Source organism: Vipera berus (assembly GCF_964194415.1).
Source record: "Vipera berus genome assembly, chromosome: 4".
Classification (NCBI taxonomy): Eukaryota; Metazoa; Chordata; class Lepidosauria; order Squamata; family Viperidae; genus Vipera; species Vipera berus.
Genome location: NC_138206.1, coordinates 80719300 through 80791388, shown reverse-complemented (window position 1 = coordinate 80791388; position 72089 = coordinate 80719300).

The following is a 72089-nucleotide window of genomic DNA, read 5'->3' as shown; positions in this document are numbered from 1 at the left end:
AGACCTGATGGAGATAATATTGTTATATGGAAAAGTTTCTGGATTTAAGATAAATAAGCAAAAAACTAAAATACTGTCTAAAAATATGACTACAGAAAAAAGGTAGTCCTAGAAAAATTAACAGGATTTGAAATAGTTAAAAAGACTAAATATTTGGGGGTATATCTTTCAGCTTCAAATGTGAAATTATATAAAAATTATTATGAATTGTTATGGTTAAAAATACAAAAAGAGTTAGATAGTTGGAAAAAATTACAACTGTCTTTATTGGGAAGAATTGCAGCAGTGAAAATGAATGTTTTACCAAAATTTTTATTTTTGTTTCAAATGATACCTATACTCAAAAAAGATTCACATTTGGAAGAATGACAGAAAGGTATTAATAAATTTGTTTGGGCAGGGAAAAGACCAATAGTAAAATTTAAGATAATGCAAGATGTATGTGAAAGAGGTGGTCTTAAAATGCCTAATTTTAAACTATATTATGAGGCTGCTGCTTTATCATCAATTAGTGATTAGTTTAATCTAACACAAGGGAGATTATTGAATATTGAGGGATGTGATTTATTATTTGGCTGGCATGCATATTTATTGTATGATAAGAAGGTGGATAATGTTTTTAAAACACATACAGGTGAAACTCGAAAAATTAGAATATTGTGCAAAAGTTCATTTATTTCAGTAATGCAACTTAAAAGGGGAAACTAATATATGAGATAGACTCATTACATGCAAAGCAAGATAGTTCAAGCCGTGATTTGTCATAATTGTGATGATTATAGCTTACAGCTCATGAAAACCCCAAATCCACAATCTCAGAAAATTAGAATATTACATGCAATCAATAAAACAAGGAGTGTACATAGAACAATATTGGACCTCTGAAAAGTATAAGCATGCATATGTACTCAGTAGTTGGTTTGGGTCCCTTTTGCAGCAATTACTGCCTCAATGTGGCGTGGCATGGAAACTATCAGCCTGTGGCATTGCTGAGGTGTTATGGAAGACCAATAGCGGCCTTCAGCTCTTCTGCATTGTTCGGTCTCATGTCTCTCATCTTTCTCTTGGCAATGCCCCATAGATTCTCTATGGGGTTCAGGTCAGGTGGGTTTGCTGGCCAATCAAGCACAGTAATCCCACAGTCATTAAACCAGGTTTTGATGCTTTTGGCAGTGTGGGCAGGTGCCAAGTCCTGCTGGAAAATGAAGTCAGCATCCCCATAAAGCTCGTCTGCGGAAGGAAGCATGAAGTGCTGCAAAATCTCCTGGTAGATGGCTGCATTGACCCTGGACTTAATGAAGCACAGTGGACCAACACCAGCACATGACATGGCTCCCCAAATCAACACAGACTGTGGAAACTTCACACTGGACTTCAAGCATCTTGCAGTGTGTGCCTCTTCATTCTTCCTCCAGACTCTGGGTCCTTGTTTTCCAAATGAGATGCAAAAGTTGCTCTCATCAGAAAAGAGGACTTTGGACCACTGAGCAACAGACCAGGTCTGTTTTTCTTTAGCCCAGGTAAGATGCTTCTGACATTGTTTGTTGTTCAGGAGCGGCTTGACAAGAGGAATATGACATTTGAAGCCCATGTCCAGGATCCGTCTGCGTGTGGTGGCTCTTGATGCACTGACTCCAGCCTCAGTCCACTCCTTGTGAAAGTCCCCAACACTTTTGAATGGCCTTTTCCTGACAATCCTCTCTAGGCTGCAGTCATCCCTGCTGCTTGTGCACCTTTTTCTTCCACACTTTTCCCTTCCACATAACTTTCTATTAATGTGCTTTGATACAGCACTTTAGGAACATCCAACTTCTTTTGCAATTACCCTTTGAGGCTTTCCCTCCTTATGGAGGGTGTCAATGATGGTTTTCTGCACAACTGTCAGGTCAGCAGTCTTCCCCATGATTGTAATTCCTACTGAACCAGACTGAGAGACCATTTAAAGGCTCAGGAACCCTTTGCAGGTGTTATGACTTAATTAGCTGATTAGAGTGGGACACTTTGAGCCTAGAATATTGCACCTTTTCACAATATTCTAATTTTCTGAGATTGTGGATTTGGGGTTTTCATGAGCTGTACGCCATAATCGTCACAATTATGACAAATCACAGCTTGAACTATCTTGCTTTGCATGTAATGAGTCTATCTCATATATTAGTTTCCCCTTTTAAGTTGCATTACTGAAGTAAATGAACTTTTGCACGATATTCTAATTTTTCGAGTTTCACCTGTATATTAAGGTATGCCCTGTTGCGAGTCTGGAAAAAATATCAATATAAGTTAAATTATAGAATACTAATTTGGGCAATACCTAAACATGCAATAGAAAATATAAGTGTGGGATTTATACATGATGTGACTACATATAAAGAAATTCTAAGAATGGAAAGGAATGTATGGCAATTAAAGCCATTTAATATTTTAAAAGAAGAAAAAATAGTGCAGACTTGGTTTCAGTATGGACAGTTACAAGCTACATGGAAGGAAGATCAGAAAGTTGGTATTTTGACAACTGATGAAAATTTGGTTAAACAAATAAGAGATCAAAGTCCAGCGCATATAAGGAGGATATATAATGCATTGATAGAAATAGATTCACAAACGGAACTTATTAAAGACTGCATGATAAAATGGGCCCAGAATTTTCAGGAGCCTATAACGATGGATATCTGGGAAAAGATATGTGTCAGAAATGTAAAATTTACACAGGCACAAAATTTAAGAGAGAATTTTTATAAAATGTTTTATAGATGGCATTTAGATCCTAAAAAATTAGCAAGTATGTATCCGAATTATCAGCCTAAATGTTGGAGGTGTGGTTGTGATGATGCAACTTATTATCATATGTGGTGCACTTGTAAAAAAGTTAAAGCTTTTTGGATTAAAATTTGGTGGAACATGCAGAAGATATTTAAGAAAAAAATATGGTTTTCTCCACAGTTATTTCTGTTGGGTATTATTACAGATTGTATAGTGGAATTACCAGAATGCAATGAGAACACTGTCATCTGGGGGATTACGGATTTGTTTTCTAAACAAGTATTTTATTTATTTATTTATTAATGGGATAAAGTGCACTTTATCCCCTGCTAAAAGTTTCCCACTGCAAAAAGCTTAGCGAAAATATTCGTGCAGCACATTTACAGACTTGCATGGGGCACCCTAATGCATCATATCTAATAGGGGAGTGCAATTTACATCAAAGTTTTGGAGGGAATTTTTATCCCTCTAAGGAACTACTCAGGGACTGACATCTAGTCATCATCCTAAGGGGAACAGTCAATCAGAACGCGGGAACTCAGTACTGGAGCAATACTTAAGATGCTTTATTAATTTCCAGCAAACAAATTGGATGGACCTTCTCCCTTTCGCAGAAGTTCCTTACAATAATGCAGTCCCATCACAGGCTACACTCCTTTTCAAATAGCCACCAGTCAAAGTTTCAACCCTATGCCAGAACTAATCCCAAACGAACCGGAAATCCCATCGCTGAAAGAATGGTTTGCACAATTGCAAAACACCTGGCCAATCATTAGGAAAGCTTTAGATGAAGGTAGGCAAGTATACAAAACAGAGGCAGACAAAATGAGAGTTTATTCTACACCATTCAGGGTAGGAGAGATGGCATATTTATCTACAAAATACCTAAAATCCCTACAGCCCTGTAAAAAACTATTTGTTTCATTTCAACTTCTGTTTTATTTGCATCTACCTCTTTTAACCAAGCTGCATCCTTGTTGTGTTTCTTTGGGTTATTCCATACCTGCTTCCTGAACTGCACTGTTTCTTCCTTGTCAGGTACTGACTGATTCTTTGCAGTTTCTCCATTGATGGATTGGTAGAAACATTTCTGATTGGATTGAAATTGAAATTGAAATTGAAATTGAAATAATAATAATAATAATAATAATAATAATAATAATAATAATAATACTCAAGCTTGCATGATAGGATGAGGGTATAGATGAACTAATATATTCTGACTATAATAACAGCAGAATTTTATCCCATTTTTTCTGCCATTAATGTAAATACAGTATGAATGAAGCTTAGTATATGGGTTACATAGTTGTCTTATCCTTCTGTACTAGAATACACAAAAGATTAATTTTAATATTAATAAAATCATTCTTGACAACTCTATGAAAATGATTTTAAATATTTTTCTTCATTTATGTTGATCAGCAAAAATATTTAGATGACCTAAAATATTCCATCTCAGGTCTATCAAAGACTAAGAAAAGCAACACCATGTAGAAAGATGATGAATAACCGTGGGCATGGGATTATCAAACTTTACTCATTTTATATTAATGAAGAAAAAAATCCTGTTTGAACACATATTTTAATGGGTAGTAACAAGTTTCTTTCAACAAAGTGAATCTTAAGTTTGCACATTTTTCTTTAATATGATTTATTCCAGACGCTGAATGTTCAGGATGAATAGGTATAGCTTTCAAGTTTGGCCCATTAAAGAAATAAATTAGTTTATTTACCATCACCGAACCATATATTTTTTTGTAGAAGAAATAAAGATGGGGGAGTTGTCTCCAACCGATTACCCTCCATATACAGTACATGTAATAATAGCTTTCAAAATTCATACCTAATATAGCCACAGGAGACACAATCCTTCTGGGACATGTCTATGTACTATTCTTTTCCATATCAGTGATCTAATTTTCTCTCTTTTATCCCCACATGTTTATTATTTTTGTACTGATTTTGTATTTTGTATGCTTATTAATATTTATTATTAATGATAACTGTGTTTCCTCTGTTTGTTTGCACAATGTGTTTTCATGGATTTATTCTCTGTCCAGAGAATTGTTGTTATTGAGTGATTTAAAAGTCTATCCAATCAATAAAAATTTACTAGCAGAAAGCAGCCAACCATTTGGTTTCTACATGCTTGCTGAAGTCCGAATATAAATCCCTGGCCATTAACTAGGCCCAGGGATTTAAAGGGGATTTATTGAAACTGCCAAGCCCAAAGTTAACCCGGTCCTTTTCAGAGAAAAGGAGGGCACTTTGCGCTTATACATGCATTACTGCACCTTGAATGCAATCACTGAAAACAACCTGTACCCCCTACCCCTCATGAAGGACATGCTATCCCACCTATTGAAAGAGAGAATTTTCACCAAACTAGACCTAAGGGAAGTGTACTACAATGTTAGGATTAAGGAAGGGGACGAATGGAAAACTGCATTCAATTCCCCGATGGGATGTTACCAATTCAACGTTTTGCTGTTTGGACTGCAAGGGGCCCCCCACAGTATTTATGCAATTAATCAATGAAGTGCTAAGGGAGCACCTATTCAAGGGGGTTCTGGTTTATTTAGATGACATCCTTATCTTCACTGAGACCAAAGAGAAGCATGTCAAACTGGTCAGAGAAGTTCTAAAGAAGCTGCAGGCTGCCTGCCTATATGCCAAACTATCAAAATGTGAATTCCACCAGGAAAAAATAGACTATCTGGGTTATTGCATATCCCCATAGGGCATCGAAATGGACCCCGAGAAGGTCAGGGCAGTATTAGAATGGGCACTACCCTGCACAAGAAAGCAATTGCAAAGCTTCCTGGGCTTCGCAAATTTTTACCACCAATTCATCCCTTCATTCGCCCAGATAGCCCTGCCCATCACGAACTTCTTAAAAATGAGGGGGGGAAACTCAGTGAAACCCAGCCAGCCACTGAAATGGACAATGGAATGCCAAGCAGCATTTGAAAGATTAAAAAGACTCTTTTCCACTGAACCTGTACTGAGATACCTGGACCCAGATAAATCTTTCATAATACAGGTGGACACAAGCAATGTGTACTATTACAAGAAAATGATGAAGGGGCAATGCAACCATGCACGTACACATGCAGAAAACTCTCTGAAATGGAGCAATGCTGGGCAGTGTGGGAAAAAGAAGCATATGCTGTGAGATGGTCATTGCTCATGTGGCATCACTTACTTGAAGGGAACAAAATCCCTTTTCAGGTCTGGACGGATCACAAAAATTTGGAAGCACTAAAAATGCCCAGGAAACTTAACCCTAAGCAAGCCCGCTGGTCCCAGCACTTTCACCAATTCTGCTTTATGTTCAAACACTTGCCAGGGGAGGGGTGGAAACTTCCTGGCAGATGCCCTGTCTTGCATGCTCCAATATAACAGCACGCGAGCCACCGGTTATAAACCACTCATACCCAAACCACAATTAACAGCACCAGTAACCACCAAGGCCCAAGCTAAGGTAAAGCTGCAACTGAGTAGCCAAACTGGAATCGAATTCCGGAAAACCTTAGAAACAGATGAATGGTTCCAGAAGAATAAACACATGTCCACAATTAAAGACAGACTGCCATGGATGGAGGAGAAGTTATATATACCAACCACCCAGAGAGTCATTTTCATGCAGCTGTGCCATGGTACAAAATCAGCAGGGCACTTTGGATTTGTAAAAACACTACATTTAATCAAAAGTCAATTTTGGTGACCATCCATGAAAAAGGACATGGAAAGCTACGTCGCCAGCTGCCCAACTTGGCCCCATGGAAACAAATATCCATGGATTTTATAGTGGAGTTACCAGAAAGCAATGGAAACACTGTCATCTGGGTGGTTATGGACCTGTTTTCAAAATAGGTGCACTTTATCCCTTCCCAAAAATATCCCCACCATAAAGCCTTAGCGAAACTATTTGTGCAGCACATCTACAGACTGCATGGGGCACCCCAACCTATCATATCAGATAGGGGAGTGCAATTCACATCAGAGTTTTGGAAAGAGTTTCTGTTCCTCTTAGGAACCACCCAATAACTGTCATCTAGTCATCATCCTCAGACTAAGGGATCAACTGAACATTTGAACTCAGTACTTGAGCAATATTTAAGGTGCTTCATTAATTTCAAGCAAACGAATGGGACGGACCTACTTCTGTTTGCAGAAATTGCTTACAACAACGCAGTCCACTCCAGCACAGGAGTAGCTGGAGTAGCCACATGCCAAAGTTTCAACCCTATGCCAGAACTAACCCCAAATGAACTGGAAATCCCATCACTGAAAGAATGGATAGAACAATTATAAAACACCTGTCCAGTCATTAGGAAAGACTTAGACAAAGCTAGACAAGCACACAAAACACAAGCAGATAAAACAAGAGTTGAACCTTAACCATTCACTGTAGGAGAAATAGTATATTTGTCTACAAAATACCTAAAATCTGTACACCCCTCTAAAAAACCTGGTCCAAAATATATAGGACCTTTTCCAATTAAAAGAATCATAAACCCAGTAACAGTAGAATTAGAATTACCAAAGAGCTTGAGACAAATACACCCAATCTTTCACTGCAGCCTGCTGAAATGAGAACAACAGTCACCCTTACATCCAAAAATCCCCACCACCACCACCTCCAATCATGGTTGAAGGAGAACAACACTTCAAAATAAAAGAAATCCTAGATTCTGGAAAATACCATGGGGCAACCCAATACCTAGAATGAATGGGTCCACAAACATCACATTAGAGCACCCAAACTGTTAAAAAAGTTTCCCAACAAACCCGACTAACCTCTATACCTGCTTTGTTTCTTTACAGGTGGATCTCTCCTATTTTTAAGGGGGGCAGGATGTTAGAACCCATTCCTATTTCATTTCTATCTATCCTGTCTGACCCAAAATCAAATCTCACCTTTCCCTGGGTTCTGTCATACTCCCAAGGGGGAGGGGGGATGTGCTCATGGATTTATTGCCTCTGTTTTCTTTATCCACTACAATGTTACAATTTGCTTTTGTTTATTGCCTCTGCTTCCTCTACCCACTACAATGTAACATTTTGCTTTCCTGCATTATATCTCTCTCTGAACTTTCTCTCCCTAAACTGTCAGCTAGAACCAGGGAGGGAATAAGGAATATAACCTCCGTGCCTGGTTTATTTCTATGCTCTCAGAGGAAGGTGTGCAGAGCCGCCCAACCATCGCTGTGTGAACTGGAGACAGGTCGATGTTATCTTCCCTTTTCCCATGATGGACCTAACACCTGGGGATTGGCCGTCCCACACTGGCCAGATGAACTATGGGGTGTGGTCTTGCTTGGGGATACCTTAACCTATCGCTCTGCGCAGGAAATCTCAGATCCTGTCTATTATGCTTGCTATCAACTGCTCTTAATAAATGTTCTTGTTGGAAGAAATTGTTTCCAAGAGTTCTGCTTTCTTAAGATGTGGGATTGAAGTGGGTCCTGACAGTCTCAGTATTTTTTAAGATGCTCTGTGGATTCCAAACTATTAATTGCAAGTGAAAACAGTAAGTTTGTATTTTATGTTTTTGTTCATCCTTTCTTCTCATTTCTTCCCATTCTACTACAGCAACTTGTTAGAAGCCATAATGGCTTCTAAGGTTGGTAAAATTAAGAGCCAGATTACTGGGGATGATATGGTGACATTTGTAAATCACTCAGAGAGCACTGTAAAGCACTATGGAACAATATATAAGTCTAAGTGCTATTGCTACAACCTATGATAAAAAGGGAAAGGAGTATGAACAAAAATACAAGGATGAACAAAATACAAGTTTACTGTTTTAGGCTATAATTAACATGTCAGTTGCTTGACCAAATGAGGGGGGAACAACACTATGAAATAAAAGAGTCAATATAGTAAGTCTGGTTCTTCCCAAAACAAACACCCTATATGCATGCTGAATAGTGATACAAAGAAGATTAACAGCTGTTATAAACTCATTATTTGTCTCCCTCCATGATACAGGATCTCTGGGTGGGACGGGCAACCATCATACATAGAAATTGAACCTGTGCTTAATACCAAGTACTTGACTTTGAAGCCTTAGTCTCTCCTGATCATTTTACTTCATAAATTAATGTGTTAATTGTACACACATCATCTACTAAGGAGGTGTGCTCCTGACAACCTCCAACAGTGCATTTGCAGGGCAGAAGGTATTACTCATTAGGATGAGCAGATTCATGGCATATTTAATATGCTCTTAGAACTAAAATTACAAAAGCTTTAACATTAGCAGCTGAGACATGTTTAGATAATAGTCTGCTTATCGGGGGAAACTTGATACAGGATCATATTGTCTGATGCATGATTGCTCTTTAAAGCCTATATCTTTACTGTGATATTTTAACCTAAGTATTATTCATTTTTTTCTAAAGAGAGAGAGAGAGAGAGAGAGAGAGAGAGAGAGAGAGAGAGAGAGAGAGAGAGAGAGAGAGAGAGAGAGAGAAAGAGAGAGAGAGAGAGAGAGAGAGAGAGAGAGAGAGAGAGAGAGAGAGAGAGACAGAGAGAGAGAGAGAGAGAGAGAGAAAGAGAGAATGTTTTTGAATCTGCTTATAATAAACTCCATCTAGTTTACAATATTTGCTAATAAATTCCATCTGTTCTTAATCCCATTGAATTTTAGGGAACATTTATTTACAGGTGTCATGGTTCCGACAGACAGAGATGAATAAAGCAGAACTCCAAGGCTTGCAAATTCCTCAAAGAACATGTTTATTGGTTACAAAGTTACAAAGTATCGGCAGGGCAAAAGTGAAACCAAATCTGGAGACACACATAACAATTCCCCAATACAAAATTTAAAAATCCCACCCCTAAAACTATGCAAGTAACTACCTTCCCCTATACATCTTGGCAGGCTTTTTATGCAACACCCAGCCTGCAGTCTTGGGAGCAGCCAAACACCTTGGTTCCCATGGGACAAAAGAGTATTGTGACTAGCAAAGCATCTGGGCAACCCCCCACCCTCCATTCTATGTGGCAACTGAAAATGAGTAAGAAAAATGGCTACAGCCATGCTCATTTGTAGAGTTGACAGTCTGCCCCTCTCAGAAAGAAAGGGTCTCCTGTAGGAGAAACAAAAAGCAGGTTATGTATTCCCTCAAGGCTTGTGAGGGTATTTATCATAAAACATTTTTATTAATCTATCTGCTTTAACATTAATAATTTTACCCATGTAGCTTCTGAAAGGGGATAGCATTTCCACTGAATGAGGTACTGTAACTTTCGCTTGTACAACCTAGAATCAAGAATTCATTTTATTTCATAATGTGTCTCCCCCTCTACCACTATTGGACCTGGTGGCTTTTCAGGTCTCAAAGAGGATTCTGACACAGGTTTCAATAGACTGCAATGAAACACAGAGTGAGCTTTCCCCAACAATCATGGAAGTTTCAATTCCACTGTAACAGGGTTTATGTTTTTAGTCAGGGCTTTTTTCCCATAGAATGCTCAGAACAGCATTCCAGCACCTTTTTTTGCACAAAAAAAAAAGCTGAAGGAAACTGTTGCGGAGAGCCAAATTCTCCTCAGGCAGCCAGATTGCAGAGCACCAGAATGCATCGCAGCGATGGACCTTCAGATGGCTCAAATCAAAGGAAATGTGATCTGTACATGCTAATTCAAAAGTGGGAGAGTAAGAAGGGCTGAGTGTGAACAGGTTGCCTAGCAACCTACTTAAACAGTTTCTGTAACTTTCAGCTCCCGGTGCCTTGCCTTTTTTAAGCTGGGAAGTTGAAAAAAATGCTAAAAAGAAGGCAATAGAGTGCTATCAAGGAAAATGTATAGATATAGGCAGCAGACGTTTAGGGAACCTTTATTTTTCATACACTGTTCGAATTTTGTTTTGATGCCATGGTGATACACAATCAAATGTAGTCAGTCTTGTTTTTTAATCCCAAAACATCTTTTCATTAAATACAGTATAACAAAGTTTTGGATGATGGAATTATTTTTTATCTAAGGATAACTAATGATAACAGCTCTTAAATCTGTTATTTTGTTTTATTTTTGCACAAAAAATGTATAATTTGCATTTGCATTCATTTACATTTAGAATATGTTGTTATAATGTATTGGTGTTGAAATAATTAGTGCACACATATACCTAAAACCAGTTTATTGCATTTGGCAATTGTACTAAAAATATCTCATTGTCAACAAATATAATTCATTTAATTTGAAATCAAGTAAAAAATTGATTTAAATTATTTTATTAAAACAAATTAATGGAAATTCTTTTATAAGAAGTTGCCTCAAACAAAATGAAATTTAAATACATTGTGCATTGTGAATGCTTTCTATTCCATTCCTTAAATACCATACTTATTCTATCTTATCCCAAGAGACCTTGAGTATTTTTATGGTTATCAAAGTAACAGGAAGATAAGGAAGAATGCTTTGGAAGCATAAAAACGTAATTGCATTTCTAAATGTCCTACAGTCATGCAAAGGAATAGTGCATTACAGAGGAATCTGATTTGTGATGTGTGCCATGTGTTCAAGTAATATAGCTTGAAAAATAATGGCAGTTGCATATATACATATGACATGGTAGTTTCTTCAGTCAACAAATTATGAAGCCCACCACACCTCACAGAAATACAATATGCTACTGAGGTGCTCATCTGGATATTATATAGTATGAATAATATTTACCTTAGAACATTAGCATACTTGAACAAAACAACTGGAGTCATTTGAGATTTTATAGGCTCTTTAACTCAAGCTATCAGACTTTACAACAGGACATGACTCAATTAATTTAGAATCCTTTTTGCACACAAAAATAAAACCATATATACAACAGATGAAAGGCCCTTTGCAATGCAAAAATGGATGTCTCTAGATCAGGCATGTCAAACTGTTGGCCCGTGGACCAGATGCGTCACAACGAAACTGCACCCACCCCATTGCCTGCAATGGGGAAAAAGTGCGATACATCATGCAATGTCACATGACATTGCGAGGTTGACATGCCTGCTCTAGATAGTTAAATATATAAATTCTAGACCAGGCCTGTACATGCAGCCTACCAAGCACCCTTGGACAGAGCACAGACTGTTTTTTTTTAAAGTAATAATATCACCACCACTGCCCTGAAAGTCATGTTGCCTAGGCCCTAGTGCCTCCATGGCTTACCATGACCATGAGCTCCAACACTGTAGATGCTCCTCTAGTCACCAAATCATTGATTAGCCCACCAGCATTCCTTTGCAGACCACAAAGATTTTTAATTTATCAGTGTGGGTCTTTCCCTTCTACAAGTTGCACAGACCTCTTCTAGATTTTCCTCTTGCCTTTCCAAGTTAACTCCTTGGTCTGTCACTGAGCAAGAATTGACTTTGTAGGGAAGCATATTATCATTTGATGTATATTTAACATATGTTCTACCTTTATTTACTGATTATATAATATTTGTATGCAATCCACATGGCGAGGTTTTGGGCAACTTACAATAGAAAAAAATATATTTTCAAAATCATAAGATTAAAACATAAAAGCAATGCTTTTTTCTCATAGAACACTCAGAATGGTGTTCTGGCACTGTTTTTTGCACCACCCCCACCCCCACACAAAGCTTTTGCACAAGCTATGCTACTCCCTCTATTGGCTTTCAAAAGCCTATTGGCTTTCAAAAGCCAATAGTAATTGTTGCTGAGCGCGGCAAAAGACCCGGCCAGCAAACGCACTGGCAAGTTGTCTGCAGCGAAGGCAAGTTGGCAGGAACTTTGCATCCCTCCCTGCTGCCCAACTACACCATCTCAACTAGGTAAGTAAGAGAGGACAAGGAGTGGGAGGTGGGTTCTGCGGAGTCCAGGTGCACTCCTTCCTTGTGTTCACCTGTGTCAGCCAGGCTGGTGGCCTACCCGGTGCTGGTCCTGCGCCACCGCCACCTTGCCCTGTGCACCTATGTGGCCACCCTGCATCGCCTGGCCCGCACCACCTTCACCACCTGCCCCGCGCAGCCCCGCCATATAGAGCGGGCCCCACTGCTCCCACAGCACCAGCTGCACTAGCTCCAGCCCTGGGGGGACAGCCCACTGCCAACACCCCTCGTGTCCGTGACTGCAGCAGCACTGCCCCCCGCCCCCCACCTCCTGCGCCTGCCAACGTGAGAGTTCTGTCACCTTTTTTTTAAGAAAAAAAACCACTGATTTTAGTGATGGGAAAAGGACCAAGGAATTTTGGCCCTAATTTTCTACTGGATTACTTTAATCTTAAATATTTTGTTGAAAGATAAACTAATTGTCCAACATGAAAAGTTTTCTGAGGGGAGCATCGTTTATATGCTTGTTCCTGGTAAACCTTGATGGCCTTGGTCAATGCCTTCTTCACATTCACCAAAACCCCCTGGAAGGATGTCACCCATTGTTCCAAGTCTGGGAAGTAGGAGGCGCCTGTGGGTACTCAGGCATGGGCACAAAATCTCAACCTATTACTATTTTGAATGGGATGAGTCAAATGCTACTGTACACAGTATTGTTGTAGGCTACCTCTGTGAAAGGCAGGAGATCAGCCCAATTATTCTGCTGGTAATTTACATAAAATCTGAGATACTGTTCCACCATTGCATTAGTTTTCTCAGCAGCTCCATTAGTATTTGGATGAAAAGCAGATGAAAGTCTCTGGGAAGACCCAATCAATGGAGTTGATATATGTATTTCAAAAACAGTTTGGTTAGTTTCTGGGCAGAGAGAAGTCCCGGGCAATTGATGAAATGTGCCTTTTTGGAAAATAGGTCAATCACAGACCATATTACAGTGTTTCCCTTGCTCTCAGGTAATTCCACTATAAAATCCATGGTTATAGCCTCCCAAGGCTGAGAGGGTTCAGCAACTTGTTGCAATAATCCTGGGAGTTTCCAAGTCTCCTCTTCATGGTAGCACCAGTGGCACAACTCTTAACATAACTCTCAATGTCTTTTTTCATTCCTCGCCACCAAAATTGCCTCCGCACCAGATGCAATGTCTTTAAAAATCCAAAGTGACCTACCTGCTTAGCATCATGACTCTGTTGCAATGCTTGGAGTTTGAGGCCATCTGGGAGGTATAAATTATAACCCTTCCAAACCAGTCCCCCTCTTAGGGTTAAAAAATATTTGTTATCTTTAACCAGGCATCAGTCTCTAACTTCTCCTTCAATTCCTTTAGTAAGAGATCGTCAGGACCATCAGGGCATCTCTGTGTCTGCGATATGGTTGTTATTTGAAAAGTAGATTCCGGCAGAGGAATAATGGAGTTAATTACTTCCTCTTGGTGGCTTTTGAATTGGGGCATTCTAGATAAGGCATCAGCCAAAATGTTCCTACCCCCAGGAAAATATTTTAAAGTGAAATTAAAATAGTTGAAGTACTGAGCCCATTGAACTTGCTTTGGGAATAATTTACGTAGGGTTTTCAGAGCCTCAAAAATTTTATGATCAGTCCATACCTCAAAAGGTATCCACCCCCCTTCCAAGAAGTGATGCCATGTCAGCAATGCCCAACAAACTGAAAAAGCCTCTTTCTCCCAAACAGCCCACCTCCTCTTGGTGTCAGTTAATTTTTGGAAACTGTTGTTCTGTACCAGCCTGCTACCGGCCCTGCAGAAAAGGCAACCCCTTTACAAACGGCAAGAGGCTGGAATTACGTCTGCCAAATTTATTACTACAAAAAACAAACAAGACACGAACCAAGATACAGGAGCTTTGAAACACTATCTGAGCGGTTGCTTTCAGCAAACCAGCCCTCCCCACACATTCCCTTTATAAAGAGTTCAGGGCGTGGCCTCTCTCTGCCTCCTTCCGAGAAGCCCCACAGCCTTCCTCTGTTTACTCCTAATTGACTGCCTCCTGCGTCGGGCGTCCTTGAACAGGGCCAGCTGTGGGTCATCTTCATCCACACTGTCAGGCTCACACAGCTGGGTCTCCATGGTGACCAAGTGGGAGGGGCCTGCCTGAGGGCTATCATCAGCAAGATCTTCAACCCCCTCAGCAAGGTCTTCAACACCTCCCTCCTCCTCTGAGTTGTCCGACCCAACTGCCGAACCCACAGGCTGACCCTGAATCACAACACTATCCCACACCGCAGGGCCCTTCCCCCGGGTCTGCTGATGCGGATGCGGTCGGGATGGAAATTGTTCATGAAAAGCGGTCACCAACGCAGGGGCATGAACGGCAGTCGCGTCTTCCCAGGTGAAGTCCTCTGGTCCGTAACCTTTCCATTCAAGCAGGTACTGGAAACGACCTTTCAGCCAACGGGAATCCCTGATGCTGGCGACCTCGTACTCGGGGGTGCTGCCTCCATCACGAGGTCCTGATGGGGGAGGTTCCGCTCGGCGGAGTGGACAGGCCGGTTGCTCGGGGACCAACAGAGACCGATGAAAGACTGGGTGCATGCACAGGGAACGTGGCAGAGTTAAGCGATAGGCGACCGGATTGATGACAGCCTCGACTGGGAACGGTCCTAAATATCGGTGATCTAACTTTCTCACTGGCCGTGTTGATGGTAGGTTTCTGGTGGACAACCAGACCCGATCTCCCACCGTTAGTGGAGGCGTATCCCGTCTTGACCGATCAGCAAACCTTTTGTAATCGGCCTTGGCCTTCTCTAACTGACGTCGCACCAATCGATGGATCGCCTGTAACTCTGCCATGAAGTCGTTCGCTGCCGGCTCCGGTGAGTCCACGGGAGAAAGGGGGAAAAACCGGGGGTGATATCCCACATTGGCCAAGAACGGTGTCATCTGTGTGGAGGTGTGCTGCGAATTGTTAAATGCAAACTCAGCTATGGCCAGATAGTCCACCCAATTGTTTTGCTGCAGATTGACGTAGCAGCGCAGATATTGTTCCAGGATACCAATGACCTTCTCGGTTCCCCCGTCAGTTTGAGGATGATGCACGGACGAGAGGCAAATCTTGATATCCAACACATGCATCAACTCCTGCCAGAAGCGGGCTGTAAACTGGGCCCCCCTATCAGAGACGACTCTATCAGGGAGGCCGTGCAGCCGAAACACCTGCTGAATGAACATACGACTAGTGGCGCGGGCTGACGGTAAGCCGCGACAGGGGATGAAGTGCGCCATCTTGGTCAGCATGTCCACCACCACATACACTGTCGTAAAACCAGAGGATGGGGGTAAATCCATCAGAAAGTCCATGGACACAGCCCCCCAGTGTCTTTTGGGTGTCGGCAAAGGCTACAGTAATCCAGGCGGGGCCCCTGTCGCTGACTTGGCCTGCCTGCATGGGATGCAGGAGGTAACATAGGACTGGATGTTGTATCGGACTCGGGGAGAAGGTACGGGAGACCAGGTTCAGGGTCTTGAACAGGCCAAAATGCCCCGCCGCCGGGTTATCATGACACTGGCTGAGGATGAGTCCCCTGAGTGGCCCTCCAGGAACGTAGAGCTGGTCACAATAGTAAAAGAGTACATCCGTGACCGTCCAAGGAGAATCTGGCCCCACCTCCTCCTTCCACTGAGCCACCCACACCTCCTGCTGCTGTGCCTCCCGAATCCGAGCCCGTATATCAACCGGCTCCCACACCGCAGCAAAAGACTCGACGGGGATCACTGTCCTGGACAGAAGCTTGTCTTCTACTCGGGAATATTCTGGCTTCCTGGACAGAGCATCCGCTCTTTGATTGTGCCCGCTAGGTATGTACTGAACCTGGAAGTCAAACCTCGCAAAGAAAAGAGACCACCGGATCTGGCGTTGGTTCAAATTCCGAGCGGTCTGCAGGCTTTCCAAATTCTTATGGTCCGTCCGGACCTCGATTTGATGCCGCGCTCCCTCCAGATGATGCCTCCAGGCCTCGAATGCTGCTTTGATGGCCAGCAGCTCCTTCTCCCAGATTGTATAATTACGCTCCAAATGGTTCAGTTTTCGTGAATGGTACGCGCAAGGGAAGAGGGTACCGCTGGGCGTCGTTGCCTGGAGTAACACCGCCCCAATGGCAATGTCGGAGGCGTCCGCCTCCACAACAAACGGCCGTTGCGGGTCAGGATGCTTCAAGATGGGCTCCTTCATGAAGGCTTCCTTCAAAGTCTGGAAAGCCTGTTGTTCTGGAGCGTTCCACTGGAACCGAGTCTTCTTCTGCAGGAGCCGGGTGAGGGGGGCTGTCAAGGCAGCAAACCCAGGGATGAAAGTTCGGTAATAGTTGGCGAACCCAAGAAGTCGCTGAACATCCTTCACACAACGCGGGGGTTGCCAACTCTGCAAAGACTCAACCTTACTCGGCTCCATGGCGATGCCCTCAGGAGAAATGCGGTGACCCAGGAAATCGATGGTCACCCGGTAGAACTGGCACTTCTCCAACTTGGCAAACAGCCGATGTTCTCGGAGTCGCTGAAGGACCTGATGGAGATGCTGATGGTGCACCTCACGCGACGGGGAGTAGATCAAGATGTTGTCCAAGTAGATCACAACAAACTGATCTAACAAATCCCGGAAAATGTCATTCGTGAAATGCTGAAACACAGCGGGGGAGTTGGTCAGGCCAAACGGCATCACCGTGTACTCAAAATGTCCATAGCGAGTACCAAACACCGTCTTCCACTCATCACCCGGCCGAACCCTGATGATGTTGTAAGCTCCACGCAGGTCCAGTTTCGTGAAGATCTTAGCCTCGGTCCAAGAGTTCAGGGATGAGGGGCAGCGGGTAATGGTTGCACACCGTGATGGCGTTGAGTTTCCTATAATCGCAGCAAAGCCGCAATTCGCCCGACTTCTTTTTGACGAAGAGCACGGGTGCAGACACTGGCGAGGACGAGGGCCGGATGAAACTGCGAGCCAAATTCTTCTCCAGAAAGTCCCGCAATGCAGCCAACTCGGGGTCCGACATGGAGTACAAATGCCCCACTGGGAGAGGCGCATCAGGGACTAAATCAATGGGGCAGTCATAGGGCCTGTGCGGGGGTAATTGATCTGCCTCTGTCTCGCTGAACACATCAGCAAAGTCGGACAGTTCAGGAGGCAAGGAAACCCCTGGGAAACCCTCCACCTGGCCGGCACAGATATGCCGGGAGTGGTCCACGCACTGCAAGCTTGGGAAGGTGACCAAGTTCTGTGACCAATAGATCTGTGGGTCATGCGCCCGGAGCCACGCCAGTCCCAAGACCACGGGGAAGTGCAGATCTGAGGTGATATAGAACTGGATGGCCTCCACATGGGAACTGATGGCCATACATAATTGTTGCGTGGCGGCCGTAATAGGCCCAGACAGGAGCACTCGACCATCGATAGTCTCCACTAACATGGGCGGATCCACCGGGCACTGGGGAACAGCCCATTTGGCCACAAATGCTGAGTCCATAAAATTTGTGGTGGCCCCAGAGTCAATTAAGGCATGGACTGGAATCCCCTCTGTCTTGCCAGGAAGGATCAGATGTGCCTCCAAAATCAAATGCCGTGGAGGTCCACAGGCAGCATCGGAAAGACGTCGCTCAGTGTTGTTGTGGGACGCCCGATCTATCACACTGTCTAGATCGGGCTCGGGGCGTTTCCCGACAGAAAAGTAGGGGACTTTCTCGGGGCAGGCTCGGTCACTGATGCCCGCTGTCGCTTCTTTGGGCAAAAAGCAGCCAAATGCCCAGGGTCCCCACAGTAAAAACACAACCTCCCCCCGATCGTCGTCTGTTCATTTCAGTCACCGATAGACGAGACCTGGCGGCACCCAGCTCCATTCACTCCTCCTTTTGAACTGGGGGCTCACGCACAACAGGGACTGCAGGGGTGTGTGGGGTGGCACGGCGACTCCTTCGCTGCTGCAACTGAGCATCGATCCGCAGGCAGAGATGGATCAGCCCATTCAGGTCTGAGGGAATATCCACACGGGCCAGCTCATCCAACATCTCCTCCGACAATCCATCCTGGAAGGCATCCACAAGCGCAGCCTCATTCCAGGCGGAATCCTGGCTAAGCAGCCAAAAATCGCTGATATAGCCCTGTAGGGGGTGTTGACCCTTCCTCAGAACTTTCAGGCGTCGAGTAGCAGTCTGCGTCTTAATAGGGTCCTCATACATCAGACGCATATGATCACAAAACCCCACAAAGTTGTCCAACAATGGGCTAGGTTGAGCCAGCAGAGGCGTGCCCCAACGAGCTGCATCACCTGAAAGAAGGCTTAACACAAACCCCACCTTATCCCGGTCACGCTGATAAAGAGCTGGCATTGTCCCAGGAAAGCAGGAAACAGTTCTGGAGTGCCTGTAAATTTATCCGGCATTGCAACTTGGCATTTTCTCCTGGGTGGGGGTGATGGTGGGGGTGCAGCATGAACCTGAGCTTGCAGTTGAGCCACCTGAGCTGCCAGCAAAGTGAGTTGCTGGGTGAGCTGGGCATTCTCAGCACGTAGCTGCTCCATAATATTAGTAAGGGGTGGGAGGCTGAAAGCAAACTGTTCTGTACCAGCCTGCTACCGGCCCTGCAGAAAAGGCAACCCCTTTACAAACGGCAAGAGGCTGGAATTACGTCTGCCAAATTTATTACTACAAAAAACAAACAAGACACGAACCAAGATACAGGAGCTTTGAAACACTATCTGAGCGGTTGCTTTCAGCAAACCAGCCCTCCCCACACATTCCCTTTATAAAGAGTTCAGGGTGTGGCCTCTCTCTGCCTCCTTCCGAGAAGCCCCACAGCCTTCCTCTGTTTACTCCTACTTGACTGCCTCCTGCGTCGGGCGTCCTTGAACAGGACCAGCTGTGGGTCATCTTCATCCACGCTGTCAGGCTCACACAGCTGGGTCTCCATGGTGACCAAGTGGGAGGGGCCTGCCTGAGGGCTATCATCAGCAAGATCTTCAACCCCCTCAGCAAGGTCTTCAACACCTCCCTCCTCCTCTGAGTCGTCCGACCCAACTGCCGAACCCACAGGCTGACCCTGAATCACAACACCTGTAAGCACAAGGTTATAACTCCTCTCTATGGTTTTTTTGTAAGAAAATGGCACCCATGGCCATGTCACTCACATCGGCTTGAATGATGAATTGTTGCTCAGGTTCAGGATGCTTAAGGACTCGTTCAGCTGCAAAGAATCTCTTTAGTTTTTCAAACACAGCCTGGACACTAATGACCATTGCAATGGCTGACAAGGTTGGGGTTTCCCCCCTCCTTTTCCTGTTTTGAGTAAATCAGTGATTGGCATGCAAATCTTTGCAAAATAGGGAATAAATTGATGATAAAAGTTGGTAAAATCCAGAAAACTTTGAAGCTGCTTGCATGGAGGTTGCCATTCTAGCACCACTTTTACTTTGGCATGGTCCAACTCTATCCCTTCATTTGAAATCCGACAACCCAGATAATCAAGGTGTGTCTGGTGAAATTCTCACTTTGACAGCTTTGCGTACAGATTGGCTTTTAACAGTCTCTTTAACAACTCATGGACCAATTTGATATGTTTATCCATGGTTTCAGGGTAAATAAGGATGTCATCAAGATAAACCAAAAACCCCTTGTATAAATGATCATGGAGCATTTGATTTATCAATTGCATGAACACACTGGGGGGTCCCTGCAGTCCAAAAGGCATCACTTTAAATTGGAAGCTCCCCAAAGGGCAATTAAAGGCAGTTTTCCACTCATCCCCCTCCTTAATCCAGATCCAGTAATAAGCCTCTCTTAAATCCAGCTTGGTAAAGATTTTTCCTTTAGCCAGGTGGGCTAACATGTTCTTCATCAGGGGAGGAGGTACATATTTTCTATGCTGATTGCATTCAGACATTTAAAATCCATGCATAATCTAAGAGACCTATCTTTCTTTTCCTTGAAAAGCACAGGAGCAGCCACACGTGACTTGGCTGGCTGAATGAAACACCGAGCTAAGTTTTTATCAATATAGTCTCTCAGTTCTTTCATCTCTGTGGGTGTCATAGAGTACATTTTTGGTTTTGGGAGTTTGGCACCGGGCAGAATTTCAATAGCACATGCTTCTGCCAAATCATGGTATTCTGTGGGGACCAGTTAAATCCCTGGCAGTTTTCGGCTACAGTCTTTAGGGTTTTGCAGGGCTTCACTTGAATCTCGCTGATGGCAAGTGTCTTTGTTTTATCATCAGTGGCAAGTGGAAGGGGTCCTGTCCCCAGTCTTAATTTCCACATTCCCTCCTCCCACCAGATGTTAGGATGCCATTTACCTAGCCATTCTAGCCCCAACAGTACTGCTTTAGTCATCTTCAGAACTGCCAAAAAACTGCCAAGGCTGACCCATTTCTAACTGCACAGGTTCGGTTATAGGTGTGTGGCAGGGGTGTGTGGCAGGTCCCAATGAGGGACCTGTCGGCTTGCTCAAACCTCATGGATAGGGGTAGTAATTTAACTCAGATGCCCAGTTTGAGTATGGTGAGTAAGTTAATTAAGTACCGAGTGCACCCCGAGTCTATTAGGACATTCAAATTTATGCAGGCACCTGTTTTGGGCACTACTAGCCTGCCGGGAATGGCAAAAGAGGGAATGGGATGACTCACCATGGTGTCCTCCTTGCCTTCCTCATCACTGTTGTATGGTGGTGGCATCTATTGTGGCTCGGATTTGGGTTTGGCTTTGAGCTTGGTGGGAGGGGAGGCTTCAACACCCAGGTATTGATGTGCATAGTTTGTTTTTTCTCTTCCCCCTCTGGGAGCTGTTCATGGTTTTACAGTGGCAACTGGCATGGTCCTTGGTTGAGGGTGAGGAGCTGGGCACTCCACAGCATGGTGACCCATCCAACCATATCAGTAACACTTGATTAGAGTCCTAGCTGGTGCTTGGGAGATGCTGGTGGCTACAGTGGCTTGGGCCATAAAGACATTTTTCCTGGATGCATGGTGATTTGGGTTTGGTGGTGCTTGACTTTCTGGGGTGGCCCAACTCGATGTCTAGCATCACTGCCATGTGGTACCATTCACACATTGAATGATGCAGGCTTGAAGCAAGTTGCAATCTAGCCCCTGCTTGAAGTTGTTGATCAGTGACCATTCTGGCCACTGCCCCAGCTGACTAGAAACTCTCCTGAATTCACAAATGTACTCCTTAGTGGGGTGACCTCTTTGCTTCAGGTGGTGGATCTCTTTCTCAGCCAGCAGGGCTCAGGATTCATCTTTAAGATGACCTTGCAGTTGCTCCATGAATAGATTAGTGTTGTGCAATTCAGAAGCCTCTTCATCATGGAGGTTGGTCACCCCTCTAAATTTGCCACCACAGCATTCACCATCATAGCCCCATCTGGGTAGGCATAAGTGTAGCGATCTAAATGAGTCCACACCTGGTTTAAGGTGGGCTTGATGGGAGGTGACTAAAACCTCAGCAGAGCCACCTGCACCTACTGCTGGGCTTGGGCAGCTTGCTGGTCGAACCACTCTCCGGACTTCTCTTGGCTGGGCTCCAGGACTGGCATCCCAAGGCCATGGCAACGGACTTGGCTGGGATAAAGAGCTTGGTATTACAGCTGTTTAGGGGATTGGTGAAGTAGCATGGGCCCTGGCAGTTGGGCTGGAACTCCAGCAAGGGAGGGGGAAAGTGATAGGTAGTTCTTGGCATTTTGCTCCCATGGCATCTGCCTCTTGGGCAACAGGAATCATATCCTTTACGTCCAGCCTGCCAAACCTCTCCTTCAGCTGTTCGAGCGAGGGGCTGTGGACGGTGGACTGAAATCTCCACTCTCTAGAGTCATCCCATCCCATCAACCCTTTTCCTTTTTTGCTGTCTGCAGGCGAAGAACCCTGGGATGGAGCAATAAGAGCCCCTCTCCAGTGGTTACAGGAGTGCTCCTGTGCTGAGGGGCAGCCTTGGCTTGGTAGAGGTCCGCTAGGGCTGTAGCTCCTTCCTGCGGTATCAGCTTCCCAGGTTGGATCACCTAGTTTTTGGCCAAGCCCCTCCTCAGTGATGCACTCCAACAGCCTGAGTCCTATTGCAGCTAGCAGCAGTTTCAATTTTCTCCTCTATCTCAAATCTTCACCAAGTCATTACCACTCTCCCAAAAATGAGTGGATAGGCAGTCGGCGCCCAGCACCCTGAGAAAATGAAGTTTTGGGAGACTTTGTTTAATGTCATGGTTCTGACAGACAGAGACAAATAAAACAGAACTCAGAGGCTTGAAAATTCCTCAAAGAATATGTTTATTAGTTACAAAGTATCAGCAGGCCACAAGTGAAACCAAGTCTGGAGACACACATAACAATTCCCCAATACAAAGTAAAAAAAATCCCACCCCTAAAACTATGCAAGCAACTACATTCCCCAATACATCTTCTCTCTACATCTTTTATGCAACACCCAGCCTGCAGTCTTGGGAGCAGCCAAAGATCTTGGTTCCCATGGGACAAAAGAGTATTTTCACTAGTGAAGCACCTGGGCAACCCCCCTCCCTCCATTCTATGTGGCAACCGAAAATGAGTAGGAAAAATGGCTGAAGCCATGCTCATTTGTAGAGTTGACATCAGGACTACTAAAATGCCTCTCTCAGATTCTCTAATTGTTTTCAAACACTGTCCAGAAAAAAAAGCTTGCTATATAGCTGTAGGGAAGACAAAAGTTTAAATACACTGCACATGGTGCTGATACTTTTTTCCCCTGAACTAATAGTCATTTGTAATCCATGTCACAGCAAGTATATTGAGTGTATGAAGAGCCATAAAATTTGCAACAATAAGCAAAAATAAAGCAGTAACTCCTATCCATTTCTGTTTTTTCCTAAATTTTTAAAGGATGAATTTGGAAGAAACTTAAAAGTTTCTAGAATTTTCTGGCCAAAGCATCTTCTTTATTTCAGCAAATGAAGTGCCGTGATATTCATCTTGGAGTGAAAAAGTGTATAACTGGCAAAGCTTTAGTCAATTGCTTAAGAAACAGCTCCTGATTATAAGGCATGGAAGTATTTCAACTGCTCCCAAGTTCATCTCCTCTTGAAAAGTATGGTAGCATGGGGAAATATTTGCCCTTCTCACTGTCATAGGGAGACAAGGATCTGCCTGGCAAAATCAAAAGGAATTATTTCTTATTCACAACTATATGTTGAATTTTTTTCCTTTTCACAACCTGACAGAAAGAAAAAAAATGGGAGAGGGAAAAAGAAGGGAATCAGTGGAAGTAAGAAAGAGAAATGACCTGTGGAGACACAGATCTTATACAGTGTAAATCAACATGTGTAAGCAGAAATAATTTGCAGATAAATAATTGGAGGAACTTGACCCCAGAATTGGCCATGAATCTCTATAATGCAAATGAAAAATCAGTAACAGACCAATACACATTTGGAGACCTTTTATATTCTTCCAGTCAGATAATTTTGCAATAGGCTGGTCTCCTAGGTTTTTTTTTAAATATTCATTTTAATGTAAACTTTAATACACTAATTTGCTATTTAAAACTCATAGAGTAAGCCTATACAATAGGTCAGAAGTATTTTTGTTCCCATTCCACATAATTTTTCCATATATATGAAAATGAAACATCTTTTTGTATTTACTGGGAACTATCACTGTTATAGTAATTGAATCCCCTTCATGGATTACTGCCTTGTCGTGGCGAAGGGGCTTGCGTAATTCAATGAAGCTATGAGCTATGCCGTGCAGGGCCACCCAAGACGGAAAGGTCATAGCAGAGAGTTCTGACAAAACGTGATCCACTGGAGAAGGAAATGGCAAACCACTCCAGTATCTTTGCCATGAAAGCCCTATGGACAGTACCAAAAGGCAAAATGATATGACGCTGGAAGATGAGCCCCTCAGGTCAGAAGGCGTCCAATATGGTACTGGGGAAGAGCAGAGGGCTAGTACTAGTAGCGCCAGAAAGAATGAAGCGACTGGGCCAAAGCCGAAAGGACGCTCAGCTGTGGATATGTCTGGTGGTGAAAGGAAAATCTGATGCTGTAAAGATTTTTTCTCCATAGGAATCTGGAATGTAAGATCCATGAATCAAGGAAAGCTGGACGTGGTCAAACAAGAGATGACAAGACTAAACATCGACATCTTAGGTATCAGCGAACTAAAATGGACAGGAATGGGTGAAGTTAATTCAGATGACCATCAGGTATACTACTGCCGGCAAGAATCCCTCAGAAGAAATGGAGTAGCCTTCATAGTCAATAAAAGAGTAGGAAAAGCAATACTGGGATACAATCCTCAAAATGACAGAATGATCTCAGTTCGAATCCAAGGCAAACCATTCAATATCACAGTAGTCCAAGTCTATGCCCCAACCACCGGTGCTGAAGAGGATGAAATTGACCAGTTCTATGAAGCCCTACAGCACCTTATAGAACTAACACCCAAAAATGATGTCCTTATCGTCATGGGGGATTGGAATGCTAAAGTAGGAAGCCAAAAGATAACTGGAATAACAGGCAAGTTTGGCCTTGGAGTACAAAATGAAGCAGGGCAGAGGCTGATAGAATTTTGTCAAGAGAATACGATGGTCATAGCAAACACTCTTTTCCAACAACCCAAGAGACGGCTTTACACATGGACATCACCAGACGGTCAACACAGAAATCAGATTGACTATATGCTCTGTAGCCAAAGATGGAGAAGCTCTATACAGTCAGTAAAAACAAGACCAGGAGCTGACTGTGGCTCAGACCATGAGCTTCTTGTTGCAAAGTTTAGGCTTAAATTAAAGAAAGTAGGGAAAAGCGCTAGGCAGTCAGGTATGAATTAAATCATATCCCTGTTCAATATACAGTAGAGGTGACAAATAGATTTAAGGAATTAGATCTGATAGACAGAGTGCCTGAAGAACTATGGACAGAGGTTTGCAACATTGTACAACAGGTAGCAACCAAAACCATCCCAAAGAAAAAGAAATGCAAGAAAGCAAAATGGCTGTCTGAGGAAGCTTTGCAAATAGCTGAGGAAAGGAGGGAAGCGAAAGGCAAGGGAGGAAAAGAAAGATATGCCCAATTAAATGCAGAATTCCAAAGAATAGCTAGAAGAGATAAGAATGCCTTCTTAAATGAACAATGCAAAGAAATAGAAGAAAACAATAGAATAGGGAGGACCAGAGATCTTTTCAAGAAAATTGGAGAGATGAAAGGAATGTTTCATGCAAAGATGGGCATGATAAAGGACCAAAATGGCAGGGACCTAACAGAGGCAGAAGAGATTAAGAAGAGGTGGCAAAATTACACAGAAGAACTATACAAGAATGAGCTTAATGTCCCTGATAATCACAATGAGGTGGTCACTGACCTCGAGCCAGACATCCTAGAATGTGAAGTGAAGTGGGCCTTAGAAAAGCTGAGCAACAAAAAAGTTAGTGGAGTTGACAGTATTCCAGCTGAGCTATTCAAAATCTTAAAAGACGATGCAGTAAAAGTGCTACATTCAATTTGCCAGCAAATTTGGAAAACTCAACAGTGGCCACAGGATTGGAAAAGATCAGTTTACATTCCAATTCCAAAGAAAGGCAGTGCCAAAGAATGTTCAAACTATCACACTATTGCACTCATTTCTCATGCTAGTAAAGTTATGCTTAAAATTCTACAAGCTAGACTCCAGCAGTATGTGGATCGAGAACTACCAGAAGTACAGGCAGGATTTCGAAGAGGCAGAGGAACTAGAGATCAAATTGCTAACATATGCTGGATCATGGAGAAAGCTAGAGAGTTCCAGAAAAACATCTACTTCTGCTTCATTGACTATGCTAAAGCCTTTGATTGTGTGGATCATAACAAACTGTGGCAAGTCCTTAAAGAGATGGGCATACCAGACCATCTTATTTGTCTCTTGAGAAACCTATATGCGGGCCAAGAAGCAACAGTGAGAACTGGACACGGAACCACTGATTGGTTCAAAATTGGGAAAGGAGTCCGGCAAGGCTGTTTACTGTCGCCTTGCCTATTTAATTTATATGCCTGGCAAATAGATGGGGAAGAAATGGAGGTAGTGACAGATTTTATTTTCCTGGGCTGCAAGATCACTGCAGATGGGGACTGTAGCCAAGAAATTAAAAGACGCTTGCTCCTGGGGAGGAAAGCCATGGCAAATCTAGACAGCAGATTAAAAAGCAGAGACATCACCCTGTCAACAAAAGTGCGTATAGTCAAGGCTATGGTCTTCCCAGTTGCAATGTATGGCAGTGAAAGTTGGACCATAAGAAAGGCTGAGCGCCAAAGAATTGAAGCCTTTGAACTATGGTGCTGGAGAAGACTCCTGCGAGTCCCTTGGACTGCAAGGCGATCAAACCGGTCAGTCCTAGAGGAGATCAACCCTGACTGCTCTTTAGAAGGCCAGATCCTGAAGCTAAAACTCAAATACTTTGGCCATCTAATGAGAAGGAAGGACTCACTGGAGAAGAGCCTAATGCTGGGAAAGATTGAGGGCAATAGAAGAAGGGGACGACAGAGAATGAGGTGGCTGGATGGAGTCACTGAAGCAGTAGGTGTGAGCTTAAATGGACTCCAGAAGATGGTAGAGGACAGGAAGGCCTGGAGGAACTGAAGTAGCCGAAGGACCACTCGGGACGACAGGCTAGTCACTAAAAGGATTTATTTAGAGCAAAGACCAACATAGAATAACATTGCCGGCTTTTATAGCCGGCAGCTGTCAGCGAGGGCCAATCAGGAGTGTTCATTTTGGCGCCGCGTCAATCCGGACCAATCCGCGTCGTCTTCTCTTTGACAGCTTAGGCTTCCGCATGGTCCGGTGTTTTGACAGCCGCGAGCTGTCAGTGGCTGCGCCTGCGCTGTGCGGGGGAATTTTGACAGCTGTCAAGTTCCCGCGTGTTCTTCTGTCAGATTTGCTTTTCCTCACGTATACCGTTTAATCACATCTAACTTAACTGTTTACATATATAATACACCCCTTACCCCTCCCCTGGAGCGTTCTCTCCCCCTCTGTCGTTGGAACCTGCCCACTGGTAATCCTTTAGGTAGGTGGGGGCCCTTTGGTTTCTGGTGGAACGACGTGGAAGTGGGCCGATGTCAGGGTCTGCCGGTGGTGCGTCTCTTTGCTCCTCTTCCTCTTGGTTTGGTAGTATTTCTGGGAGGGGTTGCAGGTTGAGTTCCGCTGTTTGGGGGTCTGGTGTGTATGGCGGTTGTCTGGGTCTGAGTTGGTCGATATGGCGGCGTAGGTTGCCCTGAGTCTGTGTGGAAATTAGGTAAGAAATGGGTCCTGTTTGTTGTAGCACTGTCCCTTGGACCCATTTGTTTTTATCAGAGTAAGATCGTGCCCATATCATTTGCCCTGGTTTGAATGTGCGGATGGGGGGGGGTTGTTCGTTTTCTTCCGGATATGTGTCAGGATGCAGTCTGTCAAGCCGTGTTATCAGCCTCCTCCCCCATCTTAGTTCCGCTGGTGATTTGCCAGTTGTTGTGCATGGAGTTGCGTGTTGTGACATTAGGAATTGGCTGAGTCGCCTTTGCCAATTCCCCTTGACGAACTTTTTTAAAGCTTCTTTTGTGGAGCGTACCATAATTTCAGCCATCCCGTTACTTGATGGGTGGAAGGGCGCAGACGTGACCAGCCTAATACAATTCTTCATAGCGAATATCTGAAATTCACGAGAAGTGAATTGAGGGCCATTGTCTGAAACTATGGTGTCTGGGAGGCCGTGTGTGGCGAATATTTTCCTTAGGGCTTGTATAGTGGCTCCTGACGTTGTTTTCTTAAGGGGGGTGACTTCTAACCATTTAGAATAACTGTCCACTACAATTAGGAAACTCTGTCCCTGGATAGGTCCTGCAAAGTCTAAATGTATGCGTGACCATGGGTTTTTTGTTGTTTCCCATTTGTGGATTGGTGCCTGGGGTGGTTCGTTCCGGGTTTCTTGACAGGTATAGCACCCTCCTACATATTTTTCTATTTCCTTGTCTATGCCCGGCCACCAAACATAACTTCTGGCCATTGCTTTCATTTTGACAATGCCAGGGTGTCCTTCGTGTAAGATGTCTAATGTTTGATGTGTGTTCTTATTTGGTATTATGACACGATTTCCCCATAGCAGGCATCCCCTATGTGCAGATATTTCATTTTTCCTGTTGAAGTATGGTTGGAATTGGGGGTGTGGGTTTTTTGCTGGCCACCCTGTTGTGGCCCACCTGAGAATTCTGCTGAGTATTTTGTCCCTAGCCGAGTTGTTCGCTATAATCTTAGCAGAGAGGGGACAGTCTGGAAGTTGCGAAATTGCTAAGATCATCCCCGCTGGGGCTGGGTCTGGGTCCTTGCTAGGGATTGGCAGTCTGCTGAGGCAGTCAGCGTGTCCTAATTCCTTCCCTGGTTTATGGATTAACTGATAAGAATAGGCAGATAAGAATGTGGACCACCGTAGTATTCTCGGTGAGAGAATCTGAGGTGTTATTTTATTCCAAGTGAATATCCCTAATAGGGGTTTGTGGTCTGTATATATAGTGAAGGGTCTCCCGTAAAGATAGTCGTGAAATTTTTTGACCCCTGCAACTATTGCTAGGGCTTCCCTGTCTATTTGTGCGTAATTCCTTTCTGCTTTTGACAGAGTGCGAGAATAAAAAGCTATGGGTCTTTGGGTGCCATCCTTGTATAAATGACTTAATACTGCCCCAATTCCATAGGGAGATGCGTCGCAAGCAATGCATATTGGTGTATCTTCTCTAAAAAGAGTGATCGTTGAACTATTGCAAATAAGCTTTTTAAGTGATTGAAAACTATTCTCATGTATTTTGGTCCAGGACCAAACAGTTCCCTTGTCCAGGAGCCTATGCAGAGGCTCAGCGATAGTGGCTTTATGGGGAAGAAAGGCATGGTAAAAGTTTAATAATCCTAAAAAAGCTTGGAGCTCTTGTTTATTCTTTGGGCTTGGTGCTGTTTGAATAGCCCTTAGTTTTTCTGTGGTGGGGTGGATGCCTTGGCCATCTATTTTGTACCCTAGGAATTCTGTGGATGTGACTCCAATAGAGCACTTTTCCCGTTTCAGTTTGAGGCCGGCTTCTCTGAGCCGGCTTAGCACAGCTGACAGCCTGTCAGCTAAGTTTGCTTCGTTTTCTCCGGCGATGAGAACATCGTCGAAATAGGGGCAGACCCCGGGTATTCCTTTCAGGGTTTTCTCCATGATACCCTGAAAAATACCCGGGGCAGCCGATATGCCGAATTGGAGCCTTTTCACTTTAAAAGCACCGCGGTGGGTGACAATTGTCTGGGCTTCCGCCGTGTCATTAGTGACAGGCAGTTGCAAATATGCCTGCGTGAGATCAAGTTTGGCAAAAATGGCGCCAGAGCGGATAGAAGCGAATACGTCCCTTACTGCTGGCACCGGGTAAGCGTGGGGACTGAGGGCTAAGTTGAGGGTCGCTTTATAGTCCGCACATAATCTCACTTCCCCGTTAGGTTTAATAGGGGTGACTATTGGGGTCTCCCAGCTTCCCCCTTCCGTTGGTTCGAGCACCCCAAGACCTATGAGGCGATTGAGTTCGTTTTCAATTTTTTCTTTAAGGGCAAAGGGTACTCTCCTAGCTCTTATCTTAATTGGTTGGATTGCTGGGTTTAACTGTAAGGAGATGGGGGGACCGGTGTATTTCCCTAACGTGCCATCGAAGACGTCTGCATACTTGTTGCAAACGGCTTCTAGGCTGGGTGATTGAATTGTATTTACCCCCGTTATGGCGATTCCTAGCGGCCCGAACCAGTTTAACCCTATCAAGTTGGTGCGGTTCCCTGGCGTAACTAGGACTTCTAAGGGACCCTTGAACTCTTTGTACTGCACGGTAACCCTAGCCCTCCCTTCCAGAGGAATGGGGGTTTTCTGGAAGTCTGCTAGGTGGACCTGGGTTTGCCTCAGAGGAATTTTTCCCTTTCCCTGTTGACAGATCTCCTGATAAGTTTTTAGCGAAATTAAGGAGACTGCTGACCCTGAATCCACTTCCATGAGGCAGGGCACCCCCTGAATTCTTACCCTGATCTTAACCTTTGAGCTTAGGCAGTTTACCCTGTCAATTGTTTCTACCAGGGGCCCTGGCGGTTTTTCTCTGCTGGCCTGGGTAGCTGGCCTACCTGGGGAGTTTGCCTCCAAATCATTGATGTTGTCACGGCCCTTGCTGCGGCACACCGGTTTGATGTGGCCGGTCTTCCCGCAATTGTGGCACTTAGCGTTCCTAAACCGGCAGCTTCCTCGGGCGTGGTTGCCCCCGCAGCTGGCACAGGCGGCCCGTTGCTCGTAACGCGGCGGTGGCGGAGGGGGGTTCCTGGACCTTCGGCGATCCGAAGTGTCGCCTCTTCTTGGTTGCCTGTGTTCCATTCTGCGTTGCAGGGCTTCTCCGTCGGTGAAATCCACCGACTCTTCGCTGTCGCTGAGGGTGGCGCTTTCTTGGAAGACGGTCGCTGGGCTCTCCGGGGTCGTGGTAGTCGGCTTCTTCTTGTGGCTGTGCTCGTAGGCCATGATTTCTCTGGTCAGCTCTGCCAGGCTCATGTCGGGTTTGGATGTCAGCTTCTTCTGCAGCCTCTCGTCCCTCAACCCGATCACCACCTGGTCTCTGATGCGGTCCTCCAAGTCGGGGAAACAGCAGTTCCGTGCGGCGTGTCTGACCCCGGCGATGAACTCGTTGGCAGGCTCTTCTGGCCGCTGTTTCTTCTGGGCGAATTGGACCCGCCAGTACAGTTCTGAGCGAGCCGGCATATAGTACTTGTTCAGCTGGTCCACCAGGTCCGTGTAGGAGACCTCGGTGATGGGCACCGGGCTGAACAGGCCCACGGCAGCATCATACACTGGAGGTCCGCTGATGTATAGTAGAGCGGCGGCCTTTGCTCTGGCGTCAGTGATTTTACTGACGAGGAGGAATCCCTCGACCTGGCCTAGGTGTGATTGCCATCTCTCGGGATGGCGGGTATCGAATTCCCTCACATGCCCGAAGTTTGCCATGTCGTCCGGTCCTGGGTCGCTCCTATGGAAGTTAAAACTTCCAGTGACAGCTCTTGCCGGGAACTCTCTTCCTCGGCCGTGACTTCAGCTCAGGAACTCTCTTCCTTGGCTGTGACTTCAGCTCCGGAGCGATCCCACCTTCGTCGCCAGTGAAGTAGCCGAAGGACCACTCGGGACGACAGGCTAGTCACTAAAAGGATTTATTTAGAGCAAAGACCAACATAGAATAACATTGCCGGCTTTTATAGCCGGCAGCTGTCAGCGAGGGTCAATCAGGAGTGTTCATTTTGGCGCCGCGTCAATCCGGACCAATCCGCGTCGTCTTCTCTTTGACAGCTTAGGCTTCCGCATGGTCCGGTGTTTTGACAGCCGCGAGCTGTCAGTGGCTGCGCCTGCGCTGTGCGGGGGAATTTTGACAGCTGTCAAGTTCCCGCGTGTTCTTCTGTCAGATTTGCTTTTCCTCACGTATACCGTTTAATCACATCTAACTTAACTGTTTACATATATAATACATAGTTGTCCATAGGGTCGCGATGGGTCGGACACGACTTCGCAACTAACAACAACAACAACAAGTAATTGAATATGTGCAGAGAGAGCTCTAAAATGATGATTTATGTGAAACATTTATTCTCAGTCATAAACTTAATAAAATTGTTCTAATTTTATTCAAAGGCAGAACAATGACTGATCTTGCATTAAAGAACTCTGGATTGGGGTTTTTTTAGTCTCTAATTCTATATAACAGTATTTGGACAATTTACACATATTTATACAGTTTGTGCCCTTACAGTCTACAGAGTTACAAGATTTGCCTCCAGGCTTACTTCTTCCTATGCACAAGGCACCTAATTAGAATCATACATTCACAATACAATTTTTTAAAACAAAATTGAAACATTAGCAAAATATTTTAAAAGTTCATTATGAAGCAAAACTTATAAATTTATTGGAATCTATATTCCTACGGGAATTGGGCGGTATACAAATTCAATAAAATAAATAAATAAATAATAAAAATTGAAATATAAACACATAGCTTAAATAAAAAATTCATGTGAAACCTTTGATTGGTTTCAACATAATTTCCAAATGCTAGAATAGAATAGAACTGGAAGGGACCTTGGAGGTCTTCTAGTCCAGCCCCCTGCTCAAACAGGAGAACCTATACCATCTCAAACAAATGACTGTCTAGTCTCTTCTTAAAAATCTCCAGTGATGGAGCACCCACGATTTCTGGAGGCAAGCTGTTCCACTGGTTAATTGTCCTCACTGTCAGGAAGTTTTTTTCTTAATTCCAGGTTGCTTCTCTCTTTGATCAGTTTCCAGTCATTGTTTCTTGTCCTGCCCTCTGCTGCTTTTGAGAATAATGTGACCCCCTCTTCTTTGTGGCAGAGCCTTAAATACTGGAACACTGCTACCATGTTTCCCCTATTTCTTCTTCTTTTTAGATTAGCTAAACTCAAGTCCTGTAGCCGTTCTTCATATGTTTTAGTCTCCAGGCCTTTGATCATCTTAGTTGCTCTTCTCTGAATTTTTTCCAAATTGTCAATATCTTTTTTGTGATATGGTGACCAAAATTGGCTGCAATATTCCAGGTGTGTTCTTACTAGGGTTTTATAAAGCTTCTAATAAAAGACTATTACAAACATCTTTCAACGGATCACTTAATATCTCTTGTAGACTTTTGTATAGTTCTGCCGGAAGTCCATCTGGGCCAGGAGCTTTACCATTTTTTTGTCTCTTTATAGCCTCTGTTATTTCCATCATTGTAACTCCTTCATCTAGCATATATTTAAATGTCTCTGAAATCTTAGGAAGGTTACTATCTTTCAAATATTTTACAGTTTTCTCTCTTGACGTCTCCTTTTTATCATACAGTTCCTTATAAAAAAATTTAACTCTCTTTTTTATTTCTTCATTTTTATATTGTAAATGACCTTTCCCATCCAATAGATGATATATCTTTTTTTTCTTTGTTTTTTAAATTTGTAAGCTAACCATCTTCCCAGCTTATTGGCACTTTCAAAGAAGTTCTGCTTCGCTCTTTTTATCTGTTCTGCCATTTTTTCTGAATCTAACAAATTTAATTTATGTTTTGTCATATCCATATCCCTTATTAAAGTCTTTTTTTGCGGATTCTTTTGCAATTCTGATTCTAACTTTCTAAATTCTTTTCTTAATAATGCATATTGCTGTTTTCTCTGTTTATTTTTCCTTGCCATATACGATATGGCTATACCTCTAAAGTATGCTTTAGCTGTGTTCCATAGATTTTGTATCGTAGTATCTTCTTTCTTATTTTCTTTAAAAAAGAGTTCCATTTCTTTTTTTGTTAACTCTATAAATTCTTTTTCCTTTAATATGGAACAATTTAAAGTCCATATTAGCCTTTTTTGTGTCCCTTTCCAAGTCATTTTCAGAGGGTTATGATCTGCCCATGTGCCTATTTCTATTTCAATGTCCTGCACATTCATTCTCAAGTCAGCAGTCATCCAAATCATATCAATTCTTGACCAGGATTTCTGGCTATTTGAATAAAAAGTATATTGTAATTTTTGTGCATTTATTTCCCTCCAAATATCTTGAATTCCAATTTCCTCCGCCATATCAAAAATGTCTTAGATAGTCTTCCTCTACCATTTTTCCTTGTTTTGTTACTTTTATAATCAATTTTTCCATCTGTTATTGCATTGAAATCTCTTAGTAAAAAAATATTTTGATACTCCATTTCTATTATTTTTCTATGTAGATTTTTATAAAACTTTTCTTGATTGTCATTTGGTGCATAAATTGCCACTAATAATATTTGCTCCTCATGCAGATAAATTTCTACCATTAATATTCTTCCTTCTTCATCTGAATATACAATTTTCGAATTTATTGTCTCTTTAATATATAGAGCTACTCCTCACTTTTTCTGTTGTGCTGACGTATAGTAAAGTTTTCCAATTTTTGAATATTCCAATAGTTTATAATGTTGTGCTTTTACAGGTGAAACTCGAAAAATTAGAATATTGTGCAAAAGTTCATTTATTTCAGTAATGCAACTTAAAAGGGGAAACTAATATATGAGATAGACTCATTACATGCAAAGCAAGATAGTTCAAACCGTGATTTGTCATAATTGTCATGATTATGGCTTACAGCTCATGAAAACCCCAAATCCACAATCTCAGAAAATTAGAATATTGTGAAAAGGTGCAATATTCTAGGCTCAAAGTGTCCCACTCTAATCAGCTAATTAAGCCATAACACCTGCAAAGGGTTCCTGAGCCTTTAAATGGTCTCTCAGTCTGGTTCAGTAGGAATCACAATCATGGGGAAGACTTCTGACCTGAGAGTTGTGCAGAAAACCATCCCTCCATAAGGAGGGAAAGCCTCAAAAGGTAATTGCAAAAGAAGTACCCTCTTAACAGCAGTCCAGTGGAATTCCTTTGGGTGTTCCACATGCCTGGACAATAGATTCACAGCTAAAGCTATGTCAGGCCTGCTCCAATTGCTAATATATAGCAAGGAGCCGATCACAGATCTGTAAAATTTATTATCTGTGAACTCAGGACTGTCCTTGTGAGTGTGATTGTAATAGTCACTTTGTATCGGGCTACGCGTTGGGTTAGATTCTTCCATTTTGCATCTAGCCAACAATTTCTCAATCTTTTCTTTCTGAGATAGGACGAACCCCTTCTCAGTGGCCAAGATGTGCACACCCAAGTACCTGTCAACCCGCCCCAAGGACTTCAGGGTAAACCTTTCCCCCAGGGCCTTGGCAAATTCATCACACCTTTCCTTGCCAGGCCCTACATATAGGAGGTCGTCCACATAAACTAACACCCGTTCTGTGGTACCCTTGGAGTTGCGTGTGAAAACGCACTCATCTGCCTGGGATGCCCTGAAACCAACTCATTCTAAGCTTTTTCTAAGGCAATCGTACCATAGTTTCCCCGACTGCTTGAGGCCATATAACCCTTTTCGGAGCAGCCATGTGTTTCCCCTTTCCTGCTGGTAGCCAGGAGGGGCCCTCACGTAGATCTGCCGGTCCAAGTTGGCATGGAGGTAAGCCGTCTGGATGTCGAATTGGTAGACTTCCTCCCCCAGAGCAGCTGCAGTTATGAGGGTGGCCTTGACACTCTCTGCCCAGACGGTTGGAGAGTAGGTCTCCCCGTAGTCTTCCATGTAGCGCTGGGCGAACCCCTGCGCTACTAAGCGAGCTGCCATTACTCCTGTTCTTCAATGGGCAGCTCCTGGATGTCAGAGAAGGACTTTGGGGTGACCATGATGCTGTTGTTGGACCACTTTGACCTCCTGACCTCCTGCCACTCACTGCCCTTTTCTTCTGCGGGTTCCTCGTCAGCTGGCCATTCACAACCGGGATGTGGAGGCCCTCGGTCCCTTCATCACGGGCCTCTGGGGTGTTGCTGGAGGCGAAGAGTCGGGTGATGGTCGCGTGTCTTCCCTCTTGGGACCAGGTAGGCTGACCTCTTTGTCTTGTTCCTCGCTCTCGTCGGTGGCAAGGTCAGTGGTCATCTCAGGTGGTGTCGTGGTCGGTGCGTCTTTGTTGGGTCGGTTGAGATATGGGCCCAGATCATTTGAATGGATCTGGGTCCAATTGGAGTCCTCTTCGAAGGAGGCAGATTGGGAAGTCACAGTCCTGCCCCCCTCTCCCAGGAACCAGTAGGCCTTGGAGCCAGGAGCATAGCCCAAGAACCTCAGTCTCTAGGAGACAGATCTCCCCTTCTTCCGCAGCTGCTTGGGGATGTGCACCCAAGCATAGGAGCCAAACACACACAAGTGTCCCAGACTTGGCTTCCTACCGTGGACCAGGAAATATGGGGTCTGGTCCACAATGCTGCTCCAGGTGTGGTTTAAGGTGTAATTGGCATAATGCAGTGCCTCCACCCAGTATGATTCCATGACCCCAGCGTCCGCAATCAGACTACGCACCATAGTCTGCAGGATTCCGTTTCTTTTCTCTGCCACACCGTTCTGAGCAGGAGTGAAGGACGCTGTAAGAAAATGGCAGATGTCCTTATGCCTTACCCAGTCCTGGAATTTTTGGGACATGAACTCAGCCCCACAGTCGCTCTGCAGATGTGCAATCTTGGTCTTGTGCTGAGTCTCCACAAAGTTGTATAGTGATCTTATGGCATCGAAGGCTTTGGATTTTTCTGTGAGGGTATACACATGGCCGTATCGCAAGAAATCGTCAACGGCAGTGAGGAAATACTGCCTTTTCCCTAGGGACTGTGTGAACGGCCCAACCAAATCAATATGGACTAATTGGTACAGGTATTGAGTCTTACGCAGTGACACCTTAGTGATGGGGGCAGCCTTCCTCTTTGCCCTCTTACAGATGGCACAGTCCAGAAACACCTCACAATCCTTGAGGTGGATCCCCTCAGCAAACTCTCCCATCCTTTTAACCACGGGGAAGCTTGCATGACCTAACCTTCAATGTAAAAAATGGGCACACTTATCATGGAGCAGCCTCCCCACTGACACCCTCTTGGTTCTGGTTGCCTTGAGCGGTGCCGACACCTTAGGCTCCTTTTTGGGGTTACCTGCCTTAGGTGCCTCCTGAGGCTTGGGTTTCTTGCCCACACTGGCCTTGAAAAGCCGTGGGGCTGGCTGAGGAGGCTTGGGTGCAACTGCTTCATCCTTGCGCTCCTTAGACAGCCTTGGGGCTGGCTGTGGGGCCTTTCTATCTTTCTGTGCGCAGGCCCCTTCTGAGGTGGCACCCGGTGGGCTGTCCTCTGTGGCTGGGCCCTCAGGGGAGAAGTATGGCAAACCATTTATGATGGTAACACTCCCAATGACCTTCTGGTCCTGAGTGACATGAACTCCCCTCTTATGAAATAATACCTCCACCCTGCCATCATCACATAACTTAATTATGCTCAACAGATTGTTAGCAATGGAGGGAGCATGCAATACTCCCTCAACACTTCCCAGCCCTGGTACAGAGACAGTGCCCTCCCCAACAATCAAAGTCTTATCACTGTTGGCAACCTTGACAGAGGAGTTAATCCTCCTCAACCTTTTAAACCCTTGCTTCATGTTGGCAATATGGGATGAAGCTCCAGAGTTCAGTAACCATAGGCCGGTGGGGCCACCAACCTTTGTGGCGGGGGTGAGAGTACGAGTACATACAAAATTGCCCTTAGCACCACCTTTGCCCCGCCACACCCCCTTCTTTGCCCCCTGCCCCTTCCTTAATTGGAACCACGCTTGAGGCCTTGCTGGTGATGGGGGCAGTCCTTCTTCAGATGCTCCTCAGAGCCACAGATGAAACACTTAAGTAGAGCATTGATCTGCTCTGAGTTGTGGTGCCACCTGCTGGCATGCTGAGTGGTGGCTCTGGCGTATTCTCCTGCATCTCTATGCCTCCTGTCCTCCTCATTGAGCCTCCCTGTGAGGTAGGACAGAGTCATGGCTTCCTTCCTGGTCCCCTCCAGTGAAACAATGAAATTGCCCCAGCTTTTGTCCAGAGATGCCAGAATAACAGCAATCATGTTTGCTTCAGTTACAGGGTAGTCCCTGAGCATCAGTTCTGCCCTGAGCGCCTTCAATTTTCCCAGGTGCTCTGCCATGGTAGACCCAAACCTCAGCTTGGTGTTATAAAACTCAGATGTGAGCCTGGTGGTGGAGCCCAGGCTGTCGCTGTTGAATAAGCTATATAACAAGCCCCAAACTTCGCCAGCTGTGAGCCCATCTGGAATGCTAGGGTACAATTTAGCATCCAGTGAGCTCAGTAGAGTGGTATATGCTTTCCTATGATACCATTCTTCTTGGGGGCCCCAGGGAAGAGATGGGGGTCCAAAACCATTTCTAGAGTCCCTTCTGTTATGTATCGTAGTTAGACCGATCAGGAACAGATGACAGGGCAGCGGGTCAGCAACTCAGCTTTATTTGTGGTTGGAACAGACAGACTCTCCACAGCTCAGCTCCTTTAAATACTGTTGCCGACAAGCCGGCGGCCAATCCACATCCTTAAAGGGTCCCGCCAGAACGGCCTGACCAATAGAATGGGAGTTTGACGCCACCTGTTGTTGCTGGGTGTTACACAGCTGATGCCCGGCTGATCTGTCAGGTTAACATATAACACTAAGTATATAACATCCCTTTCCCCTCCCCCAAACAAGAACAATGACAATATTCAACATGGCTCTCAGTCTTGCCACTGTAGGTGACCTATGACCTTACGAAGTCTTGCAGATATGCTGGGGGCTTGCGAGTTCTGCTGGAATGTCTTAATGGCAGCTCCACCCTGTTTGGAGACTGGCTAAGTTCTTCCCCTCCCTCCCCCTGTCTGGGATTGAAGTCCCTCAGCTGGTTCCCCGGGTTCTGTGATGCCGAAAAGGTCTCTGGCCTCTCCCTGATAAGCGTGGTTGGCATATGCATATACGGGGGTCTTCCAGGTGATAGGGTGACTGCAGGGCATGATGTTGACCATCTGTCACTGGTCACTTCCCCTTGTTGGTTTTCAGGGGCCTGTTTCCTCAACTGATCTAAGTGCCTTCTAACCTGTCAGCCCCCTTCCCCCTCAATGATATAAGACAATGGCCCTGTTTTATCAATCACCACCCCTTGTACCCAGAAGTCCCCCGCAGCGTAATTCCTGGCCCACACATGGTCCCCCACTGCCAGCTCCCTCATGGTCTTGTGCTACTCCCCTTCCGCCGCCACATGGTCAGGGTGCAGTCTGTCCAGTTTAGTAATGAGGCGTCGGCCCCAACGAAGTTCAGCTGGGCTTTTGCCGGTGGTTGTGGATGGAGTGGTATGTTGACTCAGTAGGAATTGTGCCAGTTTCTGGTGCCAGTCCCCGATGATAATTTGCTTCAGGGCGTCTTTTGTTGATCTTACCATTCGTTCAGTAAGGCCGTTAGTCTCCGGGTGGAGAGGGGCGGATGTGATGTGCCTAATCAAGTTGGCCCTGATGAAAGCCTGAAAATCAGCAGATTTAAATTGTGGGCCATTGTCTGACACAATGACATCAGGTAGGCCATGCGTTGCAAAGAGTCCCCTAAGCACCTGCACAGTTTTTGGACGTGGTCATGCTAGACACAGGCACTACCTCCAACCATTTAGAATAACTGTCCACCACTATGAGAAAAAGGTGACCCTGGAAGGGGCCTGCATAGTCAATATGGATTCTTGACCATGGTGCATATATTGGTTCCCATTTATGCACAGGGGAGTGAGGTTGTTCGGGTCTGGATTTTTGACACTGATAGCACCCTGCAACCTGCCCTTCGATTTCCTTGCCGAGGCCCAGCCACCACACATAGCTACGGGCCAGGGCTTTCATCCTGACAATACCGGGGTGCCCTTCATGTAATGCCTCTAGAACTTTAGTTCTTAGTTTGTCAGGGACTATGACCCTACTACCCCATAAGAGACACCCTTTATGTGAAGACAGTTCGTTTCTCCTGGTAAAGTATGGTTGGAAGTCCTTCCCTGGGCTTTGTGCTTGCCACCCAGAGGCTACCCATGCTGATACCCTGCTGAAGGTTTTATCAACAGCTGTGCTGCTTGCTATATCCTTAGCTTGGAGGGGGGAGTCAGGAAGCTCCTGAATGGCAATGACGTTACTGGCCGGGGCTGGGTCTGGCTCAATAACTGACAGGGGCAGTCTGCTTAACGCATCTGTGTGTCCCATCTCCTTCCCAGGTTTATATCTCAAGTCATAAGAATAGGCAGACAGGAATACAGATCATCTTAAAACCCTGGGGGATAGGATTTGTGGTGTTGCTTTGTTGGTTGTGAATAATCCCAACAGGGGTTTGTGATCAGTAAAGATGGTGAATTTCCTACCATACAGGTAGTCGTGGAACTTTTTAACCCCTGCCACGAGGGCTAACGCCTCCTTATCAATTTGAGCATAGTTCCTCTCTGCTTGTGTAAGTGTCCTGGAGTAAAAGGCAATTGGCTTTTGCTCCCCTGTCTCTTCCAAATGACTGAGTACCGCACCCACGCCATAAGGTGAGGCATCGCACACTAGGCATAAGGGTTTCCTTTCTATAAAATGTGTAACAGCTGAATTCCTAGAGAGCAACTGCTTCAGGGTTTTGAAACTATTGTCGTGCATTGTGGACCATTTCCAAGGGGCGTTTTTGTCCAGCAAACTATGCAAAGGTTGCCTTGTGAGGTAAAAATGAGTGGTAGAAATTAATCAATCCTAGGAATGCCTGTAATTCTGCCCTGTTCTTAGGGGTTGGGGCCATCTTAATAGCTCTAACTTTAGAGTCAGTGGGGTGGATGCCCTGTGCATCTATTCTGAAACCTAAAAATTCTGTTGAGGTTACCCCAATACAGCACTTTTCTTTCTGCAATTTCAAACCGGCCATCTGGAATCTGTTTAATACTGCTCTCAACCTGTCAGCTTACTCTGTCTCTGATTCTCCGGCTATCAGCACATCATCAAAGTAAGGGCACACACCAGGGATACCTTTGAGTGTTTTTTCCATTATCTCCTGGAATATTCCAGGAGCTACAGCGATTCCAAATTGTAAACGATTCACTTGAAAGGCTCCCTTGTGTGTGACAATAGTTTGAATTTCAGCTGTTTCGCGGGTAACCGGAATTTGCTGGTACACCTGCGCCAAATCGAGCTTCGCAAAGATGGCGCCGGACTGTATTGCTGAGAGGATGTGTTTCACCGAGGGGCCTGGGTAAGCATGCGGATTCAAGGCCCGGTTTTCCGAGGCCTTATAATCCGCACAAATTCTTATTTTACCGTTCGGTTTGAGGGGGGTGACAAAAGGAGTTTCCCATTTCCCCCCTTCTACAGGTTCCAGAATTCCCTGACTAACTAATTTATCTAGTTCGCTTTCAATTTTTTCTTTTAAAGTGAACGGGACCCTCCTAGCTTTAATCCTAATGGGCAGGACTTCGGGATTTAGTCTTAATTTTATTGGGGGCCCCGTGTATTTTCCCAATCCCCCCCGAACACGTCTGTGAATTCACTACAGATGGATTCTAGGCTACTCATTTGGACACTGTTTACTCCCCCCAGCCATATGCCCAGGGCCTCGAACCAATCTAGGCCTACTAAATTAGTCCTTTTTCCCTTGGTGATCAGTACTTCTAGCTGACCCTGGAATCCCTTATACTTGACTAACACAGTGGCCTGTCCTCTTAATTTTATCGGGGAACGTTGGAAGTCTGTTAGTCTAATTTTGGTTGGTTTTATGCAAATCTGTCACCTGCTCTTACAGCAAATTAATGAATAGGTCTCTAATGAGATTAAGGAATCCACTTCCATTTGGCAAGGGATTCCTTGCACACTGACTGTAATTTGGATTTTTGGTTTGAGCGGGGGGTGGATTGCTGACTGGCATGCCACTTTCAAATTTTCTATGACTGAGGGTGCCCAGGTCCTTGGGGGCTCAAGGGGGTTACTGGTACCTGCAGGCTGCTCATCAATGTCGTTTAAGTTGTCGCGGTTTCTGGCTCGGCATACGGTTTGGATGTGGCCAGTTTTACCTCATGCATGGCATCTGGCACCGTGGAACTGGCAGGATGCTCTGGGGTGGTTGCCCCCACAGCTGGCACAATTTTGGCTGTTCCCACTTGGATTGCGGCTCGGGACTCTCGGTTTTTTGTTGGCCCCTACCGGCTTCTTCTGCATTGGGACGTGGTCACGACGGTTCTTGAATTTCTCCAGCCTCTGGAGAATGGCATCGATCTCTGCCTCATTGGCCGGTTCTCCCTCTCCGCTGTCCGCAACATTCTCCTGATGTGCGGAGCCGCTCGGATTATTACTGTGTCGGAGCGCGTTCTTTTCATTAATCGCCTCTTGAGCCATTATTTCATTGATGACTTCTGACAGGATCAGGGTTGGTTTCGCGATTATTTTTTGTTGGAGGTGATCATCACTCAGGCTGACCATGATTCTGTCCCGAATCCGATCTTCCAGGTCGGGGAATCTGCACATTCGGGCAGCTTGTCGAACAGTGGCTACAAAATCCATTGCAGATTCTCCGGGGAGCTGGTTCCTCTGGATGAATTTAAGTTGCCAATAAATTTCGGATTTCTTCGGCATGAAATGCTGACTCAATTTGCTGACGAGGTCAGCGTAGGGTAGTGCTGTGACAGGATCTGGGATGCATAGCCCAACAGCCACGTTGTACACGGCTGACCCGCTGATGCATAGCAATGCCGCTGCCTTCAACTTATCTTCCGTGATTTGATTCACTAGGAGATACCCCTCAACTTGTCCCAGGTGTGACTCCCAGTGTCCTGGGTAGCGGACATCAAACTCACAGATGTGTCCGATTTGGGTCATTCTGTTCTGGTCTGGTTACTGCTTTTGACGGGAAGGAATTAGTCGGGAGAATTTTCTCTTCCCCTCCTTTCCCACGGTTTGCTCATGCTTCAGCTCTAAAAGCAGCATCCCACCTTTGTCGCCACTGTTATGTATCGTAGTTAGACCGATCAGGAACAGATGACAGGACAGCGGGTCAGCAACTCAGCTTTATTTGTGGTTGGAACAGACAGACTCTCCACAGCTCAGCTCCTTTAAATACTGTTGCCGGCAAGCCGGCGGCCAATCCACATCCTTAAAGGGTCCCGCCAGAACGGCCTGACCAATAGGTTGGGAGTTTGATGCCACCTGTTGTTGCCAGGTGTTACACAGCTGATGCCCGGCTGATCTGTCAGGTTAACATATAACACTAAGTATATAACACCTTCCTTTAAGAGACAAACCTGCACTTCCTTATTCCAGCTGCTAAAATCCCCCCCCCCCAAGATGCAATTTTTCAAAAATATTTGGAAGAGCAGAAGCAGATGCAGAGGTCTGGGAATAAAGGAAATTTTCCCCAGCTCTTTGTCCATTTCTGTATCTCTGTGAACTTTCCATTGAGGTGAATGGAAGAGGGATCCCTCTGCTGGCAAATGTTGGTATTTTTCTCTGATTATTTCCCTCTTTTTCATATGGCCCTGACTGAGCATGCTCAGAACTCATTTCAGCCCAGGAGGCGAAGGGAGTGGATGTCTCTCTCTCCGCCTCTGGGCCAGGCCCATGCCTAGGCCTGCAGGCTGGGGCCTGGGCCCAAAGACTGCAGGATGGGGCCGGGAAGGCCTGAAGATGCCGAGGGTTGCCTGGTCCTGAAGACCCTGGAGGTGGTTGGAGATGGCACTGGAGGTGTGGGCGTCGTCTGGAGGCCCCCCGAAGATCAGCTGGTAAACAGGGCATCTGGGTGGCAGTGTAGGGTAGGCCGGATGGCCCGGGGGTTCCCTAGAGGCCCTCTGGCATTGCAAGGTGCAGCTGGGAGGCTCCAGGCCGGATGCCTCCTGGCAGTTAGGCCCCGAAGCTCCTTTGGAGACCTTCCAGAGGCACGGGGCACAGCTGGGGGGCTCTGGATTGGACGCCCCCCCATAGTCAGGCTCCTGGGTGTAGTGAGGGAGGCTGGTTAACTCTGATGTTGAGGCTGCAGTCATTGTGGCCTCCAGGGCCGCAACCAGGACCTGGATGGCTGCTCTAATCCCTGCTGTAGCAGGTGCAGCTGGGCAGGCTTCGAGGCTTGCATAGGCCTCGAGGCTTTCTGGTGGGGGGGGCGGGCGGCTTGCGTGCCGCTTTGGCTGGCTGCCACTGGTTGCTGGGCCTCAAGGCCTAGCTGAGGCCTACCAAGCCTTGCTGGGGTAGGTGGCCTGGGGGCCTCCATGTTGCATTTGGTTGGCCCCAGGAGTTGCAGGTCACAGTTTGGCAGGAAATTTCCTGCCAAAAGCTCCGGGGCCCCGGGGTCCCTCAGGGTGGCCAGTGCCATGTTAGGGGGCTTCCTGGGTGCTGGGGAAGGACTTACATGGTGTCCAGAGGCCTCCTGTGCTGGTATCCCTCGTGGAGAGGCTTGTGGCATCCTTCGTGCTGCAAGGAGCATTCAGAGCATCTCCCTGCATTCCTGGTCAGTCAGCTGGTCTACACTGGGGATGGCCTGGTTCCAGGCCGCTTCTCCGGTGTCTGGGCAGTCTTGGGTGGACTGCAGGCCTTCCATGCTTCCCTCTGTGGCTTGCGGCTGTAGGGAGGCATGCAAAGGGGTCCCTGGTGCTCCTCTGGGGGCATAGAGGTCATCCGTGTCCTCACCTGGATCGAAGCTTGCATCAGGGGCTGGATGCAGGGCTGCCATCCTTGATTGAAGACTCCTAGTCACAATCGGGGATCTGCTACCATCCATCTCAGAGGGGTTCTTGCTGGAACCTCCAGGCATCTTGCTTCTGCTGCTGGCTTGGAAGCGTTGCCTCAAACCATCGACCTCTGCTACCAATTTGTGAGAGTCCTCACAAGGCCAATGGTTCGTTGAGGCGGTTCCAAGCAAAAGGCAGCATGCAGGGATGCAATCAGGTGAAAGCTTTATTTAAATATAAAGCAAAGAAAAAGAGTTCCCTGGCATGGAGGCATCCATGCCTGGATTGAGCCCATGGATCAGTCCCAAAGGGAGCTAGATCAAGAGCTGAAGAGTAGCCCCTGTGCAGGGGTTTTTATAGGTGTTTCTGGGCCCCTCCCTTACCAATGAGAGTGAGGGGGGCAGAGGGCCATTAACTCTCTCCAAAGGGGCTACTCTTCAGCTCTTGATCTAGCTCCCTTTGGGACTGATCCATGGGCTCAATCCAGGCATGGATGCCTCCATGCCAGGGAACTCTTTTTCTTTGCTTTATATTTAAATAAAGCTTTCACCTGATTGCATTCCTGCATGCTGCCTTTTGCTTGGAAGTGCCTCAATGAACCATTGGCCTTGTGAGGACTCTCACATTGTGAACATCCAACTTCTTTTGCAATTACCTTTTGAGGCTTTCCCTTTTTATGGAGAGTGTCAGTGATGGTTTTCTGCACAACTGTCAGGTCAGTAGTCTTCCCCATGATTGTGATTCCTACTGAAACAGACTGAGAGACCATTTAAAGGCTCAGGAACCCTTTGCAGGTGTTATGGCTTAATTAGCTGATTAGAGTGGGACACTTTGAGCCTAGAATATTGCACCTTTTCACAATATTCTAATTTTCTGAGATTGTGGATTTGGGGTTTTCATGAGCTGTAAGCCATAATCATGACAATTATGACAAATCACGGCTTGAACTATCTTGCTTTGCATGTAATGAGTCTATCTCATATATTAGTTTCCCCTTTTAAGTTGCATTACTGAAATAAATGAACTTTTGCACGATATTCTAATTTTTTGAGTTTCACCTGTATATGTGTTTCTTGCAAACAAATTATATCCAAATTCAGTTAACACAGTTTCCGAAAAATCTTGTTTCTTTTAATTGGGGAGTTCAGTCCATTTATGTTTACTGAAAAGATTCCACTTTCTTTATCCATTTCCGTTTACTTATATTTCCGTCTAACCAATCTAGTAGTTGTTTGTTCTCTAGCAGGTCCTTCATCCTCCCCCTTTTGGAGACCTTCTTCTTTCTGTTCTTTTGTTTGTGCAGTTGCTCCTTGAGTCTTCTCATCTGTTTGTTTCTGCTCTTTACTCTCCCCTTGACCTCTTTTTACTCCTTCATCCAAAATTGACCTGTTCTTCTCTTCAAAGTCTTCTGCTTTCCAAATTGAGTCAAGTCTATATCTTGTATTGTTCCAGTTTATGAAGATGCCTTCTGGCATCAGCCATCTAAAGTTTATGCCATTAGCCATCAATTTTGTAGTCAAGAAATGGTACTGCCTTTGTGAATCTCTGACTCTCTTAGGTATCTCTTTTAAGACCACAATTTCTTTATCTTTATATTGTATTGGTTCATCTCTTACTTTCCACAGTATTTCATCTCTTGTTGTCTTCCTTGCAAACCGTACATGTACTTCTCTTGGTAACTTATTTCTTCTTGTGTAGCTTGAATTGAAGCAGAATATCCCATCTAGTTCAAGTTGAATTTCCCCTAGGTCTGCTTTCAGAGCCTCCTCCAAGATGTCAATAATCACCTCTTCTATGTTTTCCGCTTTATCTTCAGGAATATTTTGGAATCTTAAATAGTGTTCCGCATTTGCCATCTCTAAAATCTTAATTTTGTTATCTAATTTTTCATTTTCTCACAATAACATTTCTATCTTTTTGTCATTATCATCTGTTTTTTCTTCAATCTTATGTATCTTCTATTGGTTTTTTATTATCATTTGATTTTGAGTTTCCAATTTTCTCTTTATATCGAAAAATTCTTCATTTAACTTCTCCAGTTTTGCTTGTGTGCTCTTATGATTCTCTTGTGTCTCTAAGTGGTTCCTTTCCAAAGTCTCTTGATTCTTTAACATAAGATCCTGAAGAAATTTTAATGAAGTCTGTGTTTCACTTTGAGTTATGATCTTTTCCCTTTGCAGCATAGCTTCAATAGATCCCTGTGTTGTAGGACTAGATTGTCCTACTGAGGATGCAGAAGTTTTTTTCATAAGTCTAGTAATATTCGATGAAGTCATTTTGAAGTTTACAGTCTATAGCCAAAACAACGTCTGTTTAAATTTAGTCAAATTCAATAGAGGTAACTTTGAGTTTCAGTCTCATAACAAAGCAGCCTTATCAGCTGCAGCTGTTCCCTTCAAGGTTAAATTTCAATCAACAGAGAATGTTGCAAAAATTTTGTTCTTTTTTTTCACCACTAGATGTCCTCCTTGGCTTATTTATCAATGTCCAGTATTTTTAACAAAGAGCCTCTTCCCTTCCCCGTGTAATTACTCACTGCTTGTAAATCTTCTGGGGGTCTTTGCTTTCCAGCTCTTTCCACTCAGGGGTTCAACATTTATAGTCCTCTAAGAGAAGAAAAGGAAACATCTTGCTCACCCAGCATCAGCATGCAGTTGAAATTCCTCTGGTTTATAATCCTTTGCTTCCTGCTGGAGACGCCTATGGCCGAAGATTTAAACAGCCTTTCTCTTCATTTTCCAGAGGGTCCTACAGTTCGCTCTGATTGGGTGCCCCCTGATCCGAGCTCCTGAAGTATCCCTCCTCCTTCATTGCCCCTCCAGGGCAACTTTACGACCCTTTAAGGGTCCCTAGATGAAGAAAAACCAAGCTGGAAAGCCAAGCACTGACTTTCCCAACTTGTCCCGACGGCTGGCAAACAGGAAGTCTTCTTCTTAAATTTCTTGGTTTTTTTTCTTTTTCAGTGCTAGTCTGGGCTTTTATGATTGCATTTTTCAGCTTCCCACACTTCTTGGGTTGTTTTCCCCTTTAGGATTTTCATCCATGGAATCTTTCCTAGGTTTTCTCTGAGTTTGTTAAAATCAGCTCTTTTGAAGTTTAAGACACTGGTTGGATTGTTTACATTATATTAAATTCCAGTATGATGTGGTCACTTTCATCCAAGGTTCCAGCGACGTCAACTCCCTCTATCACTTTTTCTCTATTAGTAAGCATTAAGCCCAGAATAGCTTTACATCTAGTTCCCTCCTCCACCTTTTGGATGACAAAGTTGTCAGCTAGGTTGATTAGGCATCTCTTTGATCTCCTGCTCGCTGCAGAGTTTGTCTCCCAGTTGATATCTGGATAGTTGAAGTCTCCTATTACTTCAGTGGTATGCTAGAACAGAGTACAGTGAACAGAATACAGAATTTTCTGACCATGGGTTTCAATTTATAGAAATTACCAATCTTGATTGGGAGATGAAGTAATGCTATACTAAAAATCAGATGATGATGATGATGGTGATAATAATAATAATAATAATAATAATAATAATAATAATAATAATAATAATAATAATAATAATAATAATAATAATAAAAGTTGGAAGGGACCTTGGAGGTCATCTAGTCCAACCCCCTGCTCCACTGGTTAATTGCTCTGTCAGGAAGTTTCTCTTTAGTTCTAGGTTGCTTCTCTCCTTGATCAGTTTCCATCCATTGCTTCTTATCCTGCCTTCAGGCGCTTTAGAGAATAGCTTGACTCCCTCTTCTTTGTGGCAGCCCCTGAGATATTGGAACACTGCTATCATTTCACCCCTCATCCTTTTCTTCATTAAACTAGACATACCCAATTGCAGCAACCGTTCCTTATGTTTTAGCCTCCAGACCTCTAATCATCTTTGTTGCTCTTCTCTGTACTCTTTCTAGAGTCTCAACATCTTTTTTACATTGTGGTGACCAAAACTGGATGCAGTATTCCAAGTGTGGCCTTATTCAAAATGTGGCCTTGTGATGTTAATTTGATGATTTTTTTTAAAAAAAATGAATAGGCTACTGGGTTCTTGCATTTTAGTTGGGTGATAGATATATGTCTTAGAGCATTCCTATGTCCAGAAGTTTGCAGAGTCATATTTTTTCCAATACAATACTAACATCAGTAGACAATTCGTGCCATTGGCCTTTTTCAGTGAAATGAAGAGATGTGTGAAAGCAAACAGTAACAATCCCAGCACCAACCATGATCTCTCATCAATAAAGTAAGCCCAAAACACACTCAAAAGAAAATAAAAGGAAATTTTAAAGCAACACGAGAATAAAGTGGACTAGAAGAAACCTATTTCATGGGGAACAAAAACCTGGGAAACTGGAACACAGAGTTAAGTGAAGTAAAATCTGAAGTGTTGGTGTGAAATATTTATAAAAACAATCAGCAATTAATGCTAGCTGAAATATGAAACACAAATGAAGTTACTAGTAGAACAAGATAAAGTACTATGTTATTGTTACCTTGACTGAACATTTGAAGCTGCAGGTGACTTCCAGTTTTGAGAGGCTATTACCAAGTGGTTTTTTTTAAACAGTAACACAATGTTCTCAAGGCAACTGTGGATAGTGTTATAATGTGAGCATGGTTTAGCATGTTGTGCATTTTTAAAAAAACAACAGCAACCCTATATTATATGAAAATAGAACAGAAAAGGTCAAATGTATAATGACAAATGGGGATTAGACTGGTCCACCTTTCTCTGCTATTATTAATAATATAATATAGAGAGGACTACTGTCCATAATATTAACTCTAAGAGGCTCCCATAAATCTCTATACCCATTAAATGCACATGTGAAAATGATCCCAAAATGGGCTGATTAGCCTGGTCTATTTGCTGCTGAAGAGCAAGCAGCCTTCTTCTCTTGGTTCCAGAATACCAGAGTTGGAAGGGACCTTAGAGGTGTTGCAGTCTAACTCTCTGCTCAAGCAGGAGCCCCTATACCATTCCAGACAAGTGGCTGCCCAGTTTCTTCTTAAAAGTTTTTATTTATTCAAGGTTAATGTAATCATTTTAATTGTTTTTAATTTTTATAATTGTTGTATTGTTTTTTTTAAAAAAAACCTTGTGAACTGCCCTGAGTCCTACGGGAGAAGGGCGGTATATAAGTTTAATAAATAAAATAAAATAAATAAAATAAAAGCCTCCAGTGATGAGCCACCCACAACTTCTCAAAGTAAAACTGTTCTACTGGTTGATAGTTCTTACTGTCAGGAAATTTCTCCTAAGTTCTAGGTTGCTTCTCTCCTTGATTAGTTACCATCCATTGTTTCTTGATTGATAGAGATGGTGTGTACCCAATTATCTTGTGACATGTTTTATTTTGTCCACTACCTCAAACATTGCTGAGAAATTATCTTAGATAATGTACAAATAATAACGTTTATAAATTTTATAAGTGAACACTCATTGCTAGACTACTGATTCTAATACGTTCGAGTGAATAATATAATCTACCAAAATAAGCAGCCCTTAACCACCCACAATATATATTGTAATCTACAAGTACAAATGGGCCAAATCTTGGGAAATGCAACCATGCACACATAGAGCCCTAAATTCTATGCTAATGGTACCTGTTGCCCAGTATATGTTAAGACATCTAGAACTGTTTAGTAAGTAATAGATACTTCTAAATAAACAAACATTCTTGCATTGGTAGTAACCAGTAGTACATTATTTGAATTGAATAAATTGAAAATAGAGAATTCTACAGCTCAAACCCTTTGAAGAGTTATCTGTGCAATTCTCTGCAGTGTTCTCTGCACAATATCTTATGCACTATCTTGGGATTTGCCTATGCATAACTACACATGACTCAGTCAGCAGGCAGAATATATTATTTAACCACATGGGCAAGTCTTCTAGGATCCATCTGTCAATGAATTAATGACCCAAGAACATTTGTTTAGACTTTTTTCCACTAACAATTTCTCATGCAAGTTCTCACTGCAAAGATTAGGCACCCTTCATTAGAGAGTATGATGTCTTCACGAAGATGTCAGTGGTCTTGAGCATCTCAATTACATCCATGAGATAAATTTGTGAACCAACTACAAAAGAATATATAAAACCAGATGAGGCATGACAGAATTAAAGTCTTTGCTCAAAGGCTCAGCTGTGGCAAGGAGCCAGCCGTGCCTTGGCCTGTTGGGCCATACATATTGTCTTTACAATACAATTACATTGAGGGGAAAATGACTTCATGCACAGGGTATGTCCTAAGTATTAAAAATACCTCAACTGAAATGAAAAGGTCATACATTGTAGAAGGATAGAAAAAGAGGCAAGAGTGTTTTATTTTTATTTTAAGACTATATATATCAGCTATACTGAGGAAATAGCTAGGTCTCAGTTTCATGTCCTATGGTTTTTCCTGACTGATCAGGAGACTTACAGCTTGACAGCATTTGGAAGGAACAATAAAGAAGTGATATAAAGCGTGGGAATAAATTATTATAATGAGATGGAAATGGTATAAAGTAGAAATGACCTGTTTTCTTGCTTCATGGTCCTCTTTAAAAACAGACTAGAACAAGGAAGAAAAAAATGTGTTGATGCCAATTGCAGTAGGTGACAGATGGTATACAGATTAAATGCTCTTTTCCCTATCATTTTAATATTTTTATTACAAAACTAACACATATCAATGAAACATATAGCAATTTATTAGCTGTTAACTGAATAACTCTAATGTTTGATAAGGATCCCAAAAAAGGGTACAGTATCTGGAATAAACTTACAAGTTTGTCAGGTCATTTTGGGTGGAAAAGAAATTCATATTTTGTTTTCTAAAATTGTCAGTTAAATGAGTCTATTGAAAATATTTCATTGTTCTATCTCCCTCCATGCATCAAATATCATCATTACAATACTATATAGTTAATAGAAGATTATCATAGGATTGAATTGAAGGAATACAGAAAAGTGAAAACTATTGTACAATATTTTTAATTTCACATGCTGGCATAATAATGCTTAGGATCTTCTAACCCTGGTTAGAATTCTATGTAGAAAGCAAGATGCCAGATGTTCAAAATAGTTTTAGAAAAGGTCAAAGAACCAGAGACATTAATTGATAGTGGTTGGGTAATTGAGAAAGCCAAAGTATACCCAAGTAATTCATTACATACTTTGTAGAAAAGTCTTCATTTGTGTCAACCATGTCAGGTTGTAGAATGGGAATCCCAGAACATCTCATTGTCCTCATCCAATGCAGAATAGAGTTCTAAGCCTATTCAGAGGATTGGAAACTATACCCTGGATGGAACATGGCATCATGTTTGGTAAAGGACGGATACCAAATTATACACTTTTTCCTTGAGAGGTCCTTGTTGCTCTCTTATCTTGCTTGTTTTCTTGCAAACGTTTCATTATCCTACCTAGGTAACATCATCAGTGATGAAAACTGTTAAATATTCAGTTCTTGAGGCGTTAAGTGAGACAAAGTGTTGAAACAGCAACAGGTTTATTCTAACTCAGAACATAACAGAAGCAAGCTAATAGCTGCTGCACAGTTGGCCTCTAGGTGGCAACCAATAAGTTTGAAGAAGCAGTTTCCTGCCCCAAACCTCATTAACAGCCTGGAGACAGCAAGTCTACCTCAGCACAACAACCATTACATAACACACAGAAAGTAGGTCAGACATTAAGCAAGCAGTCAGACATTAAGTAAGTGAATTAAAACAGATAAGGCCAATACATTACAATAACCTTACCTAGTTAGGGTAATGAAACCTTTGCAAGAAAACAAGCAAGCTCAGAGAACACCATGGTCCCCTCATTTCAACCCTGAGCTACAAATATTCTCCTTCATTGATATACTTTCTCCTTATTTATTTAATTTAAATATTTAATATATATTGAATGCAGATAGAAAAAGTCTCTTTGAGAGGTCTGTAATGTTGGAAAAAGTGGAAAGACAGAGAAGAAGAGAGCAACTAACAGCAAGATGGGTGGACTCAATTACAGCAGTGATTAGAGCAAAGTTGAAAGACTTAAAGCCAGACTGGGTCTATTTATAAGGTCACTAAGAACTGACACTGACTTAATGACACGTAATCAATAAATCAGTTAAAATGGAAAAATATCTCATTGCTGATTTTTGATAAAAACAAAAGTGATGATCTTAGTATTATGTTTCATAATATAACAACTGCAATTTACAGTAGGGTTCAACCAACTTTTTATTTTCCTTTTTAATACCTTATCTTCACTGCACATATCACCATTAAATTCCAAGTGTTTGTTTATTTGTATTTTTAAAAAAAATATATAACTAAGGATTTCAATAGAGTTTTTGGATTTAATCTCCTAACAGATGATCACTGAGTTTGGGATAGCTGGATTAGAGATTGGGGAAAAAAATCTGTTCTGAATACATTTATTGCATTTGTGGCTCTCTATTTTTAATCAAATCCTTCTTCCAAAATATTTGGTCAAAGTTTATTAAATAAATAAATAAATAAATAAATAAATAAATAAATAAATAAATTTTTATGTTTCTTCCACTTATATCTTGCTGAGATGTAGAACTTACAGAGTTATTATTTAGAGATGTGTAACTGGACATAGGTATCAACAATACCTGTATTTGCTCCTTGTCTTGGACCCAGGTTTCCTAAGCTATTATTCATACTGCATTACTATATATCAGGACTGATAACTTTTATAATAATATTCTTTACAAGCAATGTCACTACACATAATGACAGAATACTGTAATTATACATATTTTGTTTAATAAAATGAAATAATCTTTTTTATTATGTGTTTTTTCTCTAAAATATGCATTTTCAATAAAAGCTTGCCAAATAAATTTTTATTTTTGTATAAAAAGCTTAAACTAATAAATGATTCAAGACAAAGAGCAGACAGTGGAAATAACACCTGTTCCAGCTGCATAGTCTTCATTTTGAAAAATCACAACATTTTATTTACAAAGACATCTGTGTTAGTGTCTAACCTGCCCATTGGCCCCTCAGGAAAGTAAGACTCTTGAACTATTGAGTTGAATCAAAAGAACTTTTACTGAGAGAAACTGCTGCCCCCACCCAAACAGCAACATTAGTCCTGCAGAACAAAACACAATAAATGAGGAGAGAAAGGGTTAAGATAACAGCTCATTTAGGTTTATCAGGATATTGGTTATGAAACCATTTAAGAAGCTAGCACCTTTAACATGATGCTGGTCAACCCATTCATTCTGGGATTTGGGAAAATCCTTCCAAGCAACCAAATATTGAAACTTTTCCAGATGTCTGCAGAAAACTAAAATGTTCTTGAACTCAAAATGTTGTTCTCCCTCTATCATTAGAAGCTCAGGTGGCAATGGCAACTCTGACTTGAGGAGGGAAGTGATCTTGGTTTTTAACAAACTGTAGTGGAACACTGGGTGGATTCGTTGAAAGGTTTGGGGCAAATCTAATCCCACCATTACTGGGTTAATAATATATTTGATGTGGAAGGAACCCACATACTTGGGTCCTAGCTTTTTTTGTTGTTGCCTAGATTCTAGGTATCAGGTGGATAAATAGACACAGTCACCAACATCAAAAAATTTTGGTTCCATGCTGTAATGTATTGGGCCTATTTACTTGAACTGTTTCCACGTGTCTTTGAATGCTGCTTGAGATTGCTTAATCAGGGGGCCTGAGTAACAGTCGCTGGCTGCCCAGACATGCAGTCTCCAGGACGATCATTGGTTGGCTCTGGGGTGGGAATAGGTTACTTCAAACCTAATGGCCGTCGCCTAGAGGCCAGCTGTATAAGTAGCTGCATAGAAGCCTTGGTTACAAGTTCTGTTCCTGTTACAATAAAGCAATGTTCCTGCTTGAACTCTCTCATCTCGCCTCCTGCTTGCAAGAAACTTACCACACAACACATGCGCTTCTTATCAGCTTGCTTTTTATAAGGTTCCCTGGCATCTGCAAGGGATTTTGTCATAACCAGCCAAGTATTCCATAATTGGGAGACCTATTCTTTTAAAGAAGGCCCAGGAGGATCAGTCAAAGGCAGCCTGGGCACGAGAGTAAAGTCTTGTCCCCTAGCCACTTTGAAATGGGTGAACCCTATACTACTATGTACTGAATAGAAAATACTACTTCTTCTTGTGCCATATCCATTATCGGACGTTAGGGATTATGTTGGCGATCCTATTTTTATCAGCAGCCACACGAAAAAGTGATGCTGAGTTTTGTCCAAACCAGTTCCTTAGATTTTGAAGCCATGATGTTCTTCTTCTGTCTGGACCTCGTTTGCCTTCAATCTTTCCCTAGAGGATTAAATGAAGTATGCCGTATTTTTCTAGGTGTCACATCACATGTCTGAAATATTCTAACTTTCATTTTTTAAATTGTTTTGATGATTTCCCTTGGCTTTTAGTCTCTTCAGGTGGCCTTCTGTCAGAGACCAACTCGCTATTCCATAGAGCAGGATAGAAAAAAAATATAACATCTGACAAGCCTGATTTTCAATCTTAGGCTTATGTCATGACTGCAGAAGACCTTTTTCATTTTGAAGAATGCTGTTCGAGCTTTCTCTATCCTTGTCTTTATTTAGTGGTCATATCCCAGCTTTCATGTAAATTAGAACCGAGGTGCATGATCCTTTCAACTTTTTCTAATAGTATTCCTTCTGAATTTATTGGTGGTAAATTAGCGGGTTGTTTGCTGACGACCATGATCTTGGTTTTTGAGGTGTTAAGCTTCAAGCAGTATTTTTCAAATATTTCTGTGACTCTGTTGATGAGGAGCTGAAGGTCTTCATGCTTACTGGCAAACAGAACTGTATTGTCAGCATATCTTAAATTGTTGATCCAAACACCACTTACTTTGAGTAAGTGTTTTCAGTGTTTTCCAGTGCCTCATTGAAGATTGACTCAGAGAAAATACAAAAATATAAAATACATAAAATGGAAAGGGGGACATGTAACTAAGGCAGAATATCAGCAGATAGCCAGAATTTGCAAAGATGAAGTCAGGAAAGCAAATGCTCAGAAAAAACAAAGACTTGCAACAAAAGTCAAAGATAATAAAAAAAATTCTTTCAACATATAAATAACAAAAAAGAAGTCAAGGAAACAGGCAGTGCACTAAAGAGAGAAGATGGCAAAGAAGTAACAAGCAGTAGAGAGAAAGCAGAGCTGCCTAACTCATTCTTTGCATCAGTCTTCACACAAAAAGAAACCATAGACAAACCTACCAAAAACATAACTGTAAAAGATGGATTAGAAATAAAAATTAAAATAAGCAAGAAAATGGTAAGAGAACACTTGTCTGACCTTGATGAATATAAATCACCAGGACCTGATGGATTACGTTCCAGAGTTTTGAAGGTGCTGGCAGATGTTATCTCAGAACCATTGTATCATATGTTTAAAATATCCTGGAGCACTGGGAAACTACCAGAAAAAAGCTGATGTGTTTCCCATCTTCAAAAAAATAAGGGGGGGGGAAACAGACCCAGGAAACTACAGACCAATCAGCCTGACATCAATACCTGGAAAGATACTGGGAAAAATAATCAAAAAACAGATCTGTGAACATCTAGAAACAAATAATGTTATAACTAGTAGCCAGCATGGGTTTGTTAAAAACAGATCATGCAAAACCAAGCTTATTTCATTCTTTGATAAAGTGACTAAATTAGTAGACCAGCAAAATGCTGTGGACATAGTATATTTAGCCTTAGCAAGACAAAGAAGACCACAACTTACTTTTTGGTAAGCAAGAAAAATGTGGCATAGACAGCATCACCAACAGATAGATTTGTAACTGGCTGACAAACCATACTCAATGAGTAGTCCTTAATGGTACTACACCTACATGGAAGAAAGTAAGTAGTGATGGTACCACAAGGTTCTGTCTTAGGCCCAGTACTCTTCAATACCTTTATAAATGACTTAGATGAGGGAATAGAAGGGGATGCATCAAATCTGCAGATAACATTAAGCTGGCAGGAATAACCAACACCCTGGAAGACAAGCTCAGAATCCAAAAAGATCTTGACAGACTTGAACAATGGGCCCTATCCAACAAAATGATATTTAATATGGAGAAAAGCACGGTTTTACACCTGGGCAGCAAAAACCAAAGGTAAAAGTACAGATAAGGTGAAACTGTGAGAGGGACCTTGAAGTCCTAGTCGACAATCAATTAAACATGAGTCAGCAGTGTGCAGCATCAGCCAAAAAAATATAATCTCTGGTTGTATAAACAGAGGCATAGAATCAAAATCACGTGAAGTATTAATGCTGCTTTATAAAGCCTTCGTAAGACTTTGGAAAAAGTGCAAAGAAGAGCAACTAATGATTAAAGACCTGGAGACTAAAACATATGAAGAACAGTTGCAGATGGGGATGGCCAGTCTAGAGAAAGGAGTAGTAGAGGGGACATGATAGCAGTATTCCAGTATTTGAGAGGCTGCCACAAGGAGGAGGGGGTCAACTTATTTTCCAAAGCACCAGAAGGCAAGACAAGAAACAATGGATGGAAACTAACCAAGGAGAGAAGCAACCTGGAATTAAGGAGAAACTTCCTAACAGTGAGGACAATCAAGCAGTGGAACAGCTTGCCTTCAGACATCACTCTAGTTTTTAAGAAGAGAAATGACAGCCACTTGTCTGAAATGATATAGGTTCTCCTGATTGAGCAGTGGGCTGGACTAGAAGACCTCCAAGGTCCCTTCCAGCTCTATTCTGATTCTGAATTATTGTACTCCACCTCTGCAAATGGTAAGAGATCTGTCAAGTTGTCCTGTTAATAATTTATGTAGCACCTGAGGTACTGTTCCAACACTGAGTTCATGTGTTTGCACCCCCCATTAGTTTGGAGGTGGTGACTAGAGCTAAGCGCTTGAGCAGTCCCCAGAAGGTTTAAAAATACTTGCCAGAACTTGGAAATGAAGTGCACCCCCTATTGGAGATTATGCATTGTGGGGATTCATGTAGTTGATAGACATGTTGCAGTAGGCTCAGCCATCAGCTGGAAGAGCCCTGGGGTTTTCCCTTGCCACCGCTTGGCAGAGGCACAAGTTGGGCAATTTGCCACATAGCTTTCTTTAGTCCTTCTTTAATGATGGCCACCAAAATTGTCTTTTAATTAAATGTAAAGTTTTTACAAAACCAAAATGCTCTGCAATTTTTGAATCATGGCTTTTACCCAGGACCAGTAACCTTAGGCATTCTGGAAAAGTACATACAATTTAGCTGCCAGCCAAGCTAGACCATTCCATATGGAACATTCATTTTTGTGACTTTGAAACCACTTATCTTCCTATAGTAAGGCTTTAAGAGCCACTGATACATTGCTGTCTATCTGCGGCTTCCCTCTTGCTTGCACTCTGGTCATCACCAGGGCAGCCAGCTGGCACTATGGGATCAAAGTTTTGACCATGTCTGACTTGGTACTGTTATACTGAGGAATTCGTGATAGGGCATCAACCAGAAAATTCTTTCTCCCTGGAGGTAGCATAAAGCAAAATCAAACCAGTTAAAGTACTGGGCCCATTGGACTTGTTTAGGTGACAGCCTCTGTGGAGTTTTCTGTGCTTCTAGGTTTTTATGGTTGGTCCACACCTCAAAAGGCATCTTGCTCCATTCAAGAAAGTGCTTCCATGTTAAGAGTGCCCAGCACATGTCGTATGCCTTTTTCCCCCAAACTGCCCATCAACGTTCAGTCTCTGACAATTTTCTAGATGTGTAGGCACAGGGTTATGGATTCCCTTGCTCATTTTGCTGCAAGAGTATGGCCTCTACCACTACATTACTAGCATCTGCCTGAATGATAAATGGGGTGTTTGGATCTGGGTGTTTTAAGATAGGTTCAGCTGCAAATAAGCTGAAGTTTAAGTTTCTGAAATGCTGCTTGACACTCCATAGTCCATTTTAAAGGTTTGGGCTTGTCTTCTCCTTTTGTCTTTAAAAGGTTAGTGATGGTGAGTGCAATCTGGGCAAACGATGGGATAAATTGGTGGCAGAAATTGGCAAAGGCCAGGAAGCTTTGCAATTGATATCTGTTGTGGGGTGGAGCACAGTCCAGTACCAACTGGATCTTTTGGGGATCCATCTCACTTCCTCTGTGCGAAGATGTGGTAGCCTAAATAGTCTATTTGACTCTGGTGGAACTCACACTTGGAGAGCTTGGCATATAGGTTAGCAGCTTTTAGCAATGCTGTCACCAGTTTCACATGCTCAGTTTTCATCTCAGTGTAAATCAATATGTTGTCTATGTGGACCAGCATCCCTTTGTATAGTTGTTCGTGCAGCACCTCATTGATTAGTTGCATGAAAATGGCCACAGTGCCCTGGAGGCCAAAGGGGAGGACTTTAAACTGGAAACACCCTAATGGGCAGTTGAAAGTGATTTTCCATTCATCCCCCTCTTTGATCCTCATATAATAGTATGCCTCCTGTAGGTCCAACTTAGTAATAATCTTGTCCCTTGCCAAGTGGGCTAACATGTCCTTCATTTGGGGCAAGGGGTAAATGTTTTCCATGCATAGCCCATTTAATCCCCTGTAGTCTACACACAGACAAAATAATCCATCTTTTTTCTCCCAAAACAAAATGGGGGAAGCCACCTGAGGTCGCACCAGCTGGATAAATCTAAGGATGAGGTTCTTATCAAGGAAAGAATGCAATTCCTCTAGTTCGCTTGGGGTCATCAAGTAGAGTTTTGGCTTAGGTAGTTTATCCCCTGGTAAAATCTCTATAGCATAGTCTATTGGTTGGTGGGGGGAAGCACATATGACCCCTTTTCACTGAACACCTGCTTCAAGTCCCAGTACTTGTTAGATGTTTTGTGCCAGCCATGGCAGTTCCCCCAAAAGGTCATCAGATGGGAGCAAAGAGGCTTCTTTGCTCCCACTGGTGGGTCAGGGGTCCCCAGCCCCTGCAGCCCCATTGGCGAGACAGTTTTATGGTAAGGGAGGGGCTGAGACCCCCCATAAATACCTCCGCTCAAGGGGCTGCTCTTTGTCTAGTCTAGCCATGCTTGCTTGCTCTCTGTTCTCTTTGTTCTCTCTTCTGCTAGCTTACAATCCAGGCATGGAGGCCTCCATGCCAGGAAACTCTTTCTATTTACTTTATCGTTAAGTAAAGCTTTGAATGATCGCATTCTTGCGTGATGCCTTTCACTTGGAAGCACCTTAACGATCCATCGACCTCATGAGACCATCTCACAAGTTGGTAGCAGAGGATGGTTTAAGGCAACGCTTCCAAGCCAGCGGCTACTGCAAGATGTCTAAAGGTTCCAGCAAGAACCCATTTAAAATGGATGGCAGGAGGTCTCCGATTGTGACAAGGAGTCTTCAATCAAAGACAGCTGCCCTGCATACAGCCCCTGATGCAAGCTCAGCGCCAGGGACCCCTTCGCATGCCTCCCTACATCTGCAAGCCACAGAGGGAAGCATGGAAGGCTTGCAGTCCACCCAAGACTGCCCAGACACAGCGGAAATGGCCCGGGCCTAAGACAGGCACCGCGTGGACCAAATGACTGACCAGGAACGCAAGGAGCTGCTTCTAAAGTTCCTTGCAACACAAAGGACGCCACAAGCCTCTCCACGGGGAATGCCAGCGCAGGAGGCCTCTGGACACTGGGTGAGTCCTTCCCCAATGCACACGAGGCCCCCTAACATGGTGCCGGCCACCCTGAGTGACCCCGGGACCCCAGAGCTTTTGGCACAAAATTTCCCGCCAAACTGTGACCTACAGCTTCCTGGGGCAACCAGAAACAAGATGGCGGCCCCCAGGACACCCACATGGTCTGATAAAGATAGGCCTCAACCAAGCCTGGAGGCCCAGCAATCGGGAGCATCTAGCCAAAGCGGCATGGAAACCCCCTGGTCCTCCCCACCAGAAAGCCTCAAGGCCTATGATGGCAGTGAAGCCTGCCCAGCCGAGCCTACTGCAGGAGAGATTGGAGCAACTATCCGGACCCTGGTTGCAGCCCTGGAGGCTAAAACGACTGCAGCCTCAACATCAGGGGTAGCCAGCCTCCCTCGCCAACCCCAGGGGGCTCCCGGAAAAGTTCCAAGGCCTCCAACCCTCTCCCCGGGGCCTAACTGCCGGGAGGCGTCCAGCCTGGAGCCTCCCAACTACATCCTGCAACCCCAGAGGACCCCCAGTGAACCCTCGGGGTCCCCAGCCTACTTTTTGCCACTGCCCAGTCGCCCTGCTTGCCAGATGGTCTTTGGGGGGGCTCCGGAAGAGGCCCCCCCTCCAGAGCCATCTTCAGCCGCCCCCAGGTTCTTCAGGACCAGCGATGGACTTCTCAGGGCAATTCAGGCAATCCGGGCAATCCATGTGCCATCCAGCCTCCATCCTGCGATCTTCGCCCCCCGGTGAGTATTCCAGTGCCGGGGGGGCTTCAGGAGGAATCTTTGGGGCTTTTGCGGCCCCCCAAATTCCAGCCTACAGACCCAGGGCTGGGCCTAGTACAGAAGCAGGAAGCGCTCCCTCTGCCTCATGGGCCCCCAACTCCGAGCATGCTCAGTCGGAGCCATCCAAAAATCAGAGAAAAATACCACCATCTACCAGCAGAGGGATCCCTCTTCCATTCACCTCAATAGAGAGCTCTCACATGTATAGAAATGGACAAAGGACTGGGAAAAAGTTTCTTTTTCATTCCCAGATCTCTTCACCTGTTTCTGCGCTCTCAAATAATTTTGAAAAACTGCAACTTGGGGGGGGGGGAATTTCAGCAGATGGAATAAAGAAGTGCAGGTATATCTATTAGAGCAAGGAACTCTAGAGATGGTTCTGGACCCCCCACCTCTTCCCTGGGGACCCCAAGAAGAGTGGTATCATAGGAAAGCATATACCACTTTACTGAGTTCACTGGATACTAACTTGTACTCCAGCATTCCAGATGGACTCACAGCTGGTGAACTTTGGCGGTTATTATACAATTTATTCAACAGCAACACCATAGGTTCGATCACCAGACTCACAACTGAGTTTTACACCACCAGACTGAAGTTTGGGGCTAGCATGCCTGAACAACTGGAAAAATTGAAGACACTCAGGGCAGAACTGAGGTCCCGAGACTACCCTGTAACTGATGCGAACATGGTCGCTGTCATTCTGGCTTCCCTGGACAGAAGTTGGAGCAGCTTCATTGTTTCACTGGAGGGGACAACGAAGGAAGCCATGACTCTGTCCTACCTCACAGGGAGACTCATTGAGGAAGATAAGAGATGAAGAGATGTAGGAGAATACACCAGAGTTACCACCCAGCGAGCCAGCAGGAGGCACCACAGCTCAGAGCAGGTTAATGCTCTACTTAAGTGTTTCATCTGTGGCTCTGAGAGGCACCTCAAGAAGGACTGTCCCCATCAACAACAAGGCCCCAAATGTGGTCCCAATCAAGTAAGGGGCAAGGGGCAAGGAAGGGGGCGTGGCGGGGGCAAAGGTAGTGCCAAGGGCAATTTTGTGTGTACTTGTGCTCTCACCCCCACCACAAAAGCTGATAGCCCCACTGACTTATGGTTACTGGACTCTGGAGCTTCATCTCACATTACCAATATGAAACAAGGGTTTAAAAGGTTAAAGAAAATTAACTCATCTGTCAAGGTGGCCAATGGTGATAAGGCTTTAGTTGTTGGGGAGGGCACTGTTTCTGTACCCGGGCTGGGAAAAGTTGAAAGGGTATTGCATGCTCCCTCCATTGCCAACAACCTATTAAGCATTATCAAATTATGTGACGATGACAAGGTGGAAGTTTTATTTCGCAAAGGGGGAGGTCATGTCACCCGGAACCAGAGGGTCATTGGAAGTATTGCCATCATAAATGGTTTGCCATACTTCTCCCCTGAGAACCCAGCCACCTCAGAAGGGGCCCCACAGCCAGCCCCAAGGCTATTTAAGGAGCGCAAGGCCGAAGCAGTTGCACCCAAGCCACCTCAGCCAGCCCCACGGCTTTCCAAGGGCAGTGTGGACAAGAAACCCGAACCTCAGCAAGCACCTACAGCACCGCTCAAGGCAACCAGAGCCAAAAGGGTGTCAGTGGGGAAGCCGCTCCACAATAAGTGTGCCCATCTCTTACACCGAAGATTAGGTCATGCGAGCTTCCCTGTGGTTAAAAAGATGGGAGAGTTTGCTGAGGGAGTCCAGCTGAAGGATTGTGAAGTGTTCCTGGACTGTGCCATCTGTAAGAGGGCAAAGAGGAAGGCTGCCCCCATCCCTAAGGTGTCACTGCGTAAGACCCAATACCCATACCAACTAGTACATGTTGATTTGGTTGGGCCTTTCACACCATCCCTAGGGAAAAGTCAGTATTTTCTCACTGCCGTTGACGATTTTTCACGGTACGGCCATGTGTATACCCTCACAGAAAAATCCGAAGCCTTTGACGCTATAAAATCACTGTACAACTTTGTAGAGACCCAGTATAAGACCAAGATCGCACAACTGCAAAACGACCGCGGGGCTGAGTTCATGTCCCGAAAATTCCAAGACTGGGTAAGGCGTAAGGGCATCCGCCATTTTCTTACTGCGCCATTCACCCCTGCTCAAAATGGCGTAGCAGAGAAAAGAAATGGAATCCTGCAAACTATGGTACGTAGTCTGATTGCGGATGCTGGGGTCGCAGAATCATACTGGGCAGAGGCGGTGAAATACGCCAATTACACCTTAAACCGCACCAGGAGCAGTGTTGTGAACCAGACCCCATATTTCCTGGTTCACGGTAGGAAATCAAGTCTGGGACACTTGCGTGTGTTTGGCTCCTACGCTTGGGTGCACATCCCCAAGCAGCTGTGGAAGAAGGGGAGATCTGTCTCCCATAGACTGAGGCTCTTGGGCTACGCTCCTGGCTCCAAGGCCTACCGTTTCCTGGGAGAAGGGGGCAGGATTGTGACTTCCCAATCTGCCTCCTTCGAAGAGGACTCCAATTGGACCCAGATCCACTCAAATGATCTGAGCCCATATATCAACCACCCCAGCAAGGACACACCGACCACAACATCACCTGAGACGACCACCTACCCTGCCACCAACGAAAGTGAGGAACAAGACAAAGATGTCATCCTACCTGGATCAGATGGGGAGGATGAGCCGTCCAGTCCCCCAGCGACGCCTCAGAGACCCACAGAAGAAAAGGGCGGTGAATGGCAGAAGGTAAGGAGGTCAAAGCGGTCCAACAAAGGGATCCCGCCAAAGAGAATCGACATTGGGCACATCGTGTCCGTCAACAGCATTGTGGTCACCCCAAAATCCTTCTCTGACATCCAGGAGCTGCCCATCAAAGAACAGGAGAAATGGCAGCTCACGATGGAGAAGGAAATGGAGAGCCTAAGGAAACTCAAGGTCTTCACCCCCCAGCAACCACCAAAGGAGAGGAAAGTCATTGGCACAAGGTGGGTTTACAAGGCCAAACCACTTGCCAATGGCCTCTACCTGTATAAGGCCCGTTTGGTAGCTCAGGGGTTCGCTCAGCGCTACATGGAGGACTACGGGGAGACCTACTCTCCAACCGTCCGGGCAGAGAGCGTCAAGGCCGCCCTCATAACTGCAGTCGCTCTGGGGGAGGAAGTCTTTCAATTCGACATCCAGACGGCTTACCTCCACGCCAACTTGGACCGGCAGATCTACATGAGGGCCCCTCCTGGCTACCAGCAGGAAGGGGGAAATACATGGTTACTCCACAAAGTGTTATATGGCCTCAAGCAGTCGGGGAAACTATGGTATGACTGCCTTAGAAAAAGTTTAGAACGAGTTGGTTTCACTGCATCCCATGCAGATGAATGTGTTTTCACACGCAACTCCAAGGGTACCACAGAACGGGTGTTAGTTTATGTGGACGACCTACTATATGTAGGGTCTGACAAGGAAGGGTGTGATGAATTTGCCAAGGCCCTGGAGGAAAAGTTTACCCTGAAATCTTTGGGGCGGGTTGACAAGTACTTGGGTGTGCACATCTTGGCCACTAAGGGGGGGTTCGCCCTATCTCAGAAAGAAAAGATAGAGGAGTTATTGGCCAAATGCAAAATGGCAGAATCTAACCCAACGCGTAGCCCGATACAAAGTGACTATTACAATCACACTCACAAGGACGGTCCTGAGTTCACAGATAATACGCTTTACAGATCTGTGATCGGCTCCTTGCTATATATCAGCAATTGGAGCAGGCCTGACATAGCTTTAGCTGTGAATCTACTGTCCAGGCACGTGGAACACCTAAAGGAATTCCACTGGACTGCTGTTAAAGGGGTACTTAGGTACCTCAGGGGCACGACCGATGCTCTCCTTGTGCTGGAACCAGAGAAGGGGAAGACGGCCCAGCTCTCCGCTTACTCAGACGCAGACTGGGCTGGCGACACCAAGAGTAGACGGAGCACCTCTGGTTTCCTCATATTGCTAAATGGCTGTCCTATCCATTGGCATGTTAGGCAGCAAAAATTTATTTCTTGCTCCACGGCCGAGGCGGAATATGCCAGCCTGTCGGACACGGCCAATGATTTGATTTGGTTCGATGCTCTGATAACGAGCATCTAGGCATCTCCTCCTCTGCCCATCCAAATTCAAGAGGATAATACAGCCGCAATTGCAATCTCGGGGGCATATGCAGTGGGCTCTAGGTCCCGCCACATAGACATACGCTATAAAAATGTCAGGCAGCTTACCAAAGAGGGTTTTATACATGTTGAGCATTGTAACACAACTGACCAGATAGCTGATCTGTTCACCAAAACTGTTCCCATTGACCGGCACAACCTTCTGTGTAAGCGTTTGTGTTTGGTCTTCTGAATGTTTTTATGCATGTCTATGACACCTGCTCGCCCCCTCACACACATTCACTGGTCTCTGTCATTGGCTGGCAAGAAGGGGAATTGTTAGATGTTTTGTGCCAGCCATGGCAGTTCCCCAAAAAGGTCATCAGATGGGAGCAAAGAGGCTTCTTTGCTCCCACTGGTGGGTCAGGGGTCCCCGGCCCCTGCAGCCCCATTGGCGAGACAGTTTTATGGTAAGGGAGGGGCTGAGACCCCCCATAAATACCTCTGCTCAAGGGGCTGCTCTTTGTCTAGTCTAGCCATGCTTGCTTGCTCTCTGTTCTCTTTGTTCTCTCTTCTGCTAGCTTACAATCCAGGCATGGAGGCCTCCATGCCAGGAAACTCTTTCTATTTACTTTATCGTTAAGTAAAGCTTTGAATGATCGCATTCTTGCGTTATGCCTTTCACTTGGAAGCACCTTAACGATCCATCGACCTCATGAGACCATTTCACAGTACTCTTTAGGGAAAGAGCCAAGGTGTTTTCCCTGCTCTTGGGCCATGGCCCCTGCCTTGCAGCTTTCTGGAATAATTTCCTGAAGTTGCTCCAAGCCACTCGCTGGGCAGGCTCATTGGATTTTCATCAGCCCCCTCCTTCAATTTAAGTAAGGATTCCACTTCTTGAGCCAGGCCAGCTCCAGCACCCAGGGGCACTCCATTCCAGAAGCCACTATAACGCTTAGAGTCTCAGTATGGCTTCCCATCTGCATTTCTACAAGCTCAGTGACAAACGTTGCCAGGATGCTCCCTGCTACGGATCCATCTAGCTGGCAGAATGCTACTGGAACCTTCAGCCATTTTAATTGTATTCCCAATTTTTCCACTAGGGCTGAGATAGCCAGGCTTCTCGTGCAACATAAGTCCAGGAGGGCTGACAGGTTGGCTTTTATCCCTGATGATTGGATAATTAACTCTATGGGGATCATTACTGGCATTATCGGGCCACTTACCAAGGTGTCATCATCAGTCCTAGTATCGCTCAGCCCCTGGCCTTCAATCGGTGGGATCAGAATTCCCTTGCCACTTATGGGAGACAGGGTGAACTTGATGACCTCCACCCATTTCAGGACCATTTCTCAGGATTGTTGTGATGGTTTAGTCATTTTCCAAGTGGGACTAGGGATGGCTTTCTTGATGTGTCACCTGGTCTTGCATTCTGATGCCTGATGCCCCCTCCTGGGTCACTTGAAGCAAGCAGTTGAGTGTGGTTGTGGGTTCTGCAGTTTTGCCGGCTCTCTTTTCTGCAGAGATGATTTCTTCACCTTTGACCTGGGTGGTACCTGTTGCATGCCTGGTCAACTCTTTGGTCAAAACATACCAACCATGAAGGGTTGCCCCCCCCCCTGAAATGCAAGCATTGTAAATGTCATAGTTCAACCCATCCTTGAAACAGCTGATGAGGATGTTTTGCAGCTAGTTGGTGAGCTGGCATATCAGATCCCGGAATTGTTCGGTGTATTCTGCCACCCCTCTGTGACCCTGGCAGATAGTCTTTATGCAGTCTCTCACTTTGCAATCAGCCAGGAGTGGTCTTTGAATCATCGACAGAGTTCTGCCATGAAATGGTTGAAGTTCCTCAACTCAGGGGCATTTTCATTATAAAGCATGACATCCAGTGTGTGGCAGCTCCTTCCAGCACTAGGTGACACTCCTCACCTTAGCACTGTCAGTAGGTATTTCAGGGCCATACTCCTGCATGTAGGTCAGGACATGAGCCAAGAAGAAACCCAATTGCTGGGGGTCCCCATCAAAATTCACCCTGAGGGATGGGGTCTTCTGACTCTTCCTCCTGGCCAGGGCAGCCCCAGCTGGGGTAGCAGCTCTGGTGGTCCCCCTCAGTGCTGCTCCTATGGCTACAGTGGTGGTGGTTGGGGTTGCCAAGCCATCCGGGTAGTGGCTGTTGGTGATGCTCTCCAATCATTCTGTGGAGGCCTTGGCAAGGGACTCACATGCCTTGAGGGTTTGGAAGGCATTCATCATGAACTTCATGGCTTGTTCCATCAGCAGGCCAGTATAGTCAGGTTCTCCGACTGCCCTCTCATTGTCCTTAAACTCTTCCAGCTCTGGTTGCTGCTCCCATCACTGGGCTCTATGGCTACCTTGGGTTAAGGGTCACTCCCTTGGCCCTTCCTTCCCCATTGCCCTTCTTCCCAATTCCTATGGACCACCTGGGTCTCGACAAGTCAGCAAGGCCCCCAGCCTTCTCTGTCTATTCAGAGAGGTCCAGCCTGGGCAGAGCCTGGAATGAAGCTTCTCCCCAGCAGTCAGTGTCCACCTAGTCATTGCCTTGAGCTGACATCTTGTGCATAGTCCCCACAGTAGAGTGTTAGATCTCTCTGGGTTGACCAGTATTGCAGATTATGCCTAATGTCAGACCTGCCCCAGTTGGCCCCTCAGGAAAGTAAGACTCTCTAATTCATTGAATTGAATCAAAAGAACTTTTATTGAGAGAAACTGAATGCAGTAAAGTCAGAAGGAATCTGAAGGTCCCACACAAGTCATAAAGCAATTTTTTTCAGTTTCCAAATCCCAACCCCCTGGACCAGTCCACTGGCAGCCAATGTGATGCTGAGAAGATGTTTTGAGAATGCTGAGGTGATAGGCAGATAACAGATCACAGTCAGGGCATGATGGCCTTGGAACCTGATGAAAACCACTCCCCCTCCTTAATTCTCAAGTGAGAGAAGCAGAAAAATCCCAAGCATGCCCTCCCCCTCTCCTCTTAGCATGATGGCAGGACACCAGAGTATGATGGTGGACCTGACAGTTAGCTTATTTCACATCATTAGTTGCATATGAGATTCTGGGTCTGGGACATGAGTAGAAAATATAGTATTCTGGCACCATGAAAAGAATTGTTATTATGTGATTAATTCTTATACTGTATGAAGTTTTATGGCATATTGTAGTATTATTTTTCTATTACATTGGCTCTGGCTGTTGTTCCTTGGTACTGTTTAAAGTAATTTGATTATATTGATTTATAAATGAATAACTAAACAAATAAAGAGAGCTTGTTCTTTTCAGTGTTAATTACAATAAGATACCTTTCAGAACCTTTCATTTGTATATCTGTCATTGCAATGTCATAGTTGCTAGCCCTTGAAAATATATCAGTTGTGAAAGTTTGATAGCAATTAAAAAAGAGCAAACCCTGACGATGTATGCATAATTATAGTTCTACAGTTTTAATAAATTATAGCTCAGAACACACATATTGCTTGTACAAGTTTCTATCTGATTTCCCAACATCTCCAGGCAAAGCTAGAAAAATTTCTTCCTGAAACTCCAGAGATCTATTGCCAGTCAGTTTCAACAATAATTAGATGTGTCTGTGTATTATGAAACACAATGCCTAGAAAGATAGGTCCATCATAACTTGACTGCAGCAATCCAGATTACCATTATATGGCAGAAAAGAGATAAGGAAAATTCTAAATTGTTGTTGCTATCACTTTGTGCAACTTCACATCAAGGAACTTACATAGAAGAGACTTGGAAATCTACATGGTTGTAGTTGTTCACACATGGATATCATATATGGAGGTACATTCTAGACTCAAAAGGTCCATGCAAATCAAGAAACACCTCAGCAAATATAATGAACAAAAATGTATAGTCTTCAAAAAAATTGAAGATCTAGGTTTTTGACATCTACTTTGACTTTTGCTGAGGTGTATGAACTGTCATATGAATACTGTAATGTCTTAAAAATAGCAATAACTTTAATCAGAATTATAATCTCCTTAATTTCTTGCCTTGGCTGTTGGCTGCAATAGAGAAACCTAGAAGGCACCAGTTTGCCTAAGCCATGATAGAACTTAGTTTTATATACCTACTTCTCTTAAATTGAGATTAACAATGAAGAAATGGTTCAGATATTTGACCTTATGATCAGAATAAATGGAATGACTATTGAAAAGTTTCTCACCACCTTTTTTCATTGCCTAATTTTTCTTTTCTTTTCCCCTTCCTATTCAATTCTATTTTCTCTCTGTCCTTCTACTTTATTTCTATTCTTTGGTCTCTGGTGGAGATATTTTGGTTATAATGAGAAAGCTTATGATGCAAGCTAGAGGAAAGTTTCTAAAACAAGCTAAGGATTCTTGTTCAAATTGCTAAATTTAGTATTCTCATGACAGTTATGTTATTTTCTTGCATGTTGTTATATATTTTATGTATATGAAATCTTAATTGTCTTTATGAATATATTATTTTCAATATGAAAGGCTGGATAATGAATAGCACAATTAAAGTCAACTTCTGGATTGAGTCTAGTTTTTTCTTAATCCTCTGAACTACTAGATTCCAAGATTCAATTCAAATTCTAATCAGATCAATAATTATCACTTCCATAAAGGAAGCTATACCTTTACTTCTATCTAATTTTCTCCAAATGTACAGTATATGGCTATAAGTCCTAACATTTTCATCCAGCATGCCCAGTGTCAAAAGTCAGCCCCCCGCACAGAGAAGGAAATATTTTGGGGAATATTGAAAAGGCAGAATATTATATTTCCCCAAAGGATCTTAAAGGCAGAAAAGCAGGCCCAGTTTTTCTTAATAGCCCCAAACAGAAACTGAATAGGGCAGCTTTGTAGAAATGCAGATGTTATAATCCCAGTCAGAAAGACTGAGGCCCCATTCATGAGCAAATACTGTAATGTATTGGGGGTTTTCTTGTGTGCAAAGTTCATGTTTTTGTGACTGCTGCTAACAGTTGCCTGTGTAACAGCTTGGGGGTTTTAGCCAGACTTAGAGTCTCCTGCTCAGCCATTGGCTGATTTATGTGGGAACTGTATTACTTTAAATCTATTGGCTGCCACCTAGTGGCCAACCGGATAAATAGCGGTGCAGACACACACGCTCTTCTGTTCTGTTCCAGCAGCTCAATAAAGCATGTTCCTGTTTTCACCTGCTCATCTCGCCTCATGCTTTGAACCAATGAGCACTGGCAATGAGGATGGGATCCTGCTTCCCATGAAGAGCTGCAATGAATCACTAGGGTGAGGCCAGCGATGCGTCTGGCTGGGAACGTGGTTCCCCACCCTCTGGTCAGTTAGTCCCCACACTAGCAACCAGCTGTGGACCAGCTCCAGGGCCAACCAGGAAGCAGGACAGAAGAAATGACTCTCTAGTCACGAAGACCTTCCAGAATGACCAAGGTCGGAAAACAAGAAGAATTTGATGTCACTCACCCAGAGAGATGGTCGTCATAGATCGCACGGGTTGAGAATTACTTGAGAGTAAACCAGGTTTTCCGAAGATGGCCTTAAGGCCGCAACCCTCCTTTGCATCTGCGGCCCAGCCACATTCGATATTGTGGAGAATCTCATTGTGCCGGCCCAGATAGAGTCTGTAGCATTCATGGACTTGAAGAAAAGACTCGGTGAGCACTTCCAGCCAAAGCTATTGGTGATAGCATGGCGACACACGTTTGAACAGCGTGTTGAGCAACCGGGTGAAACAGCCACCAAATTCATTGCAGCATTGAGACAAGCTTTGCGTCTGTGCCAGTTTTCAGACCTGGAGGAGAGGCTTCGGGACAGGCTCGTTTGTGGTATTCAGAGCAGAGAGTTGCAACAGAAATTCTTTGCCAAAGAAACTCTCTCACTCCAAGAAGCTCTCAAAGAAGTCATGGCGGATGAAGCCACTGGAGGCGCTGTGAAGGCCATGCGGCCCGCCAAAAGTACAATGCACGAGGAAGCAGTCCACCACGAGGACGCCTAACTACTGGAAGAAGATGACTTAAACCAAGAAGTCGACAAGGTCCAGAAGCACCACAGCAAGAACACGAGCCATCTTGAGAAGGCAGTTCCCTCTCTTCAGTGCCAGGGTTGCGGAGGCTGCCATCTTCAAGTGGACTGCAAATTCCGAATGGCCACGTGTCGGGCCTGTGGGAAGACAGGCCACATTGCATCCATCTGTCAGGGTCGCCAACAGGACCACAAGCAGCACGACGGTCCAAGGAGAGATACCAGGGCCCCGGAGCAATTCAGAGTAGGGTTCTGCTCAAGTCGCAGAAGTGTCTGCTACACGGAGCTCAAAGGCCCCTCAAACCCAAACTTCGACTTCACGTCGAACTGCAAGGCATTCCTTGCAGGATGGAGCTGGATACTGGCTTGGCAGTATCAATTATTTCTCTGAATACCTTCAGACAAGTCTGCAGTTGCAGCAAGAGGTGGGCCAAGCTCAGGCCATCCAACATACTCCTTACTGACTTCCAGAATTCCCCGGTCACCATCAAGGGTGAAGTCACATTGGCTGTCAAGTTCAAGGGGTTTCTGGGGGCCCTGGATGTGGTCATGGTGGAGGGCCAGAGAACAAGTCTCATAGGCCTTGATTGGTTTGATGCCCTGGGAATCCAAGTTACAGGGATCAACTGGACACAAGCGGCAAACTTGGCGTCGGTATGCGAGGAGTTCACGGATGTGTTTGACACTTGCCTGGGTGAGCACAAGGGTCTTCCTATAGCCTTCAAGCTTGATCCTGCCATAATGCCCATAAGGATCAAGCCCCGCAGAGTGCCATTCACGCTTAAGCATAAAATCAATGCAGAGCTGGACAATCTAGTAAACCAGGGAATCT